Source organism: Salvelinus namaycush, chromosome 11 (assembly GCF_016432855.1).
Source record: "Salvelinus namaycush isolate Seneca chromosome 11, SaNama_1.0, whole genome shotgun sequence".
Taxonomy (NCBI): Eukaryota; Metazoa; Chordata; class Actinopteri; order Salmoniformes; family Salmonidae; genus Salvelinus; species Salvelinus namaycush.
The window spans coordinates 20,561,526-20,617,441 of NC_052317.1; the positions used below are offsets into that span (position 1 = coordinate 20,561,526).

Genomic DNA, 55,916 nt, shown 5'->3' on the forward strand with positions numbered 1-55,916 from the left:
GTGACCGGTAAACTGGTATCATGGTATTGCTTAGGCCTAATGGCAACCCTGGGTTGTATTCATTAGTGCACACCTTAGCAAAATGTTTAAAAACATGTATCTTATTAGATACATGTATCTTATTAGATACATTTAGTCCAGGTAGACCCACCCTGTTTCAGTCCATTTTCTTCCATTTGGTGCCTAATGAATATGACCCTGATCTCCACTGCATCATTCCCTATGGCAGTGGGAGGAGCCATTTGTTCAGAGAACCTCCTACTACTACATTAACATATGATTGGATGACTGATTCAGAGAACTTCCTGGTTATGGTTGAAATAACAAAAGAGCAGTTTGTATAAAATAGAGGTACATGTATATCTATCAGCGTAGATGTACTGCATGTACACATACATACAGAATGTACACTTGTATACACACACACACCAAATGCATTGGAATAGAGTACACCCATATACAACCACTCATATACAGTGCATTCAGCATTCAGACCCCTTGACTTTTCCCACATCTTGTTACGTTACAGCCTTATTCTAAAATGGATTAAATACATTTTCCACTAATCAATCTACACATAATACCCTATAACAACAAAGCGAACACAGCTTTTTCGAACGTTTTGCACATTTATTAAAAATAAAAAACAGAAAAACCTTACTTACATAAGTATTCAGACCCTTTGCTATGAGAGTCGAAATTGAGCTCCGGTGCATCCATTGATCATCCTTGAGATGTTTCTACAACTTGAACGGAGTCCACCTGCGGTAAATTAAATGGATTGGAAATTATATGGAAAGACACACACCTGTCTATATAAGGTGACAGTGCACGTCAGAGCAAAAATGAGGTTGAAGAAATTGTCCCTAGAGCTCTGAGACAGGATTGTGTCGAGGCACAGATCTGGGGAAGGGTAAAAAAAGAATGTCTGCAGCATTGAAGGTCTCCATCATTCTTATAATGAAAGAAGTTTGGAACCAACAATACTCTTCCTAGAGCTGGCCACCCGGCTAAACTGAGCAATCGGGAGAGAAGGGCCTTGGTCATGGATGTGGCCAAGAACCCAATGGTCACTCTGACAGAGCTCCCAAGTGGTGCAGTGGTCTAAGGCTAGCTGTGCCACTAGAGATCCTGGTTCGAGTCCAGGCTCTGTCGCAGCCGGCCGCGACCGGGAGACCCATGGGGTGGCGCACAATTTGCCCAGCGTCGTCAGGGTTAGGGAAGGGTTTGACTGGCAGGGATGTTCTTGTCCCATGAGCCCTCTAGTGACTCCTGTGGCGGGCCGGGCGCAATGCACGCTGACACGGTCGCCAGGTGTATGGTGTTTCCTCCGACACATTGGTGTGGCTGGCTTCCAGGTTACGTGGGCATTGTGTCAAGAAGAAGGGCGGCTTGGCTGGGTTGTGTTTCGGAGGACGCACGGCTCTCAACCTTCACCTCTCCCGAGTCTGTATGGGAATTGCAGCGATGAGACAAGACTAACTACCAATTAGATACCATGAAAATTGGGGAGAAAAAGGTTGTAAACTTTTAAATTATAAAAAAAAATATATATCTTTGCAGGACTCCACCAAATCAGGCCTTTATGGTAGAGTGGCCAGATGAAACCAAGATTGCGTCACATCTGGCGGAAACCTGGCACCATCCCTACGGTGAAGCATGGTGGTGGCAGTATCATGCTCTGGGGATGTTTTTCAGTGGGTAGGACTGGGAGACTTGTCACGATCGAGGTAAAGATGTACAGAGCAAAGTACAGACAGATCCTTGATGAAAACCTGCTCCAGAGTGCTCAGGACCTCAGACCTCAGTTGGGGTGAAGGTTCACCTTCCAACCGAACAAGGACCCTAAGCACACAGCCAAGACAGCAGGAGTGGCTTCGGGAAAAGTCTGTGAATGTCCTTGAGTGGCCCAGCCAGAGCCCGGACTTGAACCCGATCGAACAATTCTGGAGAGACCTGAAAATAGCTGTCCAGCAACACTCCTCATCCAACCTGATAGAGGTTGAGTATTTTTTATACATTTGCAAACATTTATACAAAAAAATTGCTTCGTCATTATGGGTACTGTGTGTAGATTGATCAGTGGGAAAAAAACAATTTAATCAAATTTAGAATACGGCTGTAACGTAACAAATGTGAAATAAGTCAATGGGTCTGATTACTTTCTGAATGCACTATATACACTTTAAGGAACATATATACATAGCAATGAACAAGATATTGCATATTTCACTGCATATTTGACAAAGCTTAATGAGGTCATGTCCTGTTTGCTTGACAAAACACATACAAAAATATGGATCTGGCATTTGTAAAATAAACATTTTAAGGTGAAAGATATTAAGTGAAATAAAGAAATTCATATAAGTAACACTTAATCATGTTTAAACAAAACACTTAAATAGACACCGACCTTGGTACTTTGAGAAATGAAAAGAGAGAGGTATATCAAAATTTAGAATTTCTTTCAATGCATATTTTCTTTGATTCAGAATATTTGCAATGGAATTCCTACAGGAGGTCCCAATAAAGTCCAGCGTCAGTTCTTCAGAGAAGAACAGAGAAGAGCAGAGAAGCAATCTCTCCAATCAGCCTTGAAGGAATGAGACATTGAAAGGTACACACACCCACCTGAATTGTACTATCCCCTCCCTCCCTCTTCAGAGAAAGAGATGTCGAAGAGAACAGCACATAGCGATGGGGACAGAAAGAAAGTCCAGACAGACACGTAGTCTTGACCCTCTAGTCTACATCTTGATGCCCTCTTGCTGGCTGAGCTGGGACAGGGACTTCTTGATGCGCAGCGCGGTGAGGCGGGCCGCCCCGTTGGAGTACCAGCACTCCCTCATGATCTTAGCCATCACCCGCAGCACCTGGGGAGGGGACAGAGGCAGGGGCGACAGTGGGTCAACATCACAAGCAGCAATTAATTTTTTTATTTCACCTTTATTTTTCCAGGTAGGCCAGTTGAGAACAAGTTCTCATTTGCAACTGCGACCTGGCCAAGATAAAGCATAGCAATTAGACACATACAACAACACAGAGTTACACATGGAATAAACAAAACATACAGTCAATAATACAGTAGAAAAATAAGTCTATATACAATGTGAGCAAATGAGGTGAGATAAGGGAGGTAAAGGCAAAAAAAGGCCATGGTGGCGAGGTAAATACACTGCTCAAAAAAATAAAGGGAACACTAAAATAACACATCCTAGATCTGAATGAATGAAATATTCTTATTAAATACTTTTTTCTTTACATAGTTGAATGTGCTGACAACAAAATCACACAAAAATTATCAATGGAAATCAAATTTATCAACCCATGGAGGTCTGGATTTGGAGTCACACTCAAAATTAAAGTGGAAAACCACACTACAGGCTGATCCAACTTTGATGTAATGTCCTTAAAACAAGTCAAAATGAGGCTCAGTAGTGTGTGTGGCCTCCACGTGCCTGTATGACCTCCCTACAACGCCTGGGCATGCTCCTGATGAGGTGGCGGATGGTCTCCTGAGGGATCTCCTCCCAGACCTGGACTAAAGCATCCGCCAACTCCTGGACAGTCTGTGGTGCAACGTGGCGTTGGTGGATGGAGCGAGACATGTCCCAGATGTGCTCAATTGGATTCAGGTCTGGGGAACGGGCGGGCCAGTCCATAGCATCAATGCCTTCCTCTTGCAGGAACTGCTGACACACTCCAGCCACATGAGGTCTAGCATTGTCTTGCATTAGGAGGAACCCAGGGCCAACCGCACCAGCATATGGTCTCACAAGGGGTCTGAGGATCTCATCTCGGTACCTAATGGCAGATAGGCTACCTCTGGCGAGCACATGGAGGGCTGTGCGGCCCCCCAAAGAAATGCCACCCCACACCATGACTGACCCACCGCCAAACCGGTGATGCTGGAGGATGTTGCAGGCAGCAGAACGTTCTCCACGGCGTCTCCAGACTCTGTCACGTCTGTCACGTGCTCAGTGTGAACCTGCTTTCATCTGTGAAGAGCACAGGGCGCCAGTGGCGAATTTGCCAATCTTGGTGTTCTCTGGCAAATGCCAAACGTCCTGCACGGTGTTGGGCTGTAAGCACAACCCCCACCTGTGGACGTCGGGCCCTCACACCACCCTCATGGAGTCTGTTTCTGACCGTTTGAGCAGACATGCACATTTGTGGCCTACTGGAGGTCATTTTGCAGGTCTCTGGCAGTGCTCCTCCTGCTCCTCCTTGCACAAAGGCGGAGGTAGCGGTCCTGCTGCTGGGTTGTTGCCCTCCTACGACCTCCTCCACGTCTCCTGATGTACTGGCCTGTCTCCTGGTAGCGCCTCCATGCTCTGGACACTACGCTGACAGACACAGCAAACCTTCTTGCCACAGCTCGCATTGATGTGCCATCCTGGATGATCTGCACTACCTGAGCCACTTGTGTGGGTTGTAGACTCCGTCTCATGCTACCACTAGAGTGAAAGCACCGCCAGTATTCAAAAGTGACCAAAACATCAGCCAGGAAGCATAGGAACTGAGAAGGTCACCACCTGCAGAACCACTCCTTTATTGGGGGTGTCTTGCTAATTGCCTATAATTTCCACCTGTTGTCTATTCCATTTGCACAACAGCATGCGAAATGTATTGTCAATCAGTGTTGCTTCCTAAGTGGACAGTTTGATTTCACAGAAGTGTGATTGACTTGGAGTTACATTGTGTTGTTTAAGTGTTCCCTTTATTTTTTTGAGCAGTGTACAATATAGCAAGTAAAACACTGGAATGGTAGATTTGCAGTGGAAGAATGTGCAAAGTAGAAATAGAAATAATGGGGTGCAAAGGAGCAAAATAAATAAATAAATACAGTAGGGGAAGAGGGTAGTTGTTTGGGCTAAATTATAGATAGGCTATGTACAGGTGCAGTAATCTGTGAGCTGCTCTGACAGCTGGTGCTTAAAGCTAGTGAGGGAGATAAGTGTTTCCAGTTTCAGAGATTTTTGCAGTTTGTTCCAGTCATTGGCAGCAGAGAACTGGAAGGAAAGACGACCAAAGGAGGAATTGGATTTGGAGGTGACCAGTGAGATATACCTGCTGGAGCGTGTGCTGCTATGGTGACCAGTGAGCTGAGATAAGGTGGGGCTTTACCTAGCAGAGACTTGTAGATAACCTGTAGCCAGTGGGTTTGGCGACGAGTATGAAGCGAGGGCCAACCAACGAGAGCGTACAGGTCGCAATGGTCGTACAGGTCGTGTATGGGGCTTTGGTGACAAAACGGATGGCACTGTGATAGACCTCATCCAGTTTGCCGAGTAGAGTGTTGGAGGCTATTTTATAGATGACATCACCGAAGTCAAGGATCGGTAGGATGGTCAGTTTTACGAGGGTATGTTTGGCAGCATGAGTGAAGGATGCTTTGTTGCGATATAGGAAGCCGATTCTAGATTTAATTTTGGATTGGAGATGCTTAATGTGAGTCTGGAAGGAGAGTTTACAGTCTAACCAGACACCTAGGTATTTGTAGTTGTCAACGTATTCTAAGTCAGAGCCGTCCAGAGTAGTGATGCTGGACGGGCGAGCGGGTGCGGGCAGTGATCGGTTGAATAGCATGCATTTGGTTTTAGTTGTGGGATGCTGTGCAATAACACACCCATATTTTGTTTTGTAAGTTGTTGAGCACTGAGATAGTAGCTGCCCCCACCAATCGTTGAGTATACACCATGTCTGTAGCAATGTCACAATTAGAGTTGCAAAGCTACTGGTAATTTACCACAATCTTCAGTATTTTTGGTAATTAACAGAAGTTCTATGGCAATCTATCATAACTTTGGTAATTTGTAATTGAATAATAAAAATAAAATAAAATATATATATATATTCATATTTGGTGTTCATTTTTTATATCTGTGTCCACATCGACCATGAATTTCTAGTAGATAGACCATATGGTTCCAGAGAAAATAGCCTAATTAATGAAGAAAAAAACATCTAATTATAAATGGGATTATTTTCAATTACCTCTGAAACTTGTCCAACTATTTTATTTTTTCATAACTGCCACCAGTTTGAAACCAAAACATTGACAAATACATAGACAACGTCAAATTAATAAGTGTCTAAAAATATTAAGCATATTTCATGCGGAATCTATCATATTAAACATAAATGGTATTCACTAAATTTATAGTTTTACAGCTTTTCAATTTTAATCATCTTATTTAATTATTTCATATATTTTACCTGTGATAAAGCCACAGAGGGCCAGATATAATTACCTGTGATAATCTAAAAGTACAACAAACGACCACTAGATGTCTTGTGATAGATTACATAAAATCCTTGGAAGATACCAAAATGCTGGTAGTTTACTGGTAAACTTCTGAATATATACCCAGTAATATACCCTCCCTTTGCAACCCAAGTCACAATGTCATTCTTTGAAGTAGAATGACTGTTGTTGTGAAAGAACTCATGAGCGTGAGAGAGAAACAGTGAGAGACTCAGAGGCATGGTGTTGAACCTGCAGCAGAAGTCTGAACTAAGACTTCAACCCATAGTTCGAAACATCTCAGCAAAGACAACGTTACCCTGTAAGCAATGGAGACACAATGGAGCTCTGACGTGAAGAGGCTGGTCAGACTTACAACATCCAGGCCACAGCCACAAGCCTGAATACCAATCCACAGCATCCCTATTTATCAATCTCCCCATCGCAGCCAAAGGTCCTGGCGGTCCTGTTGATGTGTCAGTGATTCTACGGTGTTGAATGCAGGGCTGTAATCAGCAGTATGAACACTGAACGCCTACTGTGAAGCATGAGCCGAGGCAGCGGATCGGACAGTGACGACGGTGCAGGACAAATTGGCCAATAGACTTTTGTGCAAAAAAATAACAGACAGGACGTTGACATAACGACTTGGATAAATCAAAGATATTCTCAGTAGCTAATAGACAGAGTTGATGCCTGAAAAGTTTATAACAAAACTTCGGTATGGCTCTACTATTGCCAACCTGTTACCTGCCCAACCTGCTCTCTCTCGGGAAAAGGCCAAATAAGCACCTAAGTAGGCCTAAGCAATAGCCCAAAATACATTTCAACCATAAACACATAATTTTCCATGGAAATATCAATGCATCATAAACCACACTCCCATCAACCAATACATATTCATTGAAGACTCGCACATGACGCAAATTATTCTGCAACGGCACGTCAACAGGGATACAGTGCAGAGTTTCAAACAAACACATCTTTAGGTTAAATAAATGCTATAATTATTCTTCAACCAACACTTTGATTGTTCTTCTAATAACATATTTCACATTGCTAGAGCATGTACTATTAAAATGGGCAGCTTTAAACACAGTAGAAACATGGTTTAATTACTGCCCTGTGCAACAAACAACTTTGGCGAGTTTATGTCAAAGCATTTTCGGCACAGGGAATGCACAACTCTAACCAGAATGTTCTCTTTTGTTTCAGGATTCTTGAAGATACGTGGCAGCATAGATGCGGTAAAGAAGTCAATGGAACTCATCCCAAAAACTTGAGGGGGAAAGATCCAGAATCTCCTCATTGCCCCACAGAAAAATGTGCCTACATTTAGGCTGTTTATTTCACACCGTTGTGGTTAAAATCAGAGTACACCGCTTGTATGGATGTCAACCGCAATACATGTTCATGTCATCGTCACCAATCAACTGCATTGCAGTTAAAACGAGTGACTACCACCGGGGTCCACCCAATGTTTCCCGGGCCCCATGTTCCCACTGAAATAATTTCAATCAATCAAAATTGGCACAAATGCTTATGTCCAAATAATTTGTATTGTAATAAAATGTGGCCTTGTTTGGGACAGAGATCATTAGAATAATACCCAGTGTGGTTTGCAAGTGTTCATTTTCACCTAACATTTTGTTAATTTAGCAAAAGCTTTTATCACATCATAGTGCCATCACACTTCTGACACCAAAGCAGTAAATTTGGGGTGAGGGGGGACCACAAAATTGTGAGCCACTATATCAAAAAAAAGGTATAGAAAAGTATTTTGTATTTTGAAAGTGCGCAAAGATTTTCTAAATATATTATATTGTAGTTCAGGCCAGTAAAATACAAATGACAAAATACTCAGAAGTAACTGAAAAACACATTTCAAAAACATAATGGAAATACTGCCCATCTCTGTTCAATCATGCAACAGTGGATCAAAATCACCAAAATACATGTTTACATCAAGGGTATGAAAAATAAGCTATGTAAAATATTTGTTATCACATTTGCTCTCTACGCTAGCTATGCTACCAGCTTACAGTGCCTTCAGGAAGTATTCAGACCCCTTGACTTTATCCACATTTTGTTTTGCTACAGCCTTATTCTAAAAATGTATTAAATCGTCCCCCCCCCCTCCCCCCCCCCCATCAATCTACACAAATACCCCATAATGACAAAGCAAAAACAGGTTTAGAAATGTTTGCAAATTTATTAAAAATACAAAACTGAAATATTACATTTACATATTACATTTTTACATTATTACAGTATTACATTTACAAGTATTCATACCCTTTACTCTGTACTTTGTTGAAGCAACTTTGGCAGTGATTACAGCATCGAGTCGTCTTGGGTATGACGCTACCAGCTTGGCGACCTGAATTTGGAGATTTTCTACCATTCTTCTCTGCAGAACCTCTCAAGCTCTGTCAGGTTGGATAGGGAACATTGCTGCACAGCTATTTTCAGGTCTCTCCAGAGATGTTTGATCGGGTTCAAGTCCGGGCTCTGGCTGGGCCACTCAAGGACATTCAGAGACTTGTCCCGAAGCCGCTCCTGCGTTGTCTTGGCTCTGTGCTTAGGGTCGTTGTCCTGTTGGAAGGTGAACCGTCACCCCAGTTTGAGGTCTTGAGCACTCTGGAGCAGGTTTTCATCAAGGATATCTCTGTACTTTGCTCCCTTCATCTTTGCCTCAATCCTGACTAGTCTCCCTGCCGCTGAAAAACATCCCCAGAGCATGATGTTGCCACCACCATGCTTCACTGAGGGATGGTGACATGTTTCCTCCAGACATGACGCTAGGCATTCAGGCCAAAGAGTTCAATCTTGGTTTCAACAGACCAGAGAATCTTGTTTATCATGGTCTGTGAGTCTTTCAGCGCCTTTTGGCAAACTCCAAGCCGGCTGTTGTGTGCCTTTTACTGAGGAGAGGCGTCCGTCTGGCCACTACCATAAAGGCCTGATTGGTGGAGTGCTGCAGAGATGGTTATCCTTCTGCAAGGTTCTCCTATCAAAACAGAAGAACTACCGAGCTCTGTCAGAGTGTGACAGTCAGGTTCTTGGTCACCTCCCTGACCAAGGCCCTTCTCCCCCGCTTGCTCAGTTTAGCTGGGAGGCCAGCTCTTGGAAGAGTCTTGGTGGTTCCAAACTTCTTCCCTTTAAGAATGATGGGAGTGTTCTTGGGGACCTTCAATGCTGCAGAATATTTTTGGTTCCCTTTCCCAGATCTGTGTCTCGACACAATCCTGACTCGGAGCTCTACAGAGAATTCCTTCGATCTCATGGCTTGGTTTTTGCTCTGACATGCACTGTCAACTGTGGGACCTTATAGAAGGTGTGTGGCTTTCCAAATCATGTCCAATCAATTGAATTTACCACAGATGGACTCCAATCAAGTTGTAGAAACATCTTAAGGATGATCAATGGAAACAGGATGCACCGGAGCTCAATTTCGAGTCTCATAGCAAAGGGTCTGAATACTTATGTTAATAAGGTATCTGTTTTCTATTTTTAATACATTTGCAAAAATGTCAAAAAAATCTGTTTTGGCTTTGTCATATTGTGTGTAGATTGCTGAGGAAAAACATTTATTTAAATCAACTTTATAACGTAACAAAATGTGGAAAAAGTGAAAGTGTCTGAATACTTTCCGAAGCTGTTTATGAATGGGAGTCAGCATTTAGCATTCAACTTCTTCTAAACTTGAAAAAGGGACTACTTCTAAATGTTATGTAGCAAAAACAGCCAAATATCAAAATCTAACATTAGTAACCACATTATGGGCCTGTTACAATACATCAACGATGATGGATGACCAATATCCAGTGGTGTAAAGTACTTAAGTAAAAATACTTTAAAGTACTACTTAAGTCGTTTTTGGGGGTATCTGTACTTTACTATTTATAAATTATTGACAACTTTTACTTCACTACATTCCTAAAGAAAATAATGTACTTTTTACTACATACATTTTCCTTGACACCCAATGGTACTCGTTACATTTTAAATGCTTAGCAGGACAGGAAAATCGTCCATTCACACACTTATCAAGAGAACATGTGGTCATCCCTACTGCCTCTGATCTGGCGACTCACTAAACACACATGATTCGTTTGTAAATGATGGCTGAGTGTTCGAGTGTGCCCCTGGCTATCCGTACATTATAAAAACCAAGAAAATGGTTCCGTCTAGTTTGCTTAATATAAGGAATTTGAAATTATTTATACTTTTACTTTTGATACTTAAATATATTTTAGCAATTACATTAACTTTTGATATTTAAGTATATTTTACTCAAGTAGTATTTTACTGGGTGACTTTCACTTGAATCATTTTCTATTAAGGTATCTTTACTTTGTACTCAAGTATGAAAATTGGACACTTTTTCCACCACTGCCAATGTCCCATTTGTTGAATGTGCACCAATCTGGCGTCTTTCTATCCCCCACGGTCTGCGTTCCATTGACGTCTTTACCGCATCTTATAATATACATAGTTCCTGAACCAACACTGCGTTTTGTCGAGAAGTCACGGACATGCGCTCCGCTTCAGAACCAGCGGACTGTGTGAATGCTTTGCTTATTGGAGGAGACAGATACACAACATGACCCTGGCTGGAACAGACCTGTCTAGACATCCAGATAAACTCATTCTCTTAACTAAAGGCTGCTGCTACGTGTATGTATGTATGCCGGCGGCTCACACCCACGCAGCCGAGCTGTGGAAATGTTTATGACTTTTAACATTGGCAACATTATAGAGACAGAGAGAGAAAGCTCAGCACTGCTGAAAGAACACCAGTCCATCTCCAGATTTAAAGTGAGGAGCAGCATAGACAAGGGCAGAGATGAGTCTTCTATTCATCTCTTTGAATGTGTCCCTGATGTGCTCTTCAGGTCAATTTAGCATATCAGCTTTGAGGGATTTAAAACCGCTAATTTCTGCCTTGTTTCTCCAACCGCAGACAGAGTGAACAGAACAGACAGATGGGCCAGTTAGACTGATGGGCCATTTAACATTCACAAGCTTGGCCATCAATCCAGTGGTTTGCTTTACAGCTGACCTGGGATGCTGATGCTCTGGCAGCAGCCACTGTAACCTTGCAGGGGATGATGATTCGATTAGGAAGCTTTATTACTGCAAATTGGATGTAATCTAATTGTCTGTCCTCCAGCAATAAAAAGTGCATCAATAAAAACAGAGGAGAGGGAGAGTGGATCTAGTGATGATGAAGTGGGAAGGCTGTTTGCAGGAGACCGAAAGGAGAGTAGAGACAAAACAATGGAGAAAGATAGAGGGAGAAAGCAAGAGACGGAGGCAGAGGTAGACAGACCAACCGAGAAACAGAGAGAAGGAGCGAGAAACAAAATGGATGATATTCCTAAGGGCAGTGCCTAAAGGCAAGAAGTGCATGGTGTCATACCTCGCAGCTCTGCCACCTGTTGGGGATGTTGGCCCGTAGTTTCTGGTCACACACCACCCTCCTCATCTCCTCCACCGAGGGGTCTGGCTGGACCAGGTCATAGTAGGGCAGCTGGTAGTCCTCGTGGATACCTGGGGGGCAACAGACACAGGATTGGATTAGACAAACGCTTACACAGAATAAAGGCCAATGCCAATCTAAGAACACAGGCCAATGGCAATCTACGATACAATTCTGACAGAAAGTGTTGAAAATATCAGAGAATGACAAATATGATGACACCAAGCCTTAAAGGGACAGATGAGAGAAGAGTCAGAGTCCCACAGATCCAAAGCCTTGTGTCAGTGGCTGGCTGCACTGTGTAATGGACTTGATGCTTCAGAATTAGCCAACGTCCTTGGCTAAAACAACTCAGAGCTAAAAGGAGCATAGTGTTAGCTCACCTCCTATTGAGCATCTCCGTGCGATCTCCCAAAACACCAGGCCCATGGCGTAGATATCTGCCCGCTTGAATGACTCAAAATGCTTCATGTTTATGGAATCATCCAGGACTTCAGGGGCCATGTACCTGAGGAGACATTCACCAGACAGTTCCCGTTAGCCTCTCAGACAGAGTGACAACATGATCTCTTTATTCTCAGAGTATCTTGAGTGACCCTGTACACTCTCAAGGCTATTGTCCAATCCTTCACTACGTGATGATCTGATCGAGGCGAGCCTTGCATTGTTGTCAGGAGTGGGAAAGCGGGAGAGAGAGCGGGAGAGCGAAAAAGAGCACGAGAGAGATAGAGCGCGCGCGAGCAAGACCGAGCGAGAGAGAGGGGCTGTAGTAGGTTAGAGTTCACGGTCCATCACAGTGTACATGAAAGGACAGGAAGGGCAGAGTGTGGCAAGAATACAAAGCCAGGCGACACATTAGCACACTGTCACAGACTGCAGCGCCGCCTGGTGGGGGGAACATGTCGTTGGAGGCCCCAGGGGACAGTGGTGGTGAGATGGGGGGTGAAGGGACGGTGTGTCTGTGTGTGGGTTGGTTCTTCCTTGTTTTACTATCCTTGTGGGGACGTTTGAGGATTTTAGGTCCCCACAAGGATAGTAAAACAAGGAACATTTCCATGTCCCCATGAGGACAACGGCTATTTTAAGCTTAGAGGTTAGGTTTAGATTATGGGTTGTTAGGGTTAGGTTTGGGGTTCATTTTGGGGTTAGGGGAAATAGGATTTTGAACGGAAATTTAATTTTAGGTCTCCACAAGGACAGAAGAACATGTCAGTGTGAGTGTGCGTGTGCGTGTGCGTGTGCGTGTGTGTGTGTGTGTGTGTGTGTGTGTGTGTGTGTGTGTGTTGAAGTGGGGTTGACAGCACACACAGAAAGACTGCATCAGTGAAGCAGATTAGCTGGTGCCTGCTGGTGACTGCTGTGACCAGCCAAGCCCCCCAGCACTGCTCTACATGCCCCGCGCTGCAACACTTCAGCTTCAACCTTCCTCCCTCCTCCTTCACACAACAGTCTTCCTTTCACACTTCCCCTCACACCCCCTTCCATCCCTCTGTATAGCATTAGCCTGATACATTGTTGTACACGTAACCATTTTCACATCCTCATCTACTCTTTTACACATCCTTGTCCATTCCTTATATCATTGTGGGAACGACACTGGACACTGCCCTCTTAATTAGGATACCTACAGTTGAAGTCGGAAGTTTACATGCACCTTATTCAAATACAGTTAAACTCAGTTTCACAATTCCTGACATTTACTCCCAGTAACAAATTCCCTGTTTTAGGTCAGTTAGGATCACCACTTTATTTTAAGAATGTGAAATGTCAGAATAATAGTAGAGGGAATGATTTATTTCAGCTTTTATTTCTTTCATCACATTCCCAGTGGGTCAGAAGTTTACATACACTCAATTAGTATTTGGTAGCGTTGCCTTTAAATTGTTTAACTTGGGTCAAACGTGTCAGGTAGCCTTCCACAAGCTTCCCAAACCTTACACAAGCTTCCCAAAATAAGTTGGGTGAATTTTGGCCCATTCCTCCTGACAGAGCTGGTGTAACTGAGTCAGGTTTGTAGGCCTCCTTGCTCGCACAAGCTTTTTCAGTTCTGCCATCAAATTTTCTATGGGATTGAGGTCAGGGCTTTGTGATGGCCACTCCAATACCTTGACTTTGTTGTCCTTAAGCCATTTTGCCACAACTTTGGAAGTATGCTTGGGGTCATTGTCCATTTCGAAGACCCATTTGTGACCAAGCTTTAACTTCCTGATTGATGTCTTGAGATGTTGCTCCAAAATATTCACATAATTTTCCTACCGCATGATGCCATCTATTTTGTGAAGTGCACCAGTCCCTCCTCCAGCAAAGGACCCCCAAAACATGATGCTGCCACCCCCGTGCTTCACGGTTGGGATGGTGTTCTTCGGCTTGCAAGCCTCCCCATTTTTCCTCCTAACATAACGATGGTCATTATGGCCAAACAGTTCTATTTTTGTTTCATCAGACCAGAGGACATTTTTCCAAAAAGTACGATCTTTGTCCCCATGTGCAGTTGCAAACCGTAGTCTGGCTTTTTTTATGGCGGTTTTGAAGCAGTGGCTTCTTGCTTGTTGAGCGGCCTTTCAGGTTATGTCGATATAGGACTCGTTTTACTGTGGATATAGATACTTTTGTACCTGTTTCCTCCAGCATCTTCACAGGGTCATTTGCTGTTGTTCTGGGATTGATTTGCACTTTTCGCACCAAAGTACATTCATTTCTAGGAGACAGAACGCGTGTCCTTCCTGAGCGGTATGACGGCTGCTTGGTCCCATGGTGTTTATACTTGCATACTATTTTTTGTACAGATGAACGTGGTACCTTCAGGCATTTGGAAATTGCTCCTAAGGATAAACCAGACTTATGGAGGTCTACAATTTGTTTTCTGAGGTCTTGGCTGATTTCTTTTGATTTTCCCATGATGTCACACAGAGGCACTAGGTTTGAAGGTAGGCCTTGAAATACATCCACAGGTACACCTCCAATTGACTCAAATGATGTCAGAAGCTTCTAAAGCCATGACATAATTTTCTGGAATTTTCCAAGCTGTTTAAAGGCACAGTCAACTTAGTGTACACAAACTTCTGACTCACTGGAATTGTGATACAGTGAATTATAAGTTAAATAACCTGTCTTAACAATTGTTGAAAAAATGACTTGTGTCATGCACAAAGTAGATGTCCTAACTGACTTGCCAAAACTATAGTTTGTTAACAATAAATTTGTGGAGTGGTTGAAAAACGTGTTTTAATGACTCCAACCTAAGTGTATGTAAACTTCCGACTTAAACTGTAAACAATGAACATTAGTGATAAATGGCGTTACTAACGCAAATAAAAGTAATGCCGGCAATACCTTAAAGCGGTAATCAGCAGTAGAAACAATAACAAAGGGTCCGTCTCACCCCTGGTTCAGTAAACAGCTGAGGGATGGGGCTGGAGAAATTGAATCACTCTCAAATTCATAGACCGAGCTATGGATGCAATAATTCACCATTCATGATATCAAAATGATCGTTTTAACCATGTTTTACACTGTTACCCGAGAAGTGTAATGGACCAATCGGATCAGATAGCGATGCTTTGCCAACACGCTCCTTCCACTGAGCGGTTTAAGATTTCAGAGATAACGCTGTATCCACTCAGCAATCTCTCTCGTCATCACTCCTCCATCACTCACAGGCATCCAATGTCAACAGGCCCAATGACTCAGATGTCATTTTCCCTGAGCCTCAGCCCAAGACAGACTCAATACTGACAGCACACCAATGAGGGCATACACAGCCGTGTGGATTAAGGGACCCGAGCAAAATAATGTAACCTAATTGAGTTCTACCTAATCTTAAGTAGTTGTCGCATTAAGTAGTTGTCGCATTACGTGAGGTTTCTCTCTTTATCTGTCTGTGTGTGTGTGTGTCCATTTCTGTGTGTTTTCAGTGTATGTGTGTTTCTCCCTCTGTGTGTATCGCAGACACTTGTTTCTCTGGCCGTGCAGGCAGTCACCTCTTGGTTCCAACTCTGTGATTGGGGGCGATGTCGATGGTGTCAGTGGCAGAGTCATGGCGGACAGCCAATCCCAGGTCAGCGATGCAGCAAGTACCATTCTTCTTCACCAGGATGTTCTTAGACTTCAGGTCGCGGTGGGCGATGGCAGGTTTACCTGTGGGGAGGAGAACAGGGGGAAGTGGGTAAATGGAGAGAGAGCGCGAGAGCGAGCGGGGGAGAGAGAGAAGAGGAAAAGGAAGAGAGATGCAAAGAAATAAATATCTGAGTGCAGAGTAAAACCACTACATTTCATAACTATGTACATGTTATGTGGATACATATGCTATACGAAGTACATTAAGAGCCACATTTTGATTGGTCCTCCTCACCTTGCGTGCCAACAATCTCCATGTGCAGGTGAGCCAGGCCGCTGGAGGTGGACAGGGACAGCTTGATCATGCCCTCCACTGTCACCGTGTACCTGTTCAGGTAGTCAAAAAGGGAGCCGTGCTCATGGTAATCTGATACCAGCCACAATTGGGTCCACGTGCCGTTATCTGAGAGGAAAGGAGAGAGAGAACAGTGAGGGAGAGAACAGTGAGAGAGAGAACAGTGAGAGAGAGAACAGTGAGAGAGAGAACAGTGAGAGAGAGAACAGTGAGAGAGAGAACAGTGAATGAGAGAGTGAGTGACTGAGTGAGTGAGTGAGTGAGTGAGTGAGTGAGTGAGTGAGTGAGTGAGTGAGTGAGAGAGAGAGAGAGAGAGCAGTTAGGTGAGCTACACTTTACACAATGCCTGCATTTACAACAGATCATCAGAGAAACTCAATGAAACGCTGCCTGCTAGCATCCTGACTATACTATCTTGGTCCCAAATACACAGTTCCAACTGCTTGTCAAATTAAGAGCATCATAGGTCATAGAAAATAGGATCAATACAGAGTCATGTTCAGTAGGGCACACTATCAAAACATTTTCCTACAGAAAATGAAAATCTGGGCTCTTATTGAACAAGTACCTCCCTGTTTCAAAAATGTTTCTCCCTACTGAACACTACCCTGTTCCAATATTCCCTCGGACCTTTGTTGTCAGCGGCAATGAAGCCCAGGATGTTTTCGTGGCGAAGCATGACTGTCTGGTAGATCTCGGCCTCACGGAACCACGAGCGCTCCTCCCGGGATGAGAAGATCTTAACGGCCACCTCCTCTCCTCGCCAGCGGCCCCGCCACACCTCGCCGAACCTACCCTTTCCGATGCTCTCCTGCAGGATGATGGTCCTGGCTATGGTCCTCTGCACCAATAGGGGCAGACCTGTGGGGGGAGGGGTGTATGGAGAGGGAGTCCAGTTATTATGAGGCCAGGGTTTTAGGAGAAGTTTGAAAGCAGTTCTATACAGCAAGGTGAGAGGAACTTGCAACTGTGATAGTGGTTGTGTGGAAGAGACACTGAACACACGGATTAAAAGCAGGCCATTGGATCCAAAAATGAAATGACTCTTTCTGTTGACAAATCCAATGTGTGCACAAGGCCAGAAGAACACTGAGGGAGACAGAGGTACAGTAGGAAGACATCAACAGTCAGACCTGCAGCTACTCTCTGTTTCAAAGACGTCAAACAAAATATCTTCTGAAAATAGAACAAATTAAACACTGTCTGTTTTGACAGCATCCTCTCATTCTGTACCTTGGAGGTCCTCTGTGTCTGGTTTCACCTGGTATACTGTACATGTACATAAAACAGTCTAGAGCCCTCAAACTCAACTCTGCTTTGAAGCCAGGACAGTTTGGGTTTTTCCCCTAGTACTACACAGATGATTTAAATAACCAACTCATCATCAAGCTTTGATTATTTGAATCAACAGTGTATTGCTAAGGCAAAAAAACAAAAGGTGCACCTGGGGGAGAGGCATGAGAGGTGTTTGGGAAACCCTGTTCTAGAGCGTGCTTCTGCCCACGTTCCAGCTGCATGGGTGGTCTGCATTATTTTACCTTCTCTTCAACCTGGACATTAAACTCAATGAGCAGAGAGAATAACCAGTAAGTTGGTGCCAGGGCAGAGAAAAACAAATACTGTCACGACCTCGCTATCAATAGAAGGCTGATATCAAGTTTCTGAATAACTTTATCTCCAGTTCTATGGACAGTTCATGTTAAAGCCATTATGGAATGATGGCCACAATTCTATTTTTCTGATTGAATTAGATTCATACGATTCTGTTTCCATGATTGAACGATGGTCCTTGACTGGCAGCTGTACGTCAGTCTCACCGGCTGCTAAACGGATGTATTACTGATGAAACACTCAGGTCTCTTAATCATTCGCTGAAACATTCATAGCCAAGAACATTTCCAGCAGCTTATTGGCTCTCATTTACATCTTGCGGACCGCTCCATAGAAAACCACAGTATTGAAGAACTTCTTTAATACAACCCATTTAGTATGAGAAACTGTAAGCGTTCCCAAGGTCAGTATTGCAGCTCTATAGAAACAACTTCTAGGCATTTTCAGAACAACTTACATAACCCTGTCAGTAAATGCCATTTGAAAGTGCCTACAGTCAGACTGTGCATTGGGCTGATATAGCATCCCACCTTAAAATAGATGGAATACGTAAATATATCCTAAGGGAGATTCTAGCACCCCGAGGTGCGAAAACTGCATTGGTAGGGAGATGGGACACCATTATGTGAACTTTAGGAACATATTTACGAAGATAAAACCGGACATCTTGTACAAAGCTTTATAGGTACCATAGTAGAGCATGCTACACCTCCTCCATTAAACTCAATCTGTTTAAAACGTATCTCCCAAAGGGTGTGATGAATGTACAGTAGTACATAGAACTACAAAACCCACCTGATCCGGAGCCTGAGGTGGTCATGTCGTAGATGAGGTTTTTGAGGGTGTGTCCGTCGGCCAGGAAGGGGTGGTCCATGGCAGGGTCTTCCTCATTGGGCACGCGGTGGTGGATGATCGAGCGGCTGTGGCACACATAGAACACCAGCAGCAGCACGAAACACAGCACACACACCGGCCCTGCGATGACGGCCGCCAGGGTCACTGGGCTCAGTGGAGGGGTACGGGCTGTGGGGACTGGAGGGGGGACGAGACTGGGGTTAGTGTTGTGCCATACTAACACACATGCATGGGACAGTGATTAAAAAAAGCAGGAACTGATAGAGTTCCTTTGAAAACATTGCAACGGCCCGGTTTAAAATCAAATGCATTTCCTGATACTGGCTAGACTTTCTCTAATTGACTTGCTGAGAATCAGAGGAGTGTGATCTGAGACGTGAGGGTGATCAAATATTAATGGAACTTTAAGTCAGAGACTTTCAGCTCTCAGAATAAGAGCTGGCGTGGGATTCCATTATGAAGCATCAAAAGTTGCTTCTGGAGCTTTTCAATCATCCAACTGCCTGGCGACTGCAGCCTGTCAAATCTTTCCAATAGTCACAGCTGCACACAGAGGAAGGCTTACGAACGGCCCTGCTATTACTGAATGACAGTATGGTGAGAGAGGATATCTGCTGACTATCATACTGAGAAGTACAACATGGAGGCAGTTTCAGACCCATGATCAAGAATGGGAGCAGTGAGGTGCTTCTTTCTGACCACAAGAGCAGAACCCGACAGCGTGTCCAAGCAGAGACATTGCTTCAGATATATTCAGTGACATATAGTGCCAGTTTCCTGAACACAGATTAAGACGGTCTTAAACTAAAAAGCTTGTTCAATGGAATGTGCGTCCGTGTCCAGGATACTGGGTTTAAAAATTGTAATTGTGACTCTCCCGCATGAGTGAGAGTGCTATAAAAAAAAAAAAATGGTAGAGCCTTGCGGGGAGAAAGCAAATAACTCATGAAGAAACATGGGTTGTTGCTGGGAGAATAGTATCACTAACAATCACCTCCTGTTCTTATAAAAAATGACCTAACATCCAATAAATCAGAGCTGGAAAATGACTTGGGCCTGTGGCCTGTACGTATGGGTTCATATTTCACAAAGCAGGCGACAGAAACTGAAAGAGGAGCAGAATGGGGGAAAGATTCAATTGTACATATGCAGAGCGCGCACACACACAGTAACACAGACAATTCTGCGACATATTTTCAAGGTCGATGGTACAAAAAAGTACAGGGAATGCTTCGTGCAGGAGACATACCCTTAATCTATTGTAGAATAGTGAATGGAGGATCAAACATGCTTTAGAAATATATTGTCTCGCCATCAGTTCTCTGCTTCACTGTTTAGATTGAGTCACCCAATACCACATACATAACTAGCACCTACCCCCAAAACATTTTTTGTACATCTGAAATGATTAGGAAAGTGGTAATATGATGGGCAACATTTTCATATTATGACTTCCTCCTTTCAGATCAACACAGATGCACTGCACATTAGGTAGTTGCCTATGAGCTAGTAGCCAATTTAGGACATGGCATGCATGTGAAAGATGGCATGTGAAAGATGATAGAGACCCGAGACATATCAGACACTTACATGTCTCTGAGTAGTCTTCTGGGTTGAGGTCTTTGTTACACATGTCTCTGTTGCAGCAGACAGGGACAACACCGGTGTTCTCCTTCTTGGAAGGGGCGCAGAAGAACGGCCTGTCTTTAGGGATGAGGTCTGCCTCCAGTAAACACCTGCTCCCCTGTGCCACCATCTTACTGCCCGACTTGACGAAGGACACAAAGCACAGGCCATCCGTGTAGCAGGTACTGTTACTACACCACTGGCAGTCGCACTGCAACGCTGAGAGAGGACAAAGGGGATGGGTTTTAGTGAATATACAGAATATAGAAACAGAATCTGGTAAAAAGAAAGAAGCGCTTATTCTGATAAAAGGAAGAAGTACATCTGGTAAAAAAGAAACGCATAGCCAAGTCAACACCTTAACATGTTTCAATATGTCTGGAATATACACCAGTTCTGTAATATGAAAATTGTCACTCTGTATAACAGAACTCATATGGCAGGCAAAAACCTGACAAAAACCTGAGAAAAAATCCAACCAGGAAGTGGCAAATCTGAGGTTGGTCGTTTTTCAACTCATTCCCTATTGAAGACACAGTGGGATATGGGTCATGTTGCACTTCCTAAGGCTTCCAATAGATGTCAACAGTCTTTAGAACCTTGTCTGATGCTTCTACTGTGAAGTGGGGCCGAATGAGAGGGGAATGAGTCAGAGGTCTGGCAGAATGCTTTGAGCTTGTGACGCTCGTTCACGTGAGAGCGAGCTCTGTTCCATTTGCTTTTCTGAAGACAAAGGAATTCTCCAGGTTGGAACATTATTGAAGATTTATGTTAAAAACATCCTAAAGATTGCTTCTATACTTCGTTTGACATGTTTCTACGGACTGTAATATGACTTTTCGTCTGAACTTTTGCCTGGACCTGCCCGCGAGTCGTGAGTTTAGATTGTGTACTGAACGCGCGAACAAAACTGAGTTATTTGGACATAAATTATGGACATTATCGAACAAAACAAACATTTATTGTGGAACTGGGATTCCTGGGAGTGCATTCTGATGAAGATCATCAAAGGTAAGTGAATGTTTATAATTCTAACTTCTGTTGACTGCACAATATGGCGGATATTTTTTTGTCTTGATTGGGCTCCGAGCGCCGTACTCAGATTATTGCATGGTTTGCTTTTTCCGTAAAGCTTTTTTGAATTCTGACACAGCGGTTGCATTAAGGAGAAGTATATCTTTAAATCTGTGAATAACACTTGTATCTTTTATCAATGTTTATTATGAGTATTTCTGTGATTTGATGTGGCTCTGTGCAAATTCACGGGATGTTTTGGAGGCAAAGCCAAATGTAAACTGAGGTTTTTGGATATAAATATGAACTTGATCAAACAAAACATACATGTATTGTGTAACATGTTGTCCCGGGAGTGTCATCTGATGAAGAATATCAAAGGTTAGTGATTCATTTGATCTCTATTTCTGCTTTTTGTGACTCCTCTCTTTGGTTGGAAAATGGCTGTATGCTTTCTGTGACTAGTTGCTGACCTAACATAATGATATGTTCTGCTTTTGCCGAAAAGCCTTTTTGAAATCGGACACTGTGGTTGGATTAATGAGAAGTTTATCTTTAAAATGGTGTCTAATACTTGTATGTTTGAGAAATTTGAATTATGAGATTTCTGTTGATTGAATTTGGCACCCTGCAATTTCATTGGCTGTTGGCGAGGGGTTCCGCTAGCAGATCCCCGTTCCCAGACAGGTTAAGTAGAAGGAAAGACTTGCTAATGCCTTCACAGCAACAGGAGAATCCAGACTAGAGAGTTGTTATTGGTCAGCCTTTGGCCCCATAGCTCAGGTTACACAGGGATGGCTGGGGGGAGGGGTGTGTATATGTGTGCGTGTGCACAAATGTGCCATCATGCAGAGCTGCAGCCAACACAAGCCAGATGTAGTGGGCCTTGCACTACACCCAGCCTGCAGCAAGTGACTCAGCTCCTGTGATCTTACATACACAGCAAATTTGAGATCAGAATCTTAACACCCACAGAGTTAAAATGTAACACTTTCTTAGAAATGATATATGAACCACCAAAATAGTGTTAAACTAACACTTTACAAAGTGTTGACAAACTAACAACCCTACTATAGTGTTGGTCCCTAACACCATGGCTATTAAAGTTGATGCTGGTACACTTGTTACACAGTGTTAGGCAATAACACATTTAGTGTTAGTTTCTTTTTTGTGGAGGGTAAAGCCTTATTTGCATATTTCCCAGCATGCATTTTGAATGAATGTGAGCGATACCCACCCATAACTGTGTTTGTTAGTGACAGAGACATGGTGGTGGTTGCATTCAATACATTTTGCCCAAGTTAATGTGTTTGAATGGGCCACATCAGACCTGCAAGTCACAATACGCTGGCTATAATTAAAGGTCTTATCAAATGTATAATATATATAGTCAAAGAGTTAACGGTAATGAACTCAACACAGTTGAGTAACACCACCACGCAGAGGTGATTCCACTGGGATCCAAATAACGTGTCAATTCAATCTCACTGGTGTTAACCCCACTAGAATCACTCAGAACACTTACTGTATCTCAAAACCAAGACTGACACTTGCAAATTTACTGTGTAGGCTAGACACACACCGCAAAGGGACGCACAAAATACACAGAGACACACACACACACTGGATACCCAACCGAAAACGGCCTCTCACCAAACCACAGGCTACAATTAAAGCAGTGTGGGACAGCAGGCCGTCTAGACGGACCTCTAGACCTCTGGCTTGAAACGAGCCCAGGGAGGGAGAGAGAGGGCGGCCATTAAAGGAATACTATCCGTAAATGAACTCTGCTGCATTCCTAGAGAGAGAATCTGGGGTAGGGACTTGAGAGGGAGTTGTAATGGCAGCAGTACTGCAGAGAGAGTCAGGAGAGGAGAGTTGTTTTGTGAGAGAAAATTGGCAGGGGCAGAGTGGCAGTCTGATAATTTATCCTGTAGCACTGACTGAAGCATCCATCTATCTACCGCTCTCTCCATCTGCTTGGCAGAGACTGCTGAAAACATAAAAACAGAAGTGACCTAAATCTCCAAGCTCAAAAGAGAAAAGTTAGGATAAGTATTTTTTTTCTTCAAAATTGCTTTTTTAGAACCATTTATCAAACGCTTAACATTGTGTCATTATATGAAAGAGATTCACAGGGGAGTTGGGTTTCAATAAATATTGGGTTCTGTACTAGACCTTCAACTATTTAACAAAGGAGCTTTCTGAGGATCACGCATAGCCTTCAACATCTAATTGAAACACAGGCCTAGACCATGCAACAGAATTGATCCAGCACAGCCAACTCCGCTTGATTTGGCCTGCATGCATGTCCTACACATGCCATGTAGCCTCTAAATTGGTATGATCATCATCACACATCCAGGGCGGTGTGAGGAATGAGGATGAACCCTGCATGGCTCGCTGAGTCCCACTTCATCCTAAAATGGCACGATATTCCCTGGTCAAAAGTAGTGGACTATGGAGAAATATGGTACCATTTGGGATGCAACCAGCCCACTGGAACAGGCAGGCACCCAGGAGACCGATACGAGGTGGCAGGTACTCCGAGTCGCTCAAAGTATCGCTGCCTAGAGTGCTTGCCTAATTCATTCGTGAATGGCCTGGCCTGGCCTCTCCACATACCATCATTTACTGTAATCACCAGCCAGCTTCTCCTCCCTTCCTCGGACTCCTTCCTTCCACTCTGCACTCCTTGCCTTGGTTCTTTCACTCCCCCACAACCATCTTACTTACCCAATCTCTAGGGGTTATTAGACAAATCAGTCAAAAACTCCTTATTCTCTCCCACAGTTTGTCCTCTATCTGTATTTCTGGCCAATCAATTCTCTATCAGCAGTGACAGGAGCTTAAACCTGGCTGGCCAATCAATAGATGGAAAGGCACCGCTAATGTTTTGACACCCCTGATGTCAGCACTGATCAAAACGAGTTACACTTCAAAGCAAGCAGCTGAAAAGCACCAAAGGATCTGAAAAAGGTGACTAGCATCAAAATATCTTTACGTAGCTGCTTTCTAGCTTCAAAGTAGCCCATCTTTCCTACTGTTTCCGAAAAGGTAGCTGGTATTGGAGATTCACATATGTAACAGTCAGACAGTGGGCTTGGCAGACAGAGTGAGTTGCTCCATATAACCGAATGGGATAGAACTGAAGCCCCCACTGTGCCATCCAATCATCATAGAAACCATAGAATAAGAACACCCTATTTATATCTCAATGGTGGAATGAAAAGAAACCCAAGGTAGAACTAGACTTTTACAATCTAGAGACCAGCAGACAGAGAGAAAACATCTACTGGACACACTGTACATGGGGCTGTGTACAGGTTACAGGGGAGGCTACAGCAGAATAGAGCCAGGACAACAAATAAAGAACAGGAGGACAAAGAAACAACAGTTCTCTAGGAGGTGTTCTCATAGGACTCAGAGCATTGGAAAAGCTCATCAGTATGGTCGCTGTAATACTGTGATCATCAGAAGAAACCGGAGAGAGATCAGAGCTAAAGGGAATGAGAGGAGTGGATGATTGCCTGTTCCTTTCCCCTCAGGCACCTGCAGCCTTGATGGTCTTACATCGCTCTCCTGCTCCCCTCATATTCTGGAGGCATACCTGAGGCTGTGGGTGGCGTGACATGGCTTGGGAGCAGGATGACTGACAGACAGACGGCCATAAGCCCTAACAGTATCAGACTGTCAGCACCACTGGAAACGCCCGGCACCCACTACCCTGCCCCCAAGCCAGAGAGAGCAAGGCCTGCCAGGAGGCGGGAACAGAATCTTCCAAAATCTATAGAGAAGGATGATTGACAGCCCCACTGGAACAGGATAATCACTACAACCCAGTTACAGCAGCACTAAAAATACTTTAACTCCAAAACACACAATGAACAAAACCTAGTACCAGCAGGATTCCTCAAAAAATGCCAACCCAATTCATCCACTGCCTGCTTTTATACCAGGGTCAAAAGTCTGGCACTCACTAAAGAGTAATTCCATACAAAACCAGGACACTTTTTTCCCCCACAAAATTGGATCCATAGAATGGTCCTTTGGATGAAGAATTGTTGACATACCTAAAATCATAATAGAGAAATAATTCATCAAAGATGGCATATTTATGACACTTTGGCCTTACCCAGGCCTCCTGTAAGACTCCATAATGCTTCATCTGCAGGTGCTAAAAAGCTCAAATGTGTCATATGAAGCTTTACTGCATGCTCCGTTTGATATCAGTAAAACAAAATACTTTACATTAAATTATATACACTGCTCAAAAAAATAAAGGGAACACTTAAGCAACACAATGTAACTCCAAGTCAATCACACTTCTGTGAAATCAAACTGTCCACTTAGGAAGCAACACCGATTGACAATAAATTTCACATGCTGTTGTGCAAATGGAATAGACAAAAGGTGGAAATTATAGGCAATTAGCAAGACACCCCCAATAAAGGAATGGTTCTGCAGGTGGTGACCACAGACCACTTCTCAGTTCCTATGCTTCCTGGCTGATGTTTTGGTGACTTTTGAATGCTGGCGGTGCTTTCACTCTAGTGGTAGCATGAGACGGAGTCTACAACCCACACAAGTGGCTCAGGTAGTGCAGTTCATCCAGGATGGCACATCAATGCAAGCTGTGGCAAAAAGGTTTGCTGTGTCTGTCAGCGTAGTGTCCAGAGCATGGAGGCGCTACCAGGATACAGGCCAGTACATCAGGAGACGTGGAGGAGGCCGTAGGAGGGCAACAACCCAGCAGCAGGACCGCTACCTCCGACTTGTGCAATGAGGAGCACTGCCAGAGCCCTGCAAAATGACCTCCAGCAGGCCACAAATGTGCATGGAGTTACATTGTGTTGTTTAAGTGTTCCCTTTATTTTTTTGAGCAGTGTATATATATATGCACATTATCGAACAAAACATAAATGTATTGTGTAACATGATGTCATATGACTCATCTGATGAAGATGTTCAGTGATTAATTTTATCTCTATTTGTGGGTTTTGTGAAAGCTATCTTTGCTGTGAAAAAATGTCTGGTTTTGGTGGTGAGCTAACATAAATATATGTTGTGTTTTCGCTGTAAAACATTTTTTTTAAATCGGACATGTTGGCTGGATTCACAAGATTTTTATCTTTCATTTGCTGTATTGGACTTGTTAATGTATGAAAGTTAAATATTTCTGAATTTCCCGCGCTGCCTTTTCAGTGGAATGTTGGGGGGGGGGGGTTCCGCTAGCGGAACGTCTGTCCTAGACTTAATATACCTCCATAGTCATATCAAAGTTCCAGGTTGAAATAGCTGCAAATTTTTTAGTTACATCCCATTTTATACATAGACAATGTGTGTATGTGTGCAGAAATCGCTCTGCCATTTCCTTGTTGCTAAAATTCTAACAGTTTGCTTAATTTCAGTTTGTGACAAAACAAGCAAGTATAGTGTAAAGAACAATTGTAAAACACATTTTCCATAAGCGAAAATATTGAGCTTTCAGCTGTTTTAAGCTGGTGTACAAAACAGAAAGTAAAAGATGCAAAAACTAAAATTCTCAAAATCATAGTATTTGTTTTTGTCCTGGTTTCATATGGAATCACTAAAAGGCTTTAAGAGAGAAAAGAACATTGATTGCGAGCAGCAGCAGGTTGGAGCACAGACAGACAGATGGAAATGCCTGGGTCTAAGCACACAGCCAGAGGAAATTATGGAGTGGGGAGCGGTAGAGAGCGGGAGTGAAAGGAAAGGTATGCGAGACGTCTCCACCACTGGCTCCAGGTCATCTATAAGTCTATGCTAGGTGAAGCTCCACCTTATCTCAGTTCACTGGTCACGATAACAACACCCACCCGTAGCACACGCTCCAGCAGGTATATCTCACTGGTCATCCCCAACACCTCCTTTGGCCGCCTTTCCTTCCAGTTCTCTGCTGCCAATGACTGGAAAAAATTGCAAAAATCGCTGAAGCTGGAGACTTATATTTCCCTCACTAACTTTAAACATCAGCTATCTGAGCAGCTAATCGATCGCTGCAGCTGTACATAGCCCATCTGTAAATAGCCCATCCAATCTACCTACCTCATCCCCATATTGTTTTTATTTACTTTTATGCTCTTTTGCACGCCAGTATTTCTACTTGCACATCTATCACTCCATTGTTAATTTGCTAAATTGTAATTACTTTGCTACTATGGCCTATTTATTGCCTTAGCGCCTCACGCCATTTGCACACACTGTATATAGACTTTCTTTTGTGTTATTGACTGTACGCTTGTTTATTCCATGTGTTACTCTGTGTTGTTTGTGTCGCACTGCTTTGCTTTATCTTGGCCAGGTTGCAGTTGTAAATGAGAACTTGTTCTCAACTGGCCTACCTGGTTAAATAAAGGTGGAAAAAAGAAAAATAAATTGGGGGTGGGAATGTTGTGGTGAATTCCATGTGTGGCAGAGAAATAACAGGTAGGCCACCGACTGACAGCTGTCAGTGTAACTAGCTAGCATGCTAACCTTAGCCAGCTAATGAAAGTTATGGGAGCACCAATTCAGTTAAAAAAAACTTGTTAGGGCTAGGGTCCTTTTTTCTCAATTTCCGCCTGACTGAAGTACCCAAAGTAAACTGCCTGTTGCGCAGGCCCTGAAGCCAGGATATGCATATAATTGGTACCATTGGAAAGAAGACACTTTCAAGTTTGTAGAAATATTAAAATAATGTAGGAGACTATAACACAATAGATATGGTAGGAGAAAATCCAAAGAAAAACCAACCAGATTTGAGAGAGAGCCCATGCTCTTACAATGGAAAGTATAAGGGCATTCTGAAATCTAGCTCTCAGGATGCAATTCCTATGGCTTACACTGGGTGTCAGTACTCAATGTTCAAGGTTTCAGGCTTCTTTCTTCCAAAACGAGGAAGAATATTGAGTTATAGTACAGGGACACAGACTTGGAAATTTGTGTATGAGCGCGCGAGGACACGCACCTGCTAATATCGTTTTCCTATTGAACATACTTCTTTCCGTATAAAATATTATAGTTTAATTACATTTTAGAGTATCTGAGGATTTAATAGAAAGGTATTTTGACTTGTTGAAACAAAGTTTAGGGGAAGATTTTCAGATTCCTATCTTGGCATGTTGAACGAGTGGATTACTCAAATCGATTGCGCCACCTAAACAGACTTTTTGGGATGTAAAATGGATTTTATCAAACAAAATGACACTACATGGTATAGCTGGGACCCTTTGGATGACAAATCGGAGGAAGATTTTCAAAAAGTAAGTGAATATCTAATCGCTATTTGTGAATTTATGAAACCTGTGCCGGTGGAATAATATTTTGAAGTTGGGTAGCCGTCCTCAAACAATCGCATGGCATGCTTTCGCTGTAAAGCCTACTGTAAATTGGAGAGTGCAGTTAGATTAACAAGAATTTAATATTTTAATCTATATAAGACACTTGTATGTTCCTAAATGTTTAATATCCATAATTGTAATGATTATTTATTTGAATTGCGCGCCCTCCAGTTTCACCGGAAGTTGTCCCGCTAGCGGGACGCCTAGCCTAAACTTTTAGAGTGTACAATAGCGTGCCCAGAGTGAACTGCCTCCTACTCAGTCCCAGATGCTAATATATGCATATTATTATTAGTATTGGATAGAAAACACTCTGAAGTCTAAAACTGTTTGAATGATGTCTGTGAGTATAACAGAACTCATATGGCAGGCAAAAACCTGAGAAGAAATCCAAACAGGAAGTGGGAAATCTGAGGTTTGTAGTTTTTGAACACCCCTATCGAATACACAGTGGGATATGGGTTATTTTTCACTTCCTAAGGCTTCCACTAGATGTCAACCGTCTTTAGAACGTGGTTTCAGGCTTCTCATGTGAAGGGGGGCCGGATGGGAGTTGTTTTACTAAGGGGTCTGCCTACAGCCTCGTTCTCAGTCACGCGCTTTCACTTGAGAGGTTGCTCTCGTTCCAGTGCATTTCTACAGACAATGGAATTCTCCGGTTGGAACATTATTGAACTTTTATGATAAAAACATCCTAAAGATTGATTCTATACTTAGTTTGACAAGTTTCTTCGACCTGTAATATAACTTTTTGAACGTTTTGTCCAAATGGACCAGATCGCGCTTTTGGATTATTTACCAAACGCCCTAATAAAAGAAGCTATTGGACATAAATGGACATAAATGATGGACATTATCGAACAAAACAAGCATTTATTATGGAACTGCGATTCCTGGGAGTGCATTCTGATGAAGAGCATCAAAGGTAAGTGAATATTTCTAATGCTATTTATGAATAATGTTGACGACCCATAATGGCGGAGATTTCTCTGGCTGGTTTGGGCTCTGAGCGCCGTTCTCAGATTATGCTTTTTCCGTAAAGTTTTTTTGAAATCTGACACAGCGGTTGCATTACGGAGAAGTGTATCTAAAGTTTCATGTATAATAGCTGTATTTTCATCAACATTTATTATGAGTATTTCTGTGAATTCATGTGGCTCTCTGCAATATAACTGCATGTTTTGGAACTACTGAATCTAACACGCCAATGTAAAATAAGATTTTTGGATATAAATATGAACTTTATCGAACAAAACATACATGTATTGTGTAACATGAAGTCCTATCAATGTCATCTGATGAAGATTAAAGGTTAGTGATTAATTTGATCTCTATTTGTGCTTTTTGTGACTCCTCTCTTTGGCGGGAAAAATGGCTGGGGTTTTCTGTGACTTGGTGGTGACCTAACATAATCGTTTGTGGAGCTTTCGCTGTAAAGCATTTTTGAAATCAGACACTGTGGCTGGGTTAACGAGAATTGTATCTTTAAAATGGTGCCTAATACTTGTATGTTTGAGAAATTAGATTTTTGAGATTTGTTGATTTGTATTTGGCGCCCTGCAATTTTATTGGCTGTTGGCGAGGGGTTCCGCAACACTTTTTTGGTTACTATATGATTCCATATGTGTTATTTCATAGTTTATGTCTTCACTATTATTCTACAATGTAGAAAATAGTAAAAATAAGGAAATATTAATGGATTATCAAAATTGCGCAGCTAAATTTCATTGCATTATCAAAATTGCGGCCGCAAATCTGCCATAGAAATAAAAATAATATAAGCTCCGGTAATATGGATAGTATAACCACTGAACGGTTTGGAGCATGTATTGAAATAATGGGCGAGTTCGTTTTGCATGGACCGGTGCCCCGGATGGGTGGAGATTTTTCTTTAAGATCAATGGATTGAGCCAACTCTGCACACCCGGCCATGCAAAGGGAATTTGCCTAAAACATTATTGGTCAAAACCATTCATCTTGGGGCGACAGGGGGAGCGGCAATCTAAAATGCAGTCAGATCACGCAATTTTACCATTTATAAAAATAAAAATATGCAGACTAACTAAAAACAAATAAGTGAAATTTGATGGATCATGAATTATGATAATTTGCATGTAAAAATGGAGAGGTGCCAAAAGTTTGCACACCCTATTTTAATTGGCTCCATGGGAAGGCGACCAAGTGTAGGGTCGTCACTACTTAACACAGCCACAAAGTAATACATTTCTACATTTCTCTTAAAAATTGGATTTTAAACCTAACTCAACCGCACTGCTAACCTTAGCATAACCTTTTTCTTTTCATAAAATTTGTATGATATAGCAAATTTTGACTTTGTGGTTGTTTTAGCTAGTGTGAACTAAAGCTACAGATGACTTGCGAATAGGAAGAACTTTGCAGCAGGTGTTTCTGATTAATATATAAAACCCATCCCTGAAAAGTAGGCTGAAAATAATTTGCACATCTCATAGAAAAAGACAGGCAAGACTCCCGGAAACATCCGAAGTCACACATTTGGATTTGGCACTTCAAGCCTGAATATATCACACTTTTACTAAAACTATGACTTACTGAATTACATCGTTGTGCAACATTATGGGTAAGCTCTGGCCATCGTCTTTCAGCTCGAAAAAGTTGATTTCTACTGGTGTTTTTGGGAAAGCCTTTCCATCTACCAGAAGGTAGAGCATCGCAATAGCATGACGCTGCCACCACTATGCTTTACGGTAGAGATGGTGTTAGGACAGGTGATGAGCTGTGCCTGCTTCTCCAAACATAGCACTTTGCATTTAGGCCAGAGCTCAATTTGTCTTAGACCACAGAATCTTTTGCCTTATGCTCAGAGGCTTTCATCTGCCTTTTTGCAAACTCCAGGCGTGCTATCATGTGCCTTTTTCCCCAGGAGTGGCTTCCGTCTGGCCACTCTCCCATAAAGCCCAGATTGGTGAAGTGCTGTAGAGACTGTGGTCCTTCTGGCAGGTTCTCCCATCTCAGCCAAGGAACTCTGTAGTTCTGTCAGTGGTTATTGGGTGCTTGGACACCTCCCTGACTAAGGTGCTTCTTGCCCAGTTTGGTCGGACAGCCAACTCTTGGCAGTCTGGGTAGTTCCATATTTTTTTCCATTTTCCAATGGAGACCACTGTGCTCTTGGAAACTTTCAACACTAGAAATTGTTTTATAGCCTTTCCCAAATATACGCCTCATCCTGATTTTATCTCTGAGATCGACGGAGAGTTCCTTGGACTTCGGGGTATAGTTTCTCCTTCGACATGCACTGTCAACTGTGGAACCTTATCTAGACAGGTGCTTATTTTAGGACTGTCCCTGAACATTTTTTTTATTGTTCAACCGAAAGTCACCTGCTCTTTCGACCAATTGTTTGGTAGAAAAAATGGTGTGTGTATTTTTTCATATATTGACACACCTTATGTGTTTTAATAAAATCAACTATATGCATTGAGCTTATCTGATGCCTTAGGCTTACTGTTTGATGAAATAAGATGAGAGCCAGAGATCTATATAACCAGAAGAAAAAGAAGAAAAAAAACTTCACCTGACCATAACAAACATTCTCCTCCCTCTCTTGCTGGCTTTCGCAGATTCTGTCACTACTCTCCTGAAGTTGCCGGTAATAGGATACACGAGGAGTCTGCAAGCTTTCTCATGTGGAATGGCAATTTATGTTACCATTTCTACCGATCTGGGTGCCAGATATGGTTTTCATATGCACATTTTCCATGGAACAGTTTAATTTCATTTATAATAGTCTTCATATCTCAAAATCATTGTCATGTGGTTAATCAAAATTCTATCCAAATCTAAATTAAAATGATAAACCTAAAAAGTAACTTCTATTGCCAAATGTGTAAAAATAGCCTACATAAAGCCAACAAATAAAAACAGCAGCCTGCAGGTATCCTATAAATCACATTGGCTTTGCATGGCCTGAACTTGAAACATTGTATCAACTATTAACTTGAGTCCCTGTATCTTGCAAGAATTTGCAACATTGTATAAAATATTGCTGAACTTGCAACATTGTATAAAATATTCTGGGCCCTCAGTTTCCCACACCAGTGAGCTCGGGACAGACACCGCTGTAGGCTATTTGCGCAAGAGATAAGAAGCAGTGCTTGACTTGGACAGGAGCTCACCGGAGCAGAGTACCAACACCTCAAATGTTCTACTGTTTGAACTCCAGTTCCTCTTATACAATATTAGCTTAAAAGTATTGTGGAGTTCCTGCACCTAAATACAAACTTTACCAGCACCCAAAATGAGTACCAGAACCTATTTCTCTCCAAGTTAAGCACTAATAAGAAATAATCAGGTAGGCTTATTTTATTAAATTTCCACTGGATCAGAGCATGACATTTTTCCCTTTCACACTGAGTGGTTATCGAAAGGGAGAGAGCTGGAAAGATTTTACAACTACATTGAGGAACTATTGTCAATCTCAATGGATGTAAAAACAGACTTAGTTTGTTTGCCGTTTGAGATGAAGAAAACATTACCTTGAGAAGCTCCACAGGTCATTAGTGGTGGTGTGTTAAGTCAATCAGAAATATTATCAGATCCCCAAATGGGCACACTTATATGCCTACAATGGCACGCATGCCAGGTAGCCTATAGGCCTAGACAAACAAAAGAAAATGACTAAATTGACAAAACTCGTAAAATGGAATGAAATAAACCAAACCTGTGTTGTATAGGTTGTGTCGCTCTGCAAACAATGTGTCCACTCTGATAATGAGAACGGTTAAAGGAATAATAATATATATTGAATGCATTAACAGAAATTACCATAACCAAACTCCATTACCTTTGATTCACAGAAGTGACAATCAAGAATACCTATCCACACTGATGCTTCTGGCATCTCATGGATAATGGACATTGAGGTAATTGTGACACACGAGAGAGAGAGGTTTAATCTTAATCTGACGCTGTTGTTGTGTTGGTCACACTGATCAGCTGCTGCTCCCTCCCTGTGTCTGACTCTGCTGAGCTGACAGCTCTACATTCATTTCCATAGTCAGGTCACAGCCCTGCTGCTCTGCTCCATCACCCTGATTGAAGCTCTTTTGTCCTCACCAGTGTGTGTGTGTGTGTGTGTGTGTGTGTGTGTGTGTGTGTGTGTGTGTGTGTGTGGCAAGGCCTGATTTCAGCAGATGTCTGGTCGTGGCCTGTTCCTTGGCCATTCATGACTTTAGGGACCTCAGAGTAATTCAGTAAGTGTGAGCCTATTCAGACTAGCTAATGCTAGTACACTGAAATTACCTAATTTAACACAAACCTAGATAGATTTTAGAGCTGGAACACAAAGCCAAGTGTATATCTTTTGACTTGATGTACTTTAATGGAATCTGTTGGGCTTCTGCTGAATGTGTTTTCTGCTGAAGCATTATTCAATACGCCTGCTCTGCCTGTAGAGGAAGTGACAGACAGCAAAGTCTGGAGAGAAAAAGAAAAAAAAGTCAGCCTAGTACAGACACTGGTCTTCTCCAAATCCACCCTGTGAGTCACACTGAACTGGAAGACAGCCACATATATGGAGAAGCCACTCCAAAACAAGCTTTCAAAAACACATGTTCCTCCATACGCCCTCTAGACAGTGGTTTCGGGAGAAAACATTGTCTTTAGAAGTATTATTGGGTGTTTGTCAATATGCATACTACCATGCTCCGAGTGCATTCATCGAGGATGTTCTCGAGTATGTTCTTGTGAGGACAAGAGTGTGGAGAACGCATAAAACATTACATGAGAACAGTGGAGGCTGCTGAGGGGAGCACGCCTCATAGTAATGGCTGAAATGGAGTTAATGAAATGGTATCAACCACATGGAAAGCACATCTTTGATACCATTCCATTGACGCCATTCCAGCCATTACTATGAGCCGTCCTCCTCTCAGCAGCCTCCACTGTTTGAGCAGCACCTACTATATTACCTCACACTGCACCTCCCCATTTACTGAACCTTCTTCTAGCCAAGACAATGGCAACAATAGAGATGAAACAAGATATATGCAAAACAAAAGTTATACTTCATATTTATCAGCTAGCTATATGTGAATCATAATCTAGCTATCTAAAACGACCTAAAGCTAAGGTTATGCAAGGTAGATGTACATTGTTCGTAGGTAGCTAGCTAACCAGCTAGTTAGCCCTGTTGACTTACTACGGACTTATTCATTCACTGAACCTTCTTCCAGCCAGGAAAATAGCAATAAAGACTAAACATGATACACAGTACACAAAGCAAACATTTTACTTCATAACTATCAGTTAGCTACAATATTACGATTCAAATATAGCTAACCAGATAGGTCATTGTTGCGTGTTGAACTAAAACTAATGTTATGCAAGTTAGGCATGTCAAATCGTTGTAGGTAGCTAGCTAAGAATTATTCATGGTAATCTGGCTAGCTAACAGTAGGAGCTAGCCAGTTAGCCCTATAGACTTACTATGATTTGGACTCATACTCCGACCCTGCTATACTCCAATTTGCGTGCTCGGAACACGGTAGTATGCATTTCGAGAAAACACCCAATGTTTTGCCTTTAGCTTAGTGACTTTGTGTTGTCAGTCTCTAAAGAGCAGTCTTTGCTCCTCTATAATTATTTTATATGAATCGATAATTCATATAAAATTGCTTTGCTCAAGGGTAAAAGGATATTTGAATACTGCGGAATCCTACAATGTTAACAATGTACTTCTGAGATCACGTTTGTGTTTCCACTTTCCCCTGTCCTGGCAAACCATATTGTCCTTATAGCACACCAACCAACACAACCAATTTCAGAGGAAACATTATTTCCCGAGTTGGTCCAAGTACAATAAAAACCCTAACCTGCTTAGTTTAATTCATTTTTTTGCGAGTGGAGAAATGCTGAGCTGTAAGGCACTTGTACACTTGTTTGGAAATGTGAAACTAAATAACATTTGTCAGTTTAACTTGTTATAGTTGTTGGCAGTGCACAGACGGACGGTCTCGATTCACAGGCACCACTTATGAATAAATCTGGAATAACATGATTAAATATTTATCCAGCTGACAAACTATGGCTACATCCCACTCCCAAATGGCACCATATTTCCTATAAGGAATAGGGTGCAATTTGGGATCTGCCTGCACACAGGTGAGCATTTCAACTGAGAACAAGAACAGGTCTTTGTAAATCAAAACACTATTACTGAGCTCAACGTAGTTCTACACACAGAGAATTACCCTGAATATGGAATGTCCTGACAGCTTGTCTTCTTCCTCAACAGACAAAAGCTATTGAACAGAGAGAAACTAGATGAAAAGTAACACCAGGCTGGGAGCAGTGTCAAACTCTCCTGTCCTTCTCTCTATTTGAATATTTAGAGACAGGGAAAGTAAATGTAAAGTTTTATCCAGAACAGGGATAGAGTATTAAAATGTCATGATGTGGAAAGCGAATGTTGAGTTGTGAACACAGGAGTTCTTCTCAGCCCACCGTTCTCTCCCCCGCTTTCTCATTTGCTTAACAATAAACATTCCTGGCAGCTCGGTTCTCCATGACCTGCGTCATGTTTGAAAACACAATTCTTGAAAACAAAAAGCAAGTGAGAAAATCTAACTTGAGAATCACAATTCTGTGTCTAAAGCCATATACGGCAGTGACTGGATCACTTAGCGATGGATATGTGAATGGCTGCTTCAAAAAACAGCGCATTGTATCCATTGTCATACCAAATTACTCTGGGCAATCAATCACGCTCAACTTCTGTAGTCTTTGCGTTGAGGAAAAAAGAAAAATTGTCAGATTGGCCAACAACACAAATATACCCCACCCACATGGAACACCCCTAACCGCTCAGTCATACCCAACCCCTTCTCACTCACACTGGGTGTGTTCAAGCGGGCTGATTGTAGTTGAAAGTCGGTTAATATAGTCAGGGGAAGGGCATCTGCGACAGCCGAAAGTGAGACACTGTAGTGGTTTTCCAACAGCAAGGCTCAGATCAACATATACTACATGATCAAAAGTATGTGAACACCTGCTCGTTTAACATCTCATTCCAAAATCATGGGCATTAATATAGAGTTGGTCCCCCCTTTGCAGCCATAAAAGCCTCCACTCTTCTGGGAAGGTTTTCCACTAGATGTTGGAACATTGCAGGGGGGACTTCCTTCCATTCAGCCACAAGAAAATTAGTAAGGTCGGGCACTGATGTTGGGCGATTAGGCCTGGCTCGCAGTCGGTGTTCCAATTCATCCCAAAAAGTGTTCAAGTTCTTACACACTGATCTCGACAAACTATTTCTGTCTGGACCTCGCTTTGTGCACGGGGACATTGCCATGCTGAAACAGGAAAGGGCCTTCCCCAAACTGTTGCCACAAAGTTGGAAACACAGAATCTTCTAGAATGTCACTGCATGCTGTAGCGTTAAGATTTCCCTTCAATGAAACTAAGGGTTTAACCCAATCCATGAAAAACAGCCCCAGACCATTATTCCTCCTCGTCCACCAAACTTTACAGTTGGCATTATGCATTGGGGTGGATAGCGTTCTCCTGGCATCTGCCAAACTCAGATTCTTCCTTCAAGATGGTGAAGCGTGATTCATCACATTTCCACTGGTCCAGAGTCCAATGGCGGCGAGCATTACACTACTCCAGCCGACTCTTGGCATTGTGCATGGTGATCTTAGGCTTGTGTGCGACTGCTCGGCCACAGAAACCCATTTTATGAAGCGCCTGACGAACAGTTATTGTGCTAACGTTGCTTCCAGAAGCAGTTTGGAACTCGGTAGTGAGTGTTGCAACCGAGGACAGAAGATTTTCAGCACTTGGCGGTCCTGTTCTGTGAGCGTGTGTGGCCTACCACTTCGCTGCTGAGCTGTTATTGCTCCTAGACGTTTCCACTTCACAATAACAACACTTACAGTTGACCGGGGCAGCTTAGCAGGGCAGAAATATGACAAACTGAAAGGTGGCATCCTATGACGTTGCCACTTTAAAAGTCTCTGAGCTCTTCAGTAAGGCCATTCTACTGCCAATGTTTGTCTACGAAGATTGCATGGCCGTGTGCTCGATTTTATACACCTGTCAGCAACGGTGTGGCTGAAATAGCCGAATAGCCGAACACACTGTAGTGTATCTAACAACAATGACAAGAAGCTGCCACCTGCAGAATGTAGGTGGCTCGTTTCAGCTAGTTTCATCTTGTTCTTGTCCATGTCTTGTTTTGACTGATGTCACATCTATGGTAATATGGCTCAAATTCGCTGGCTAGCGAACCAAAAACGAACAATGTATTTGAGAGACAAGTGCTCATTGTGCAAATGTATTTATGTTTTCAATAAACATTAGACTAAATATTGTCTACATGTTGTCAACACTAAGCCAACCTAGTCAGTTTTGCCCCATAGTTGAGCATGAGTCTGTTTTGTTGCTAAACAAACAACCCGTCTATAGCCTGTCATGAAAATGATAAGCACTACAGAGTAATCCAAACCTAGCCATGAACACACCCAACAGAAACCAAGGCTTCAAGTGTTTCTGCCAACAGTTAGACCCAACAACCTAATTCTGTCAGATAGTGGGATATGCTTTTTATGTGATCTGTCTGCATATGCCTAGTGCCTGTGCAGAATCCGAAGGCTTTACCCAGTCATATAGAATATCCATCTAGCCTATGGCTCTTGCTTTACCCATTGCCTGTCACCAAGGACATTGAACACTTACATAATGAATGTAGAGGTTAGCAGCACTCACAAATATAGTGCAGTGGCTATTTCTTATTTTTAGGCTATTTCATAACAGCAGTGTCAAGGATAGAACAGCCCAGACAATTCACAAAAAAAGTATGGTAAATGCTTTGTTGGCTGAAATATTCTAGCTTTGTGGACAGCTAACAAAGCCTTTGTGAGACCAAAATATGTGTCCTTGAGGCTGATGTTACGAAATAAAAATGTAAGAAATTCTTTCAATTTGAAATGGCCCGACCAGCTTTATTCAATATGTGGAGCAGAAGCATTCACTAACAAAGCCTTTGTTGATGAGAAATATTGGTTGACAAAGTACCTAAACGATGGTTGTGTCAATTGATGTGAAATCTGTGTCGTTTCATCTGAAAAAACACAAGAAAGGATTGACACCCACCATCTCATAGTTTATTATTTTGTAGACATTTACTGTATTGATTGAAAATAAGCATTTCGCTGCACCCGCCAAAAAACCTGCTAAATTGTGTACACGACCAATAAAATTGTATTTGGTCTCAGATTGTTCTGAAATAATTTCTGCAAGAAATATAAGACTAGCATTTTTGCAACATTATTTTGTTGAAATATAATTTTCTCTGGTAAATTAAGCTAAATGATTGCACCCAAATTGGCCATTTTAAATTAAAGGATTCATATAATATTCAATAAATATTAAAGTACATCATATCTGATTTGGATCAACAAAAATGTCTAACAATAGATATGTTTCCATCCAGTTGACGACAGATTTATGTGAAAATTCAAAATTCGTATAAAAGAAAATTTGCAAATTTTCCTACCAGTGGTGCATTTCCACCAAACGCGCTTGTTCTGGATAAAAATCAGTGCGTGATGACATGGTGTACACAATGTACTTTTCACTTAAATTCATGTACCTAATAAAAGTTAAGTGTTTCCATTGTATTTTCAACTCTAATGTTTGTGTTAAATACTGTAGCAGGTGCTCTCTAGCCAACAGCTTGCATATACAGCAAGTAGGCTAGTTTACATGGATGAGATTACTATGGATAAGAGCAAGAATATTTTTGTCATACGGCATTCAAGCATCGATCATCATGTCACCAGAATAAGACCCTCGATATTTATAGGAAAGGAGTATCAAGCTCATCACCGTGCACTTTCACCACCCTGTGAAGTTCATCATAACTTATTTAATCTGTAGCCTAATAAACAGCATGCTTTCCCGAGTCGTAGTGGGAGGACCACACACCATATCACGTGACTCCAAAGTTACTTCGATATGATGGTTATTATATGGCGTTTCCACCGACATTTCTCGCACAATTCATTTTACTGACACAAAAAGATCTCACCATGTAGAATCTGTCTGCATTACCGAATATTCCTGTTTCCATCACAGCTGTTGTGATTTTATTAATACAGTATGATTACGGATGGAACCATAGTTAATCAAATCAAACTTTGTCACATGCGCCAAATACAACAAGTATGGACCTAACCTTGAAATGCTTACGTACAAGCGCTTTACCAATAGTGCAGTTCAAGAAGAGTTAATAAAATATTTATCAAATAAAGCAAAAAAATATAAAACACAATAACAAGGCTATATACAGGGGGTACCGGTACCGAGTCAGTGTACAGGTACAGGTTAGAGGTCATTTGTACATGTAAGTAGGGGTGAAGTGACTATGTACAAAACAAATGGAAGGGGGGGTGTCAATGTAATAGTCCGATGGCCATTTGATTAGTTGTTCAGTAGTCTTATGGCTTGGGGGTAGAAGCTGTTAAGGAGCCTTTTGGTCCTAGACTTGGCGCTCCGGTACCGCTTGCCGTGCGGGTGACTGGACTTTTATGGGCTTTCCTCTGACACCGCCTATTATATAGGTCCTGGATTACTGGAAGCTTGGCCCCAGTGATGTACTGGGCCGTATGTACTACCCTCTGTAGTGCCTTATGGTCAGATGCTGAGCAGTTGTCATACCAGGCAGTGACGCAACCGGTCAGGATGCTCTCGATGGTGTGGCTGTAGAACTTTTTGAGGATCTGGGGATCCATGCCAAATCTTTTGTCTCCTGAGTGGGAAAAAGTTTTGTCGTGCCCTCTTCACGACTGTCTTGATGTGTTTGGACCATGATAGATCATTGGTGATGTGGACACCAAGGAACTTGAAACTCTCGACCAGCTCACTCGACCAGCTCACTACAGCCCGTTGATGTTAATGGGGGCCTGTTCGGACCGCCTTTTCCTGTAGTCCACGATCAGTTTCTTTGTCTTGCTCACATTGAGGGAGAGGTTGTTGTTCTGGCACCACACTGCCAGTTCTCTGACCTCCTCCTTATAGGATGTCTCGTCGTTGTTGGTGATCAGGCCTACCACTGTTGTGTCGTCAGCAAACTTAATGGTGTTGGAGTCATGTTTGGTCGTGGGTGAACAGGGAGTACAGAAGTGAACTAAGTACACACCCCTGAGGTGTTGAGTAATGAGTAAGACATGAGGATTCCAAAGAAATGGAATCCCCAATCCCAACAAGTATACAGAATCAGTTCTGTTAACGTGCTAATATAAGTACCATTGACTTTTGGGCTGCCCCCCCCCAATATTTTTTTAAAGCTTGGTCAACCAAGAGTGGTCTATTTTTTTCAACCAATTGATTGGTAAAAAATGGAAACCGTGGAATTGTCAATATATAGACACACCCTATGTTTGAATAAAATGTAGGCTACTTTGTCTGATGCTGTAAGCGCAGCAATTAAAAAAGACACAAATTACTGAAGAGGGAGTCAGAGATATATTTTTATTTAATTAGGCAAGCCAGTTAAGAACAAATTCTTATTTACAATGATGGCCTACCCCGGCCAAACCCTAACGACGCTGGGCCAATTGTGCGCCGCCCTATGGGACTCCCAATCATGGCCGGCTGAAAAGAAATCAGTTCCCGACCCGACGGTACTCCTCCTCCTCCCGCTGCGGCTGGCCTTCGCAGATTCAGCCATTATGCTTTTGGAGTGCCAAGTTATCACGATTCAAATCTAAAAGTAACTTCTATTGCCAAGAAGTACAAGTAGCCTACATAAAGCCAACAAATAAAAACATTGCAGCCCCCAAGTAGAAAATATCCTGGTAAAAATAAATATCCTATAAATCGCATTGGCTATGACTGACCAGTCTGCAAGGAACTTGAAATGTTGTATCAACTATTAACTTGGGCCTGGCCTGAAGCTTGCATTAGCAAACTTGCAACATTGTATAAAGTATTCTGGGCCCTCAGTTTCCCATGCCAGTGAGCTCCTGACAGACAGACACAGTTTTAGGTTATTTGCGCAAGTGATAAGAAGTAATCAGGTAGGCCTTTTTTTATTACATTTCCACTGGATCAGAGCATGACATTTTTCCCCCTTTCATGCTGAGTGGTTATCGAAAGGGAGAGAGCTGGAAAGATTTTTCAAATTGACAATAATTCCTCAGCCTTTTATAATGGATTTACTTGCTTTTTGAAGCAAATAAAACATTTCTTTGTCTTAACTCACCATCACTGTGGAGCTTCTTAATCAGAAATAGTGTCAGATACCCAAATGGGCACATTTATGAGCCTACATTTGCATGCAGGCCAGGTAGCCAAGCCCTAGTTCTAAATGTAATCAGGTGAGTGTCCTTACTCAAGATTGACAGGAGTGCTCCAAACAAAAGACAATGAATAAATGGAATGAAATAATACCAAAACTTTTTCCTCACAAGTGTAGCCTAGTTTGTGCCCTCTGCTTCACAACGTGTCCACTCCTACAATGACAACGATAAGAGTGTAGTAATAATAATAATAATAATACATTTAATGGATTAAAAGAAGTTACCGGAACCAAACAAACATTGTAGATTAGAAATTATGTACTACTGCTGATACTGGTGTGCCACCCTCATGGCCTCCGAAATGGATTAGTCCACTCAGAAAGGCGGAATTCAGACAGGTGTCTCGTGTGCCATAATTTTTTTTACATATATATTTGCCACTGCTCTACAAAACAAAATGATCCTGGTCGACCAACAGCCTATCGATCAAACAATCGACCAGTGGACTAAATCGGGTAAGCCTTAATTGACTTGCATTGGATGTGTGACAAATGCTAAAAAGTTAGCATTTGAAACAATGGCCAGGTAAACAATACCAAAGCATGGGTTGCTGTTGTACCTTGTCCATAGACTACTTACAGGGTAAGAAAACCAATGTCATTTTGTAATTTACATCTCCCCGCAAACCCCCCCCACCTAATAACAGGAACACCACCATCTAGTGGTCAGAACCTGGTAATATCAGGAACTAGGATGGGACATAAACCTACCTTCATTGACTAATTTCTCTTAACAGGGGGAAAAAAACATAAAATTCCCTAAGAATGCATTACATAGGATGAATAGAAACAATACTACGAGCCGCAGCTCCATACATACTACTTGTCAGACAGAGGGCTGATACTGTATGCTCGTTGATGGGCTGATACTGTATACAAATCAGATGTGTACTAGATTTATTGAATATTATTTTTTTATTGAACCTTTATTTTATCTAGGAATCTTACTGAGGCCAAGGTCTAACAGATGAGCCCTGAATTACATAAATTGCAGAAAATACCCAAATCAAAATAATACACACAAAACACATTCCTTGGTAATAAGGTCCTCAATCAGCTTTCTGAACTGCCCTAGAAACACCAAAACATTGTTTGTGGAACAAACCAAAAGCTGATTTACCTAATTCAGTAGACGTGTGGTAACTCATATGTCTAAAGCAGGGTTCCCCAACTGGCGGCCTGTGGGCCAAATTGTGGTTTTATTTGGCCTCCTAAGTTTTCTGGGCAATGAAAAACACACCACACACAGTGCATTCGGAAAGTATTCAGACCCCTTCCCTTTTTCCACATTTTGTTATGTTACAGCCTTATTTGAAGAATGGCGCCGGAGGGGATGGCTGTCGTTTTACGTGCTCCTAACCAACTGTGCTATTTTGTAAATGTTTCTGCATTGTGTGTAACTAATTTTGTACATATTGTTGCTGCTACTGTCACTTATGACCAAAAATAACTTCTGGACATGAGAACAGCGATTACCCACCTCGAACTGGACAAATACGATTTTTTTCTTTAACGAGTCCGACGCGAATTATATACTTATTTCTCAGGAACGGGCCCAAATCCCCGTAATTTGGAGAAAAAGGGAGTGGAGTTCGGGCTGCCTTCTGAGAATTCGGAGGCGAGTGATTGAACCCCCTCTACCAACAGTCCTATTAGCCAACGTGCAATCATTGGATAACAAAATGGATGAGCTCCGATCAAGGACATCCTACCAACGGGACAACTCTAATATCTTATGTTTTACTGAGTCGTGGCTGAATAACGACATGGATAACATACAGATGGCAGGGTTTTCGGTCCATCGGCAAGATAGAACAGCTGCCTATGGTAAGACAAGGGTTGGTGATGTGTGTCTATTTGTAAATAACAGCTGGTGCACAAAATCTAATATTAAGGAAGTCTCGAGGTTTTGCTCACCTGAAGTAGAGTATACCATGATAGGCTGTGAAGCACACTATATACCAAGAGTTTATCTACAGTTGAAGTCGGAAGTTTACATACACTTAGGTTGGAGTCATTAAAACTCGTTTTTCAACCACTCCACCAATTTCTTGTTAACAAACTATAGTTTTGTTGGTTTAGTTGGTTAGGACATCTACTTTGTGCATGACACAAGTCATTTTCCAACAATTGTTTACAGACAGATTATTTCACTGTATCACAATTCCAGTGGGTCAAAAGTTTACATACACTAAGTTGACTGTGCCAGCTTGGAAATTCCAGAAAATAATGTCATGGCTTTATAAGCTTCTGATAAATGATGTCAATTAGCCTAAGTCAATTGGAGGTGTACCTGTGGATGTATTTCAAGGTCTACCTTCAAACTCAGTGCCTCTTTTCTTGACATCATGGAAAAATCTAAAGAAATCAGCCAAGACCTTGGAAAAAATAATTGTAGACCTCCACAAGTCTGGTTCATCCTTGGGAGCAATTTCCAAACGCCTGAAGGTACCACGTTCATCTGTACAAACAATAGTACGCAAGTATAAACACCATGGGGCCACGCAGCCGTCATACCGCTCAGGAAGGAGACTGTCTCCTAGAGATGAACGTACTTTTGTGTGAAAAGTGAAAATCAATCCCAGGACAACAGCAAAAGGACATTGTTTCCTCCAGCATCTTCACAGATACAAAAGTATCTATATCCACAGTAAAACGAGTCCTATATCGACATAACCTGAAAGGCCGCTCAGCAAAGAAGAAGCCACTGCTCCAAAACCACCACAAAAAAGCCTGACTATGGTTTGCAACTGCACATGGGGACAAAGATCGTACTTTTTGGAGAAATGTCCTCTGGTCTGATGAATGAAATAGAACTGTTTGGCCATAATGACCTTCATTATGTTTGGAGGAAAAAGGGGGACGCTTGCAAGCCGAAGAACACCATCCCAACCGTGAAGCACGGGGGTGGCAGCATCATGTTGTGTGTGTGCTTTGCTGCAGGAGGGACTAGTGCACTTCACTAAAATAGATGGCATCATGAGGTAGGAAAATGATGTGGATATATTGAAGCAACATCTCAAGACATCAGTCAGGAAGTTAAAGCTTGGTTGCAAATGGGTCTTCCAAATTGACAATGACCCCAAGCATACTTCCAAAGTTGTGGCAAAATGGCGTAAGGACAACAAAGTCCAGGTATTGGAGTGGCCATCACAAAGCCCTGACCTCAATCCCATAAAAAAATGTGGGGGCAGAACTGAAAAAGCTTGTGCGAGCAAGGAGGCCTACAAACCTGACTCAGTTACACCAGCTCTGTCAGGAGGAATGGGCCAAAATTCACCCAACTTATTGTAGAAAGCTTGTGGAAGGCTACCCGACACGTTTGACCCAAGTTAAAGAATTTAAAGGCAATGCTACCAAATACTAATTGAGTGTATGTAAACTTCTGACCCACTGGGAATGTGATGAAAGAAATAAAAGCTGAAATAAATTATTCCCTCTACTATTATTCTGACATTTCACATTCTTAAAATAAAGTGGTGATCCTAACTGACCTAAGACAGGGCATTTTTACTGGGATTAAATGTCAGGAATTGTGAAAAACTGAGTTTAAATGTATTTGGCTAAGGTGTACGTAAGATTTCTGACTTCAACTGAATATTTTTCGTAGCTGTCTATATACCACCACAAACCAATGCTGGCACTAAGACGGCACTCAACGAGCTGTATAGGGCCCTAAGATATCAGAAAAATGATCACCCAGAGGCGGCGCTCCTAGAAGCCGAGGACTTTAATGCAGGGAAACTGAAATCTGTTTCACCTCATTTCTGCCAGCATGTAGAATGTGCAACCAGAGGGGGAAAAAACAAAAAACTGGACCACCTTTACTCCACACACAGACAGCTACAAAGCTCTACCTCGCCCTCCATTTGGCAAATCTGACCATAACAAATCTGATTCCTGCTTATGGGGCGGCAGGTAGCCTAGTGGTTAGAGCGTTGGACTAGTAACCGTAAAGGTTGCGAGATCAAATCCCCGAGCTGACAAGGTAAAAATCTATCGTTCTGCCCCCTGAACAAGGCAGTTAACCCACTGTTCCTAGGCCATCATTGAAAATAAGAATTTGTTCTTAACTGACTTGCCTAGTTAAATAAAGGTAAAATTACAAGCAAAAACTAAAGCAGGAAGTACCAGTGATTCACTCAATAAGGAAGTGGTCAGAGGACACAGATGCTAAGCTAAAAGACTGTTTTGTTAGCACAGACTGGAATATGTTCTGGGGTTCTTCCAATGGCATTGAGGAGTACACTGGCTTCATCAATAAGTGCATCGATGACGTCGTCCCCACAGTGACCGTACGTACATACCCCAACCAGAAGCTATGGATTACAGGCAACATCCTCACTGAGCTAAAGGGTAGAGCTGCCGGTTTCAAGGAGCGGGACACTAACCCGGACACTTATAAGAAATCCCGCTATGCCCTCCAACGAACCGTCAAAGCATCAATACAGGACTAAGATTGAATCGTACTACACCGGCTCCGACGCTTGTCAGATGCGGCAGGGCTGTTGGGCGGTATGATCCACAGATGATGCAATCTCTATTGCACTCCACACTGCCCTTTCCCACCTGGACAAAAGGAACACCTACATGAGAATGCTATTTATTGACTACAGCTCAGCGTTCAAAACCATAGTGCCCTCAAAGCTTATCACTAAGCTAAGGATCCTGGGACTAAACACCTCCCTCTGCAACTGGATCCTGGACCTGGACTTCCAGACGGGCCGCCCCCAGGTGGTAAGGGTAGGTAACAACACATCTGCCATGCTGATCCTCAACACAGGAGCCCCTCAGGGTGCGTGCTCTGTCCCCTCCTGTACTCCCTGTTCACCCATGACTGCATGGCCAAGTACGACTCCAACACAATCATTAAGTTTGCTGACGACACAACAGTGGTAGGCCTGATCACTGACAATGATGAGACTGACCTCCTCCCTATAGGCTGAGACCTGGCAGTGTGGTGCCAGGATAACAACCTCTCCCTCAACGTGATCAAGACAAAGGAGATGATTGTGGACTACAGAAAAAGGAGGGCCGAGCACACCCCCATTCTCATTGACAGGGCTGTAGTGGAGTAGGTTGAGAGCTTCAAGTTCCTTGGTGTCCACATCACCAACAAACCATCATGGTCCAAACACACCAAGACAGTTGTGAAGAGGGCACGATAACGCCTATTCCCCTTTCCGAAGACTGAAAAGACTTGGCACAGGTCCTCACATGCTCAAAAAGTTCTACAGCTGCACCATCGAGAGCATCCTGACTGGTTGCATCACCGCCTGGTATGGCAACTGCTCGGCCTCTGACCGAAAGGCACTACAGAGGGTAGTGTGTACGGCCCAGTACACCAAGCTTCCTGCCATCCAGGACCTCTATACCAGTCGGTGTCATAGGAAGGCCCAAAAAATTGCCAAGGACTCCAGCCACCCTAGTCATAGATTGTTCTCTCTACTACTGCACGGCAAGCGGTACCGGAGCGCCTAGTTTAGGTCAAAAAGTCTTCTTAACATCTCTGGGATATTCGGGACGCTAGCGTCCCACCTCAACAACAGCCAGTGAAATTGCAGGGCGCCAAATTCAAAACAGAAATCCCATAATTAAAATTCCTCAAACATACAAGTATTTTACACCATTTTAAAAGATAAACTTGTTGTAAATCCAGCCACAGTGTCCGATTTCAAAAAGGCTTTACAACAAAAGCACACCAAACGATTATGTTAGGTCAGCACCTAGTCACAGAAAAACACAGCCATTTTTCCAGCCAAAGAGAGGAGTCACAAAAAGCAGAAATAGAGATAAAATTAATCACTAACCTTTGATTATCTTCCTTAGATGACACTCATAGGACTTCATGTTACACAATACATGCATGTTTTGTTCGATAAAGTTCATATTTATATCCAAAAATCTTAGTTTACATTGGCGCGATGTTCAGTAATGTTTTGCCTCCAAAACATCCGGTGATTTTGCAGAGAGCCACATCAATTTACAGAAATACTCATAATAAACATTGCTAAAAGAGACAATTGTTATGCATGGAATTATAGATAAACTTCTCCTTCATGCAACCGCTGTGTCAGATTTTTAAAAAACTTTTCGGAAAAAGCACACCATGCAATAATCTGAGTACGGCGCTCAAACACAAAAACAAACCATACAGGTACCCGCCATGTTGTGGAGTCAACAGAAGTCAGAAATAGCATTATAAATATTCACTTACCTTTGATGATCATCAGAATGCACTCCCAGGAATCCCAGTTCAACAATAAATGTTTGTTTTGTTCGATAAAGTCCATAATTTACGTCCAAATACCTCCTTTTTCTTTGCGTGTTTAGTACACAAATCCAAACTCAGGATCTGCGGGCAAGTCCAGGCGAAAGTTCAGACGAAAAGTCATATTACAGTTCGTAGAAACATGTCAAACGAAGTATAGAATCAATCTTTAGGATGTTTTTATCATAAATCTTCAATAATGTTTCAACTGGAGAATTCCTTTGTCTGTAGAAATGCAATGGAACGCAGCTAACGCTCACGGGAGCGCACGAGACTGAGCTCGTGGCACTCTGCCAGACCCCTGACTCAATCAGCTCTTATTCCCCCATCCTTCACAGTAGAAGTATCAAACAAGGTTCTAAAGACTGTTGACATGTTGTGGAAGCCTTAGGAAGTGCAATATGACCCCATAGACACTGTATATTCGATAGGCAAAGACTTGAAAAACTACAAACCTCAGATTTCCCACTCCCTGGTTGAATTTTTTCTCGGGTTTTTGCCTGCCATATGAGTTCTGTTCTACCCACAGACATCATTCAAACAGTTTTAGAAACTTCAGAGGGTTTTCTATCCAAATCTACTAATTATATGCATATTCTAGCTTTTAGGACTGAGTAGCAGGCAGTTTACTCTGGGCACATTTTTATCCAAGCTACTCAACACTGCCCCCCAGTCCCAAAGAAGTTAACAGCTTCAACCCCCAAGCCATAAGACTCTTGAACAGTTAATCAAATGGCTACCCTGACTATTTGCATTGTCCCCACACCCCATTTTTACGCTGCTGCTACTCTGTTTATTATCCATGCATAGTCACTTTACCTCTACCTACATGTACATATTACCTCAATTACCTCAACTAACCCGTGCCCCTACACATTGACTCTGTACCGGTACTCCCTGTATATTAGCCTCACTACTGTTAGTTTATTGTTGCTCATTAATTATGTTATATTTCTATTTTTCTTAACTGCATTGTTGGTTAAGAGCTTGTAAGTAAGCATTTCACTGTAAGGTCCACACCTGCTGTATTTGGCGCATGTGACATCAAATTGATTTATTCTAAAGTGGATTAAATATTAGGTCTGGTCTGGGCCAATTGAGGAAAGTCTCTGAATTAGCATATGATTCCTATAATTTAAAAATGGCCAATTTGTGTGGAATCAATTACCCTAATTTATCAGAGATCAAATTATATTTCAACAAAATTTTGCAGGAATGCTAATCTTGTCTCTTTCTAACTACAGATACAATCTGAGATGGTGGGCGTTGTGGATGGCTGAAATGACATGGAAAGACCCATCTTCAATTGGTTCACAGAACTCCATCCCTCTGTGCACATTGTGGAATGGCTCAGAGGAGGGTTTATTCCCTATGGTAGACTATAGGTTTGTAAGTGACATGGAAATTACGTATAGACCTATTCACATCTCAGCACAGTACACTGATAGGCATGGACCAGATGAGATCTACCCATGCAAAATAACATTACTCATTTATGAACCTATGACATATTACAGCAGAAAACGAGATCCTGTTTCTGATCATGTCCCTGCTTTCCTCTCCTCTAGTCATCCATTACAAGACACCCTACACAGGGATGCTTGTGCTGGAGAATTTGTGCTCTCTGTACATTGAAGGTATGTGTGGATGAGCCGTTCTCAGCTCTGCCCATCAGTGGACAAATGGAGCCCATCACCATTCCTCATACAGATGGGATGCTTTGTTTCCACGAGCCTACTCCGTAAATTGGATCGCGATTAAGATTAAACACGTTATGGCTTCATTAACTATAACTTTCTCATCTCTAGACTACATCTCCTATCCATCCGTTATAAAAAAAACTCCCTGCACAATTTTAGAATTGGAAATCGAGATAATGACTATACTGTAACAAGGTAATTTTGCTATAGCAAAGCTTCAATTGAGAAGCTGAAAAATATATAAAATGATGCCTCGGGCAACAACTCGTGGGTTACAATGTCAACGTAGGCTACATGCGCCTCCAGCATCCATGGATGCAGTCAATTATCAGAAACACCACGTCTTGAATCGATACGTCTCCAATATTCTGTATCAAAGCATACGATTTGTATCTGGTAAACGGGTCATTCTGTAGTCAGTTATTTGCAACAGTGTATCTAACGTTAAATAGCCTAAATGGGCTTAGCCTAGGCTACATATTGATCTACCTACGTGAGTCCTTATCAATAATCGACTATTTAGACATTTTAGATGATAATGTGCTCTTTGGACTAATGTCTTCAGATAACTTATTTCGTTGTATTCGACAAGTGCTATGACGAGCTTTTTAGATCTCTATAGAGACACTACAATCCTCAGCAAATAAGCGGATGCATTGTATGATCCAATAGACTACAATGTCGCCTATCACGCTTCCATGATACTTATCTGGAAATTGTATCACATTGTATCAAGTATAAAACTGTCACGTTTTCAACAGCTCACATGTGCCGATCCTATTCATTCGGTTCGATTTGCTCGTCCTATGACTCAAACAACTATGTTGACAAAAAATATATACTGGACAAATCGACTTCACCGCGCGCGATGTCACAAATGGACCAAGTACCGAAAGAGAGCAATTGTCGAGTCTCTCTTTTGCTAGACAACATATCAGCCACTTCAACACAACTGGATATAAATGTCTGGCCATGGCACCCCCTAGTCCTAAACTATAGGCAACTGAGGCCATTTTCGTGCAAGTGACTTTTTATTCGTTCTCTCACCCGCTTTCTCGCCTGGTCATTTGCTTAACAATAAACATTCCTGGCAGCTCGGTTCCCATGACCTGCGCCATGTTTGAAAACACAATTATTGAAAACAAAAACCAAGTGTGAAAATCTAACTTGAGAATCATAATTCTGTGTCTAAAGCCATATACGGCAGTGCCTGCATCACTTACCGATTGACATGTGAATTCCTGCTCCAAGAAACATGACCAAAAATATGAAATAATAGCGTATTGTATCCATTGTCATAACAAATTACCCTGGGCAATTTCTCACCAACTTCTGTATTCTTTGCTTGGAGGAAAAAAATGGTCTGATTGCCAACAACGCGAAAATACCCCGCCCACATGGAACACCCCCAACCGCCCTTAACCCCTCTCTCATACCCAACCCCTTCTCACACTGGGCGTGTTCAAGCTTGCAGACGGTAGTCGAAAATCGGTGAATGAAGTCAGGGAAGGTGCATCTGCGACAGCCGAAAGTCGGACACTGTAGTGGTTTCCCAACAGCAAGGCTCAGATTAACATGGCAGTGTCAACATACGCTACATGACCAAAAGTATGTGGACACCTGCTCATCTAACATATCATTCCAAAATCATGGGCATTAATATGGAGTTGGTCCCCCCTTTGCTGCTATAATAGCATACACTATTCTGGGAAGGCTTTCCACAAGAATGTTCCACTGGAACAGTGTGGGGATTTGCCTCCATTCAGCCACAAGAGCATTAGTGAGGTCTGGCACTGATGTTGGGCGATTAGGCCTGGCTCGCAGTCGGTGTTCCAATTCCTCCCAAAGGTGTTCGATGGAGTTGAGGTCAGGGCTCTATGCAGGCCAGTCAAGTTCTTCCACACCGATCTCGACTAAACCATTTCTGTATGGATCTCGCTTTGTGTACAGGCACCACTTCTAAATTAATCATCTGGAAATAACATGATGAAATATTTATCCAGCTGACAAAATATGGCTGCATCCCACTCCTAAATGAAACCCTATTTCCTATATAGTGCAAGTCCTTTGACCAGGGCCCATAGGGCTCAGGCAGTAAATCTGCCTGCACACCCAGGTGAGCAATTCAGCTGAGAACAAGAATAGAAGGTCTTTGTAAATCAAAACACTATTACTGAGCTCAATGTAGTTCTACACACAGAGAATAAAACCTGAATATGGAATGTCCTGACAGCTTGTCTTTTTCCTCAAGAGACAAAAGCTTTTGAACAGAGAGAAACTAGAGTACAGAGCCTGATGAAAAGTAACACCAGGCAGGGAGCAGTCAAACTATTCTGTCCTTCACTCTATTTTAATATTTAGAGACAAGGAAAGTTATTCTCAGCCCACCATTGAAGTGAAGGGGGAGAAGGCCAGATACATTACATAACCAGAGGTATGTGGACACCAGCTTGTCGTGTTCAATGGGGTTCAGGTCAGGGCTCTTTGCAGGCCAGTCAAGTTATTCCTCACCGATCTTGACAAACCATTTCTGTATGGAGCTCGCGTGGTGCACGGGGGCAGTGTAATGCTGAAACAGGAAAGGGCTTCCCCAAACTGTTGCCACAAAGTTGGAAGTACAGAATCGTCTAGAATGTCATTGTATGCTGTAGTGTTAAGATTTCCCTTAAATGGAACTAAAGGTTTTAGCCCAAACCATGAAAAACAGCCCCAGACAATTATTCCTCCTCCACCAAACTTTACAGCTGGCACTATGCCTTGGGACAGGTAATGTCATCCTGGCATCCGCCAAACCCAGATTTGTCCGTTGGACTGCCAGATGGTGAAGCGTGATTCATGCCTCCAGAGAACACATTTCCACTGCTCCAGAGTCCAATGGCGGCGAGCTTTACTCCCCTCCAGCCAACACTTGGCATTGCGCACAGCTCTAAAGAAATTTGACGACCTGACTTGTTGGAAGTCACTGAGAAAGTCACGGAGCTCTTCAGTAAGGCCATTCTACTGCCAATGTTTGTCTATGGAGGTTGAATGGCGTGTGCTCGATTTTATACACCTGTAAGCAACGAGTTTGGCTGAAATAGCTGAATCCACTAGTTCAAAGGGGTGTCCAAATACTTTTGTATATATAGTGTAGCTGCTATTGTTTGTAAAAGTTTCTGTATAAATGTCTAAATAAACTTTTCTATACCCCATATCACAAACTAACAAACTGAAAACATAATATGTGCACAATTAATTGGTTAGAGAGAGGTCTCAAATATAATTTTCAATTCTATCCCAATCATGTTGGTTCCTGTTTCAGTCCCGTTTATGTTCATGTTCGAGTGGGTCAAACAAAAACACCCTAATGATTGGTTGACAAATATTGCCTCCAACAATGCAAGTGAGGGCTGCATTCATGGTGCAGTTAGTGAGAATAGAGAGGAAGAGGTGAAGCGAGAGGGATAACTGGGCCCAAAATCTGTCTTCTCCAGCAGGTGGCGATTTTCCATTTTTTTTAATGGAGGTCAATGAGAGAGTGTCTAATTTGGTTAAAGGGGATGTAGTCCTGCTTTGTGGCATTGCGCAAAGCCTGAGACAACCAAGTGTGGGTAGGTCAAATCAAATTTTATTGGTCACATACACATATTTTGCAGATGCTAGTGTGGGTGTAGCAAAATTAATTACTAATTAGTGACCTTAAGTCATCAATCAAGGACAAGGGAGGTGTGAAAACCGCAGACACACTGCCCTCCGTAGAATGAATTTGACACCTGTGCTCTATGTGATATTGATAACACTATACGTTTTTGTGTGAGTAGATAGGTTGTCCTAGTTCAGTAGAGCCATTGGACGTCTTTCAGCGATGTTCCTATCCGTGAATTCATTGCTAAATATACAAGCTGACACATTATTTCTAGTCTCTGAAAGACTACAACTCGTGTGGGGCGGTGCTTGGTGCTCTGGCCACATCCTCCCCCAAGGCAGGCTTTTTAAAAAGGGAGGCAGACATTAACAACACAATCCTTTGGGCAAAACTGAAAGAACTGACCAGACAGCAATGGCGGCAAGTGATTCCACTCAACGAATTTGACGTTAGACCATTTTTTGATATTCTATTAGCTACATGGTGACATTCAACCATTGATGTTTCAACCGGAATATAGGAAAGAGGATTAGAAAGAAATACTTGGATTTAGCTATATCCGATGCCAGCACCAAGAGGGCAGATGACAAATACGGAGGCTAGCTAAGTAAGTTATTTGTCCTGCAAGCCACCTAGCTAGTTAGTTCATTTTAGTTTTTCTACTGAAACCTATTTTGTGTATTGCTGGCTAACATACTGTGTTTCAGTGGAGAAAAAAAAATAGTTTGCTAACTTAGATAGCTAGCTAGGTAGCTTGCTAGTCTAGCTAGCTAAGTTAGCTAAACAACTACAGGTAACTATATCTATGACTAAAAATAGAAGAGGCTGTACAGTCTGAGCTCTATTGTATTTCGATAGTAAAACTTATTTTTAGTCGTAGATATGGCTATTAAACAGCAAGCTACAACGTTACAACCAGCTACCTAAAGCTAGGTTTACCAACAAACATTAGCACATGACTGGAGTTGGCTGGTTAGTTAGCCTGGCGCCTGCTAACTTATGTGCCTTGCCTCACGTTTAACTTGTTAGCAAACGTTTAACATCAGCAACTGTAAATCTACTAGCTAGGTATGTAACATAATTGCCGAGTTTTGAGATTGAAATGCATCCACGGTCATAATCATAACCAATATTGTTCTAAATGAAATCTCTGTGCCTGTAACTTGTCTACTCTAATGTTGAGGGTTATGCTGGTACAGTTCAACGGTTGTTCAAACTGAACACTTGGGTATAATTTATTCTATCTTTTTGGTGGTGGCAGCATCATGCAGTGGGGATGTTTTTCTGTGGTAGGGACTGGGAGACTAGTCAGGATTGAGGGGAAAGATGAACGGAGCAAGGTACTGAGAGATACTTGAAGAAAACCTACTCCAGAGCGCTCAGGACATCAAACTGTGGCGAAGGTTCACCTTCCAACAGGACAACGACCCTAAGCACACAGCCAAGACAACGCAGGAGTGGCTTCGGGACAAGTCTCGGAATATCCCCGAGTGGCCCAGCCAGAACCAGATTGAACATCTCTGGAGAGACCTGAAAATAGCTGTGCAATGACGCTCTCCATCCAACCTTAGAGCTTGAGAGGATCTGCAGAGAAGAACGGGAGAAACTCTCCAAATACAGGTGTGCCAAGCTTGTAGCGTCATACCCAAGAAGACTCGGGGCTGTAATCGCTGCCAAAGGTGCTTCAACAAAGTACTGAGTAAAAGGGTCTGAATACCTATGTAAATGTGATATTTCAGTAACAAAATATATAATAAACTTGCAACATTTATAAAAAAAAAAAGTTTTTGCTTTGTCATTGAGGTAGTGTGTAGATTGATGAGGATTTTTAAAATCCATTTTAGAATAAGGCCGTAATGTAACAATCTGGAAAAATGCACTGTAAATCGACAATTATATTAGTAAGTGTTTCAGGACAAGGGTGGAATAGATGGCTAGCAGATTGAGTTACTCTTATTTGCTAACGTTAGTCAATTATAGAACGAACAAATATTTACTCTGCTGAAGGTAGCTACCAGTGACTACATGGCAAAGGCAAAATTGATTGACAGTGTATAGCCAAAAGATAGCTAGCTAGCTATATGATTTACAGGACTGTAACGTTAGCTAGCTAATTTACTTAGTCCAGCTAGGCTAGCAAGCTAGCTAACGTTACCTCTAATCGAAAATCTTCTGTTTTTTTGTGAAGGAAAAATGGTATCTCATCGCTTCTCAGCTGTCGTCAAAATGGATTCCCCATCCGTTCAGCCTGAAAATCCGTCTAGACTTTGGTCACCGGAAGCATCATTCTTGATAGTCGTAGCATTGGGCAGGGATGCAAACTAGTCACCTTTCGGCGAAATTCGCTGTTTTGATACCAAAATAGGTGACCTACGTGATTCGTGTAAAC

The 55,916-nt window shown here is 42.3% G+C and overlaps 1 protein-coding gene across 1 annotated transcript; it reads right to left on the minus strand.

Annotated features, from left to right (window-relative positions):
• Positions 1 to 2,091: 2,091 nt before the first annotated feature.
• LOC120055556 (TGF-beta receptor type-1-like) lies at positions 2,092 to 51,231 on the minus strand. Its single transcript, XM_039003431.1, has 9 exons — positions 51,126 to 51,231; positions 20,200 to 20,454; positions 18,550 to 18,786; positions 16,774 to 17,004; positions 16,084 to 16,251; positions 15,713 to 15,869; positions 12,116 to 12,240; positions 11,673 to 11,803; positions 2,092 to 2,873 (listed from the first exon to the last, which is right to left on the minus strand). The coding sequence occupies exons 1-9, from the start codon at positions 51,199 to 51,201 to the stop codon at positions 2,748 to 2,750; spliced, it is 1,506 nt and encodes a 501-aa protein (XP_038859359.1). The 5' UTR covers positions 51,202 to 51,231; the 3' UTR covers positions 2,092 to 2,747.
• Between the last annotated feature and the right edge of the window lie 4,685 nt (positions 51,232 to 55,916).

Bases quoted from the DNA above. Each gene is read 5' to 3' on its own strand.
- LOC120055556 (XM_039003431.1), bottom strand. From the start codon at position 51,201: ATGACAATGGATACAATACGCTATTATTTCATATTTTTGGTCATGTTT. The intron at 20,455-51,125 runs GTAAGTGATGCA...GTCCTCTCTCAG, and splicing joins AGGAATTCACATGTCAATCG to CGTTGCAGTGCGACTGCCAG. The intron at 16,252-16,773 runs GTCCGAGGGAAT...CTTTCCTCTCAG, and splicing joins CATTGCCGCTGACAACAAAG to ATAACGGCACGTGGACCCAA.